The sequence below is a fragment of the Paroedura picta genome, chromosome 12, assembly GCF_049243985.1.
Source record: "Paroedura picta isolate Pp20150507F chromosome 12, Ppicta_v3.0, whole genome shotgun sequence".
Classification (NCBI taxonomy): Eukaryota; Metazoa; Chordata; class Lepidosauria; order Squamata; family Gekkonidae; genus Paroedura; species Paroedura picta.
The window spans coordinates 26,638,883-26,710,376 of NC_135380.1; the positions used below are offsets into that span (position 1 = coordinate 26,638,883).

General features: G+C 47.1%; 1 protein-coding gene, 1 long non-coding RNA gene and 1 pseudogene across 5 annotated transcripts; 1 reads left to right on the forward strand and 2 right to left on the reverse strand.

Annotated features, from left to right (window-relative positions):
- Positions 1-3,804: 3,804 nt before the first annotated feature.
- LOC143822053 (uncharacterized) lies at positions 3,805-36,965 on the reverse strand. 4 transcript variants are annotated; one of them, XR_013226028.1, is made up of 4 exons: positions 36,896-36,951; positions 29,805-29,929; positions 28,508-28,631; positions 3,805-3,900 (listed from the first exon to the last, which is right to left on the reverse strand). It is a non-coding gene; the product is annotated as an uncharacterized LOC143822053 (long non-coding RNA). The 4 variants fall into 4 exon arrangements; XR_013226026.1 differs by lacking the exon at positions 3,805-3,900 and having other exon boundaries at positions 28,427-28,631; XR_013226029.1 differs by lacking the exon at positions 3,805-3,900 and having other exon boundaries at positions 28,427-28,631; positions 29,805-29,921; positions 36,896-36,939.
- LOC143821537 (tetratricopeptide repeat protein 14 pseudogene) lies at positions 14,111-16,206 on the reverse strand (annotated as a pseudogene).
- A 5,485-nt stretch (positions 36,966-42,450) lies between the features above and the next one.
- LOC143822024 (integrase/recombinase xerD homolog) lies at positions 42,451-43,344 on the forward strand. The gene has a single exon (XM_077306617.1). The coding sequence runs from the start codon at positions 42,451-42,453 to the stop codon at positions 43,342-43,344; it is 894 nt and encodes a 297-aa protein (XP_077162732.1).
- Positions 43,345-71,494: the final 28,150 nt, after the last annotated feature.

Here is a 71,494-nt window from a genome sequence, read left to right on the forward strand (position 1 = left end):
ATGTCAGGAGGGAGGAAAAAAAAATAGAAGACATGCATTATTAAAAAAAAACATGAAACTTTGCTTGACATGATGACACTGTTTTTTTAAAATGATCTTCTCAAATATACTCCATAACACTTATTAATTTAGTACTGAAATACGTTCATTCTTCAAACATCAGGAAAAGTTAACCCAGTCATGCAAAAAGGCATTTCTTGGTGGTGTTGGAAAGTCCTCCCAAGTCACTTCTTGCAGCTGTGATTTGACAGCCCTTCCCACCATCAGTCTAGAATAAGACAAGTGAATCTTCTTTTTTGCTATCAAATGTTGTCACATCATATCCTCCTGAAGAAACTGCACGGGAAATCCTCTTCCATGCTTGTTTTCTCACTGTTAGCTAGTCTTGCGATAAGGCAGCTCCAACACACCTAGAAAGCCAGGTGTCCATGTGTTTATATACCCATGCATGGATCTCCAAAACAATGAAGATCTCTTCCAGGGTTCTGGTTCAAGAAAGTAGGTTACCTGTCTAGGATGCTGGTATTTAATTGAAGCTCGTAAGCATATTGAAGCAGGCGGGTGCTAATGCATTGTAATTCCTGAGCAATACCAGGTTTCCAAAGCCTCCTCGTTGCCATCTGTAAAGAATATGTTCAGCTCCGTTGTGTTGCAGCCAGGGTAAAGAGGCAGACCATGTCTGTGCTCCAGATGAGAGCTTGTGGTTGAGTGACAGGTGTGTCTTCTCCCCTGCCGGTTCACCTTCCTTTGCCAACCCCCTTTGCCGACTGACGTTCTAATTCCTCGGAGGGCCGGAGGTGGAGGAGAAAGACCAACAGTTTGTTCTGTTAATAATTAACAATTAAACAGCAGCCATGTCTTAATTACAACCGCTGGCATGGACTGCGGCTCTTCTGCAGTATCGGAGGGCCATGGCAGAAATGATCTCTCCGTGTTCTGAAACTGGTGTCCTCGGCCTGGGGCTCGGCAATTTCCCCACACACTGCAAGCGCATAATTGCTTGCTCTTTCTCACTGCTGAGTAGTTATGGGGGGTGCTGCTAATTTGCAGAGAGCTACTCAGGAAAAGATTTCCACTGGTTCCAAGCTGCACCCCTGCCTGTCCCTGCTGTGACATTTCCACCATTAGTAATCAGGGTATTTTCATGGGTGAAGCTGAGCAGATGGTTTAGAGGAGTGGAGTGGCCCACGACGGTGTGTGTGATGAGGAATACGGTGGGTGAGATGTGCATGTCTTTAATCTTCATTATGTATATACCCACTGCGCCAGCTTGGATGTGCTTCTTTCTGCTAGCAAGCGGCCATATGTTGCAGCTGTCCCAGCCAGCCTTTCACACGCATGGCCCACTCAACTGCCCTTCTACACAACAACAAGAATCAGCCATCCTAAAGAAGGCCCTGATGGAGACTGAAGACTTGGGTCTATTGCAGATTGCATCTGGAACAGGCTGGTGGATGGAGTGGTCCAAGGATGTAATCTTATACAATGCCCTGCTGTCCTTACACCTGGATTTTGGTCCCACTGGGGAGATTCCAAGGAAACGTGGGCTGCATCAAAGTGGAATCAAGCCACTGACCGCTGCCAAGCTGGCAGGACCATCTGCTTTCAGAGAACGGAGCACTTGATTAAGGTTCTTTGGCAGGAAAAGGGGCTTGGAAGCCAAGTTTTGAAAGGGTCAGGTTACTGAGCATCCTGCCAGAATTGGCTCCTGGTTTAAGAATAATAAGAGGAAGATGCATACATTTTAAAATTGGGAAGGTCCTGAATTTTGTCAAGGTGTACAAAAAACAAACAAAACAAAAACAAAAAACAAAAAACACCCAGTGACTGCAGGAAATTGCACTCTAAATTATCACGGGACAATTCAGAAAGCTGAATTACTGACAAATGCCCAAGAACAAACATACCTGTCAATAAAATGCCTAATGGACTGTCATGGAAGGCCCCTGGGAAGGGGTAGTGTGAAAGGCTTGCTGCAGGCTTTGGCAACATCCACACTTCGAGCCCTCAAAACAAGGTGTGTAGGAATGGAAAAACCATGGGACATGTGTCTGGAATTTGCAGCATTTCCAAATAAATGACACCCCATTCAAAAATATATTGAGAATTGGGGGAGGGAATGTTTTGAGTTTTTCTCTCCTAGAATTGACCGGCTTTTGGATGACAAGTGTTGACATCTTCTAGCAGCGATTGCTTCCTGTGTGCTGGCTGCTGTGACCCCCCCCCACAATATCTGTTCATAAATAAACAGACCCTCCCCAACCAGTAGAGCAGGGATCTACCACATTTTTCAATTGCCAAATTATGCACAAATGTAGAGAAAGAGATTAGAAAGAAGTCTAAGAATGTCCATTGATATTGATAATTGACATACTGATTAATGTTACATAAAGTTTCTGCAGCCCAAACACTGGTTGTTGTAAGTCCTTAGGAAGCAGCTCTATGTTATAAATATTCACAGGAGCATCCCGTGAAATTGTTTTAGTGCAATGGCATAAATCTGCTGATGGTTTTATTTATGTATGTATTTATTCTGGGATTGGTAGTCTGCGCTATCTTTGAGAACTCAGGATTACTGTACCACTTTTCTTTCTTTTAAGCATCTTGAAGAAGCTCTTTTGTCCCATAAAACCCTTTTCCTGCCATTTCCTCTGCATATGGATTATTCTAGCATCCCACTTACCTCTCCTTACCTTAGCTGAAAGTTTTCTATTGAACAGATTTAGATTTTCAGGGGCTAATTTTTATTGGGGGTTTGATGTATATGGTATTTACTGTAACCCGCCATGAGCCTTCGTGGTGGGATAGAAATTCAATCACTACTACTACTACTACTACTACTACTACTACTACTACTACTACTACTACTACTACTACTACTACTTCTAAAGTGCCACAGTTGGTTCCATCCTGGGAAACATTAGGTTCTAGAGCCACAAATTGCAGGGTCCTGCTGTACATCATGCTTCTTCCTGCCACTTGGGAAAAGAAAAATGCTAATCAGTTTTTATTCTATAGCACTTTGATGCTGTGTGTGGGTTCGGATCAACACAGTTGTACACTTCACAGGTAGGTCTTGTAATATTCATTCTCTTTGAACTTATTTTAAGAACTTAACAAGAGCCCTGCAGGATCAGACCAATGGTCCCTCTAGTCCAGCATCCTGTCCCACACAATGGCCAACCAGCTCCTCTGGACTCCAGTGGCCAACCACAGGACAGAGAGGCTGAGATTTTCTGCTGATATTGCCTCCTGGCTCTGAGATTCAGAGGTTTAGTGTATCTGAATGTGGAGATTCTGTTATAGCTTGTGACTATCAGTAGAGCTATCTTCCATGAATCGATCTAATCCCTTTTATAGCTGTTTATTCTTGTGGCCATTACGGTATCCTCTGGCTGCAAATTCCACATGTTAATCACTCTCTGTGTAAAGATTTCCTTTTGTCCATCCTGAATCTTCTGCCCATCTGCCTCATTGGGTCCCTTAAAGGTCTAGTATTTCAGGAGAAGGAGAAAAAAGTTCCCTTTGTCAACTCTCTCCATGCCATGCATGATTTTATAAACCTGTCATGTCCCCCTTAATTGCCCTTTTCTAAACTGAGAAGTCCAGACTCTTCAGCCTTTCAGCCTCCCTTCCCATAACAGCTTTATGATAATCAGCCCTAGGGTAAGGCTTGGGTTTAGATAAACTACCTATGGTTAGTGTGACTGTTCAAGTGTCACTCCACTGACTTGGGCTGGTTAAGGAATGTCAAACCAGGATTTGAAACCACAGTTTGAGACTGGTCTGTTAACCAAAGTTAATTGCAACTTAAGCGTGGTTTTATTTGTGACTTATGAATATGGACCTTCTGAGTATGCCTTTGGTTCTTCTTTGGTGCCCTGTTCACCTCAAGACAATCTGGGGAAAGCAAAGGTGACAAAAAGCAGCATTTGTTAAAGGGAGCTTTTGAATTATTATCTGAGTCATAGCCTGGTTTTGTGAATTAAACACAGTTAAAATAAATCATGGTTTCGCGTGATATGAACCAAGCCAGTGAGGAGGAGACACGAGAGCACGCTTCCCCAATATGCTACTGCCTTGCGCTCCTTTGAGAAAAACTGGGCTATAAATGGGAGGAAGAAGACATTTTTCACAGTATGGATTCTGGCTCCCTGTCCTGTCCTGAATCTTCAAGACTCCTAACTAAACAGCATAAATCCCAAAGCATCCTCTTTCTGACATTCCTGTGGTTCTCTTTTCCCAGCCTGGTTTCAGTCCAGATTACTGGACACAAAGGGAGAAACTTGGGAAATCCAGTTAAGGGCCAAGGCTTTTCTAGACCATTCTCTTTCAATGTGCTAAGAACTTATTTTCTTTTCAAAGCAATGTATAGAAATACCCTACAGTGTTGAATCTCAGACCTCCAGTTATTGCATGGAACCTGGGAAAAAAAAAGAAAAGTGGGCTTTTATGCCCCATTTTCCTCTACTTTAAGGAGTCTCAAAGTGGCTTACAGTCACATTGCCTTCCTCTCCCCACAACAGACACCCTGTGAGGTAGGTGGAGCTGAGAGAGTTCTGAGAGAACTGTGATGACGGAGTGTGCATTTAGCCAAAAATCCAGATGCTACACTTGATCTTAGCCCAAATGCTAAAAAGGGATTAGAGAATCTGTTTTGGCTTCTGGTATAGCTGCACCCAATAAAAGCTGACTTTTTTGGCTTTTATTTGGGGATATTCAGCTATACCAGTCAGCTGATCCTCTCAAGTCCATGTGTGGTTGTAAGAGTCATCTCCCAGCCCCACATGGAGACAGCTTCTGCTGGAGGGACTGCTGATGCTCTCCAGGTTGGGTCTGCAAGAGGTGGGGAGATCCTTTCCCAGCCCCTTGCAGAGCCTGAAAATGGCTGCAGCTGATGTGTGTGTGTGTGTGTGTGTGTGAGAGAGAGAGAGAGAGTCAGGAGATCTGAGGCAACACCATAGCCATATTGGGATTCAGGGATTTTGGGGACAATGCCAGGGGTTTGGGGTGCTTTTTGTTTGTTTGTTTTGCACACCTGTAACTGTGACTGATCAAGGTCACTCAACTGGTTGCATGTGGGGGACTGGGGAATCAAACCGAGTTCTCCCAATTAGAGTCCATTGCTCTGAACCACTACACCACTCTGGCTGGGAGAGATTACTTCTTCTAGGCTCTGACAGTTTCCTAACAAAATTATCAGGAGGATCTTTATGAACAATTAGCGCCTGCAGAGAAAAATCAGCCAACCATTCTGAGGTATTAACATGACAAAGGCCTGCTCAGCCAGTTTGCAGCAATACTGTTATGGATCACAATGGGGCCCTTGGTACAAGCCCCTGAGAGAATTCATCCAGCAGGGCACTGCTAGAGTCAGTGAAGGCTTGTTGACAAAAATGAGAGCGAAAAAGAGGAAACTCAACTATAATGGAATTATGATAAAAAATACAGCTGAGATAATCTTCTGCCGGAACTTCAACAAGCAATGAGGCATTCTTGACTGTAATTCTTTGTCCTGTAGTACAAAAGATAGCAACTGAAAAACGGTAGTTTGAGCCAAGAAAACAAACCCGAGAATTCCTATCTGGAACTTGCCATGCAGTGGTCACTCTTCCTTCCTTCCTTCCTTCCTTCCTTCCTTCCTTCCTTCCTTCCTTCCTTCCTTCCTTCCTTCCTTCCTTCCTTCCTTCCTTCCTTCATTCCTTCCTTCCTCTGTCTCTGTCTCTGTCTCTGTCTCTGTCTCTGTCTCTGTCTCTGTCTCTGTCTCTGTCTGTTTCTCTTATTTGAGACTGTTGGGGAAGCACCAACCAGGAGGGCACGATTGCCAAATAAGGGCCAGCAGCATGAAGTCAGCCATGACTATGTAAGCCTTGGACAAAGTGAGAGCCAGGCATAGATTGAGAAGGAAGGAAAGAAGATCCTGCTGAAATATGCAAGAGTGTTACTGTGCATGATTCAAAGGACTAAGACTATCCTACAAAGGGCATCAGAGGAAATGTGTATAGAGCATAGTTAGAATAGAAACTTCCTGGTGTTTTTTTCAAATAAATCTCCTCCAGTGTCCTGATTGGCTCCCTTGGAGACTTCCTGTTCCTGTGAGCACACCTCCTCCCCGCTTGCCTCCGGAACAGACAGAATGAAAGAAAGAACCAAACAGTTAGATTGCAAGGACTCTCGCCTCCTCTTTCTATTCAGCGTTTGTTTCTCTTGACAATAAGACTATTTTATTCTTTGAAACAGTTTACTGCTCAGCTCCTCTTTGCATTTCCAAACTCCTTCCAAGGGCCTGGAAATGTTTCCTCAAGTGCCCTCCAATGATGGGAAAGAAAACAGTTGTGCATTTTGCTGCCATCTTGCACTATGTACCTGGCTTCCCATCATTGTGTGATACTCTCTGAGTCCAAATACTACATGTACCCAGTTATGACCACGGCATGCCCAGGTACATCTAGCAGAGCCAAGAAAGCCAGAGTCTGCTTGTGGAACATTTTGCAGGGGATAATTTTGCAGCAGATGATTTGCAATAGGTCCCCCCAAAATGTGGCTCTGGCTGAACTGAGCTCTCATTTTGCAGCTCTTAGTGCCGTATCTTCTAATTAATAGTGAAGATTAGCAGCTGTCGTGGCAGGGTTTTACCCGTCTAATCACAGCAGCACAGACACACAGTGTTTGGCATCCCAGCAAGCAGAAGTACATAGATAAACAACTGAATAACACAACAGCCAAGTAGCACAAAACCTACACATCTAGGTGGGATGAGTCTGTGCCTTGAGCTGAGGGGGAGGGGGGAGGGTATGGTTATTTTTACTACCCAGCATTGATTTAATCCAATCTGATTCAGCCCGTTTGAGAACAAAGGTGCTTCTCTTGCTTTCACCATCTGTTTTGCAGACTGTGGCCAATACGATGCATGTGTACATGTACTGCCTGGCAACATTAGGAGCTCCTTTTCACAAATACTGGGACAGTAAACCAAGTAAGGATGCATTTTTGGATACCTAATCAAAATGTGACACAAAATGTGACCTTATTCATCAAGGAAGTTATAGCTAATCTTTAAAAAGCAACAACATTCAGACATACCAAGGGAAGGTATCCTCTGTATATTCACAGGTGCCTAGCTGATGCTGTGCAGAGCCTCTTGTGGCGCAGAGTGGTAAGGCAGCAGACATGCAGTCTGAAGCTCTGCCCATGAGGCTGGGAGTTAAATCCCAGCAGCCAGCTCAAGGTTGACTCAGCCTTCCATCCTTCCGAGGTGGGTAAAATGAGTACCCAGCTTGCTGGGGAGTAAACGGTAATGACTGGGGAAGGCACTGGCAAACCACCCCGTATTGAGTCTGCCATGAAAACGCTGGAGGGTGTCACCCCAAGGGTCAGACATGACCTGGTGCTTGCACAGGGGATACCTTTACCTTTACCTTTAGCTGATGCTGTTACTCTTTCAGTACCACAAGGCAGAAGGCATGGAGGAAGTAGAGATGTAGCTAGCAGGATCCAACTAGAAATTTTCAAGGGTAAACAGGATTATCTCAACTGCTGCAGAGTGTGTTTACTTTATACTGGATACATGAACCTTTACGGGTTTAGATTTTTGGTGCCCTTAAATGTTTGGAAAGGCAAAGTTTGTCCTACCCTGCATTTTCTTCTTTAAACATCCAAATACGAATTATTCTTTTACATTCGTTTTTTTTAAAATTAGAACCCCATCTGGTTTTAGATTAAAAATAAATCTTTACGTGAAGTGTTTATGTTAACATTCAATCAATGTGAATGAGCTTCCATTATTTTGTATTGTTTTGGTTTGGAGTGTTTTTCTTTCTTGGAGCATGAAAGCATCCTGCCCCATCTCTGCTCAAGGTGCAAGCGGGTATTTCTGCAAACTACAGAACAGTCTGCCCTCCTACCCTCCCCATCCAGAACTAATGTCTGAACACCACTCTTTCTTCTTCTTCTTCCCCCCTGAAATTAGCTAATTTTATTTTATAGCATCACTCAAGGTCAATTTTCTTCGCAGTTGCACTTTTTTGGTAGCAGAATGCATAAAGAAGCCGCTCTAGAACTTCCCCCCTCTTAGGTCATTGTCATTTGCACATAAACAATGTAGCCATAGGACAACTACTAATTGCTTATCATTTTCTTTCTGGGAAAAAATCACTCAGGGTATAAACTGACCCCAGAAATCTAGTGATATGGCCATAGGGGCGTCGTCGTTTTTTACTGAAGCCCAAATTGTATTGGGCTACAAAAATGCCACATGAGGTTTTCATTATCAGAAAATGTTGATCTAGGAAGCATTTTAACGGAAGCGCGTTCCCCTCGACCACAATGAGTGATGTCTCCAGAACAGCAAGCAGATACAAGCAGCATTAACAGTTACTAATATTGGAGATTTCAATAGGGGAACAGTCAAATCATTTCTAAAACATGCTTTATGATCTATCCCTATAAAACTCACTAAGAAAAATAAAAATCTTGCATTATGAAACCAAATGATGTATGAAATGAGATAATGGCCTGGCTTTGGATGAGTTCTCTGTGTGCTGCATAGTTTCTGCCACAGAGGATGCTTCTTCCTCCGCTAAACCTTCCTTTGCCCACTGAAAACCCTTGATCTTGGGCAAATGGAAGTTTAAGCAGAAAAGGAAGTGCAATCTGTGTCACAGAACTTCCATGAAGAATGCGAGCTATATTATAGAACGGAATAGTATTTCATGGAAGGGAAAGCGTGGTCTGATCCTGAGCCCTTCAGAGTGTTTCTGCCTACTTGTTCCTTACCACCGCCACCCAGAAAAGAAAGTGACAGCCATATAGTTCATAAAAGAAACAAAAACAGACAAGAAATATTTTTGAAAGGATGAAAGAATAAATAATCAATTCTAAGGACAATAAAGGGAAAAAAAATGTCATACGGATGTGTTTTTCTTGTGAAATATTTGGGAATGGAATTGATTGAATGGACCAAGGTAAATCCTAACATTTCTGCACTGGGAGCTTCACTGCTCAGGCTCCCATGCAGGAGCACAAATCTGGGGCGGACGAGGTGCACTGAGCCAAATGCTCCCTTGTGTGGGAGCAGGAAGAGGCAGGGCAACCTGGCCGGGTTCAAACTACAGCCTGGTGCGAAGCCCCCAGTGCGGAAACAGTTTTTTAAAATGCCCTCTTTTGAACTGACCCAACAAACTTGAGACATTTATTGCTCTTTTGTATGCCAATCAGTGCAATGCCTCAGATTTTGGGAGAACTTTCTGAGTCTGCATCCACATGGGTCCTGCTTCATTCTCTGGCACAGGGCCTGGCAGGGACAAGACGTGACTTATACCTGCCGGTATATAGTAGACTTATAGGTAGTATAAGTATAAGTACCAGGCAGAGCTACATGGATTAGAGGCAGAATCCTGGATTTGTTGTCTCCTGTTTTTCCCGCTTTGCAGACCAGGGAGAGGCATCTAGCCTGAGATTATCCACACCAAACCAGACTGAATATGTACGTTCAGTGATTACAGTAGAACAGACCATCTTTCCAGCTGAGTGAGAACTGCTGGTTTTGGACTAGAGTCTTTAATGTCACATAAAAAGACTGAGCAACTATCATCCCATGTAAATCCCTCCCTCTCACAACAGCTACAGATTCCGGTAGGGAAGTAAGACATTCAATCTCTTGTTTGTGTGTCAAGAAATAAGGGGCTAGAGCAGGCTTGCTCAACCAGGGTTTGTGGTCCAAGGTTTTGTGGTCCAAGGTCACTGGCTGGCTGCATGTGGAGGAGCAGGGAATCAAACCCAGTTCTTCAGATTAGAGGCTGCCACTCTTAACTACTGCTACTGGTGGTCAATAAAAGTTTTAATAGCCACTAAAACAATGTTGATTTGGATGACACTTGGCAAGGAGGTTCCTATGGGAGACTCGGCAATCTCTTACTACTTCATCCACATTTGTTTGGAATTTTCAAAAACCTGAAATCGTTGGTCCCTGAAGCCTGAATTTCACATCATCACCCAATTCACAGCTTTCCACGTCTGCTTGGCAAGAGGACTTTTACCATCTACCTGGAAATTGTGAAGGAAGGTACAGGGGAGACCTCCTAGTCCCTGCTCCCCTGATGCTGCCTGGTACAGCTGTGGGAGATACGGGGCAACAAACCAAAACATAGAGTTTGGGGAAGTTTCTAGAACATGCTCATGATGTGTGATGTCACTTCAAGTTTTCAACCAGAAATGACATCACGATGTTGCCTCCCAATCATCTTACTTTTGCAATGTATTTCCTCTTAAAACGCCTGGTAGTCAAACAAGCAGGTTCCTTGGAGCCCTAAAGACTGAGAAGTTTTGATTCCAGCATAAACCTTCATGAACAAGAGTCCAACTGAAGGTCAATTATTATTTCTGCTTGAAGAAAACTTCATTTTCTATAAAGTGCCATGAAGTTTCTGCTTGTTTTTGCTGCAAAAGAACATACCTCTGGAATTCATTACAATGGAAATGAGGATCAGATTTATCTCCTAACTAGCAAGAAAGCCCATTGCAACCAGGAATGCAATGGGCGCTAGGACCCAGGGGACACCAGGAGGTGCTTTTTTTTTCTGCTGCGTGGAGCTGTGAAAGGCTCCTACAGGTTTTTTTTTTTTTCTGCTGCTTGGAGCTGAGAAAGGCTCCTTCAGGGTTTTTTTTTCTGCTGCTTGGATCTGCGAAAGGCTCCTGCAGGGTTTTTTTGTCTGCTGCTTGGAGCTGTGAAAGGCTCCTGCAGGGTTTTTTTTGTCTGCTAGCTCTCGTGGGCGTGCCGGCTTGGAGCTCCTACAGGGGTTTTTTTTCCTGCTGCTTGGAGCTGGGAAAGGCTCCTTCAGGGTTTTGTTTTCTGCTGCTTGGATCTGCGAAAGGCCCCTACAGGGTTTTTTTTTTTCTGCTGCTTGGATCTGCGAAAGGCTCCTACAGGGTTTTTTTTTTCTGCTGCTTGGAGCTGTGAAAGGCTCCTGCAGTGTTTTTTTTTTCTGCTAGCTCTCGTGGGCTTGGAGCTCCTACAGGGGTTTTTTTTTCTGCTGCTTGGATCTGCGAAAGGCTCCTACAGGGTTTTTTTTTCTGCTGCTTGGAGCTGTGAAAGGCTCCTGCAGGGTTTTTTTTTTCTGCTAGCTCTCGTGGGCGTGCCGGCTTGGAGCTCCTACAGGGGTTTTTTTTTCTGCTGCTTGGAGCTGGGAAAGGCTCCTTCAGGGTTTTGTTTTCTGCTGCTTGGATCTGCGAAAGGCTCCTACAGGGTTTTTTTTTCTGCTGCCTCTCGTGGGCGTGCGGGCTTGGAGCTCCTACAGGGGTTTTGTTTTCTGCTGCTTGGATCTGCGAAAGGCTCCTACAGGGTTTTTTTTTCTGCTGCGTGGAGCTGCGAAAGGCTCCTACAGGGTTTTTTTTTTCTGCTGCCTCTCGTGGGCGTGCCGGCTTGGAGCTCCTACAGGGGTTTTTTTTTCTGCTGCTTGGATCTGCGAAAGGCTCCTACAGGGTTTTTTTTTTTCTGCTGCCTCTCGTGGGCGTGCCGGCTTGGAGCTCCTACAGGGTTTTTTTTTTCTGCTGCCTCTCGTCGCGCTAGCGGCGAAAGGCTCCTCCGGGGGTGTTTCTTTTTTCTCTGCAGCTTCTCGGCGGCTGGAGTCTTGTGTTGTGTTTGCGGCGGGGGCTTCCTTGGGGCCGGCCTGACGCGGTGAGAGACGCTTCGCGCCTCTCACCACGTCAGGCCGGGAGCAACTGCGAGCCGCGCTGAGCGCGGCTCGCAGTTGCTGGGGCTGGGAATCGGAGGGACCAATCGGCAGGCGCTTCGCGCCTGCCCTTTGGTTCCTCCGGTTGTCTGTCATGAGGAAGGGTCCAATCCGGACCCTTCCTCATCCCGGACACATCCCGCCCCAGAACCCCTTACTGTTTTATTTAGTCCGTGGCGCCCGCGGCGCCACGGGCGGTGTACAGATGCTGCTAGGTTTACTTGTATTTTAAAGAATCTGATGCAAGCTTTTAAAGTGACAAATGACCCAAACCCGAGTCTGACTTTTTTTTTTCTTGGCACATTTTTTCCTACCTGAGACAGAAGCCAAGTTGGCCAGGGAAGGTGTGCTGTGCTTGCATTTTCTTTCTGACATATGAAACCAGCTTGCTTGGAAGGCAGTCTGCAGTGCCCCCAGATCTACCCTTCTCAACAAAAACAGCTGGGAGAGAATTCGGTTCCATTTGCCTTATCATCAGTCAAGAGAGAGGCCTGGGCATTTGATATTTATGCCTGGCTTGCTGCATACCAAAGACTTTGACAAAAAAACAAAACCAAAGTCTCCAAAGACCTGCTCTGCCAGCGGATGCTTCATACCTGCAAAGATCCTGTAGATGATTTATATATAGCTTGGCGTAGGGGCCTGGCCCATGCACAGGATTTTTTAAAGGGGTGGGTAGGTTTACAATACTTTCCAGAACTTTCCCAAGTCTCCTTAATTAGTTCTTTCTTGCTTTTTAAAACTTTTCTTGGAGGAAACACCTCCATGGTTTTCTGTGACATCCAGTTCCCCTTCTCTTTCTGGCTGTGCCTATTTAATCTTTTCCCCACTCAGGTGACCCTCTGGTGTTTCATCAAGCCAAAGATTTTATGGGACTCTCCCTTTCTTTTTATGGCTCAGGGCACTTGATATGACACCATCTATTCCCATGTGTTTGATATAAAGAAGAGCTTTCTCTGGTGGCTGTAAACGGCCTATTAATAATCAGAGTATAATTGTTTCAAAACGTGTCCAGGGAACATACCTGTTTCCCAGGGGTTTTGACACAGGCATTGCCCTAAACCACCAGGAGGGTCCTACCCTGCTAGGACTACATTCTCATATTGCTGGATATTATGGTATGGAAGTTCTTTCACGACTGGATGTTCCTGCATCTGCAAGACAATCTAATAGGTAGTGATTGCTGTAGAGCTATGATGTCATATTTGGATACAGCTTAATTTTGGAGGATTCCCCCTCCCCTTGATGTTGCCAGCGAATTAAATGCAGTTCTCTCCTTCAGTGGGTCAGCCCCTAATTACACCCTCCTGCGGAGTGCATCCCTTTGGTCCCTCTTCCCTTCTGTGTAGTGAAAAATGCACAGCGAGGGCTGTAATCCCTTCATAATGTGTAGAGATCACCATTAAGCCTGCATTTATTTTGCAACTCTGTAATGGCAGTTGGCAGGTTTGTCAGGCTGCCACGCCTAGGAGTCAAGCTGTGGGTTGGGTGACTTTTGTTGTTGTTGTTGTTGTTAAGAAATGTTTACTAGTAAACAAACCATATACAGTGATGGCACATTCATTATTTATTTGGATGTATATGCTGCCACTCCTGGGGTTACCGGCTTGTGGCGGCTTCCAACGTCCATACAAATACAGTAAAATATAATTCAAGCCAGTTAAACCATCATAAAATACATCATGAAACCCATTCATAGTCAGCAGCAAGCCAAGTACCTCTGTAGCTCAGATGGTCTAATTTACCGTGGGGGTGCCAGTTTTGCAAGGGGAGACCCAAGATGTTCCCGGCCCTACCTGGTCTCAACCATACAACTGGCGGAAGAGCTCCATCTTGCAGGCCCTGTGGAACTGAGACAGCTCTGTCAGGGCTCTGGGATCTTCCAGGAACTCATTCCACCAGGTGGGGGCCAGGACCAGAAAGGCCCTGTCTGTGGTCAAGGCCAGCCGGGCCTCCTTCAGTCCAGGGACTACCAACCTGTTGGTGTTGAAGGAACAAAATATTTCAAGTTCATGGGTTACATTACAAAATAACAGTTATTGGTGCCCTTGGAAAAATTCCCTCTGTAAAGTGCAAATCAGATGCCAACCAGCACAGCTGGCAGCCTTTGAAATCGCTAAGAATTTTTCAGACTTGCATACTGGCACACCTTAGATCTCAAAAAGCATGAGAATTTTCTGTTTTTAAAGAGATACAATGAAGTCTTTGCATATTTATCCTTCTCTACACAAACAAGAAGCAGACTGGAGAGGGAAGAACCAAAAACAAAATAAAACCTACAACCCCATTTCTTGTTTTCTATGAACAGTAGGGGCTCCAGTGAATGGAGGTTGAACAATATCCATTACTTGCACCCAGTGTAATTTTTTTGAAAAAGGAATTCATTGGTTTTTCTGGTTGCTTCCTTTTTTCTCTCTCAGATTCTGCTATCTGATTTAAAATGTTGGGGAGATTCTGAGGCAGGCTTTTCCTGCTGACGCTTCCGGGTTGTTCTCTGCCATTGAGGGTGGCTTCCTTATCTCCCTCCCAGGCGTTGGCATAATCTCTTTCCCTGCTCCCATTTTCTCTCTTTCTCTGACTCCGTGCTAGCTGAGGCCTGCTGTCTGCAGTGTACTGACTGGTTTATCCAGCGGCTAGTATATAGCTTGTAGCACTCAACTGACTTGGTGGAATAATCAGGCCCTGCTGGAGAGGAATAATACTTTTTGGGGCTTGGGCTGTGCTTCCAATAGGGATCCTTTCCTGCCCCTGCCCCCCATCTTTTCCTGACTTTCCTGGATAATGGGTCTTGTCAGACTTTCTGCGATAGGGGCCGGCACTATCCCTCCTATCAAGGGAGACTTTGTCTATCTTACCCAGTTTTTCAGTTTTGTTACTATTGGCTTGAATCTTGGAACTGCTCTAGCAATTCCTGATATCTTCAGGCCCACTTCCATAAGCTTCCTCGTCCTCAGCAGAAGTCATTGAGAGAGAGTGACACCGGTTTCTGTATCTCCCATCTGGCTTCTGACAGGCCAAGCAGTCCTAGAATCATAGAGTTGGAATGTACCTCCAGGGTCATCTAGTCCAGCCCCCTGCACAATTCACAACTTTTTTTCTTCTTTTAAGAGCTTAACACAGTTTTCCCACACTTGTCTCTATTTTCTTCTCTTTCTGCCTCTCTTCTTTAGCAGCTTGTTTCTCCCTCATTCCCAGAGATTTCTGCATCTGCTCATGAAGTTTTAGCAGGGCATCCTCAGCATCTTGGAATGTCTCATCTATGATTAAAGCTTTCTTGTAGTAACTCTCAGTGTTTAACAGCTTATCTTCCTCTTCCAACTGGCCTCCCCATTCAACGAGCATTTGACGGAGTTTATGTGGGCGGGGCAGTTTTCTAAAGCAATTTCAAAACCATCTGTCACCTTATTTAGGCTTCCCTTTAATGTATATTGTGCCCCCATGGGTTCCTAAGGCTTCAACGTCTTCTGCATTTGTTTCCAAATCCTTGCTATATTCATTCATGGCATCCACATAACAGCCCTCTTTAAAATAATCAACACCAATCTTTATGCATTTAAGGCCAATGGGGCGGACTGCCTTTTTGTCCATGCAGGGGCAAAATCCTCTTCGTTGAACATTTTGCTTTGGAATCTTCTCATTAAGACAGTTGGCTGGACTCACTCAGTCCTGGTTTGCCTCCCAGAAATTCAACTTCTGCTGGATTGGCAAAGTCCAGTGAGTGATGCAGAACTTTTTTGTATGTTTCCAAACTGCTGGATAGTTCCACATTCCTCCTATAGTGTAGAGGCAAGACTTGTGGGCTGATTACTCCTAATTTGGTACTTATTAGGCTTGAAGAAAGAGCAGAGCTGTGCAGGGATACAGTGAGCTTTTTGTGATGGTGACCGATATCCTTGATTTCAGCTTGGATGAGGTTGCCATTCTGATAATATGATAAGGGGTCACCATGGCTGGTATGGGAAGGTGCATCTCTCAGTGGACAAAGAGCGGTGATTTCAAAATCTGCTGTCTCTCGAATGACACCACTTTGCAGGCAGAAGAGCACCATGAAAAAACCACACTCCCGAATAGAGCTAATCCCTACCCATCTCTATGTCCCCACAGTCAATATTGCGGAAAACTAGCTCTTTCCTCTCTGCGCCAGGAATATCCAAGAACTGCCCCAACAGTGGCATAGCAGCAGAATAATCTTCATTCTCTTCATTTGCTTATGTTGTTGTTGGCACATTTGTTTCCCAAGAATGAGAAAAAAAGGAGATTGGCTTTCTTTGCAACAAAGTGCTGTATTTCAACATTACCTGTTCCTCTTTCTTTCCCGCCAAGAGGCAGTGTCTCCATACCAGCAACCCCGGGATTGTCATGCTGCTCAGTCTGCAGTGCGGGCCCATGGAAGCCAAGCGCCTGCCGGAGCAATTTCCACTCCATCGCCCCCCGTCAGGCTGCCCTGAGCGGCGACGCCTCCCCTCACACATGTGGCGCCGGATCTGTTGAAATAAGCCTCTGACACTTCAGTGTGCAGCCTCTGAATGCTAACCGGATTCACTCGCCCCGCCTTCACGGCACACGAGTTGAGTCATGCAGATTGGCCTTTCTAAAGATGTATTTAACCTACATGATTTCTGTATCTTTGATTGCAACCCACTGTAACAAATGAATATAGAAATGTAATAGATGGAAGAGCTGAATTTTAAAATACTCGGCTTTTCAAGGGGGGGGGGGACACCCACTGGAGGAAAAAACTCCTCTCTTTTTTTGGCTTTTTGGCCTGAAAGCGATGCTTATCTATTTACCTGCTCTCGTTTGCTCGCAGTGACATCAGTGCATAAGCAGATCTGATTCTTTGCATAGCATTAGGCTGTTATCCCCATCACTGTTTAATCCCTGATTGGTTAGGAGCTCCCAGACGTCTAATCCGGGAAGGAGAAAAGTCAGCCAGAGAAACAATGCCGCAGAAGTAGGCGCAGTCCTGGGAATCAGTGTCATGAAACAAAATGAAGAATCTTTGCACAATGTATGTTTCTGTCTCACCAAAATTGTTTATTTCATAGCTAGAAACGGAAGTGTAATTTGGCGGCGTGCTAAACGCAAGCCGTCTGTGTTTCCTGGCTGTACTTTTTATTTTATTAAAAAGTGTCTAAGTTGATGACAATCCTGTTTGAGGATTTCAAAAACCGGAGACAGGTTGTAAAAAGCATTCCAGGCTTTACATGTCGTTTGCCAAGTTTGGCTATCTTCTCCTGTTAAGCAGCCGGTTCTGAATACAATGGGGGGCAGGGGGCTATCAGGGCTTGCCTCCTTCCACAGAGAAGCTCAAGAAGCACAGATTCTGGTGAGGGTGAAAGCACATCTTCTACTTTACCTGTTCTTTTGATCCTGTCAATAAGGAATCACGAAGGTCTGAAGCCCATCAGTTATTGACAATGGGGCACAAGATGTCACTTCATTTTAGAGTCTGGAGCAGGGGTAGTCAAACTGAGGCCCTCCAGATGTCTATGGACCACAATTCCCATGAGCTCATGGGAATTGTAGTCCATGGACATCTGGAGGGCCACAGTTTGACTACCCCTGGTCTGGAGCATCCTCTACTCCTGGCCCAGAGTGAGGAGCTCAGAAAATAAATATGCAAAATGGAGGCTCCAGAGGGAGAGTCAAGTAAAATCTTCATCAAAGTAAGGGAAATTGACAGTCTAAAGATGAGGTGTTGCAAACAGGCATATGACAGGCCCACTCAAACTGGTTGTGTTCACGGCCCCTGTTTTCTTGCTTTAAATATGTTCTCCCCTTCTGTACTTGCACCTTCTGTATTGCAAGCACGGAGTCATGCACAAATGTGTATACACCCCTGCATTTCATGGATCCAGCTGTGACAGTCTAAGCTAGAAATCTGGATTGCATGTTGCATTCTTTACATGGTAAGAACCCATGACTGTGGCGTGTGGAACCAAGGAGAAAATAATGATGCATGATCCACTGTGCACACGATGTCGGCTCATCATGCTACCCATGGACAATTATGTAGCAAACAGGAACTGGATGAGTCCTTCAGCACTCACCAATCAGGTCCTGCCGTTTTCCCAGCATCAGGCCATAACACAGAGCTAGTGCTGCGTCCAGGGAGTGACAAAACAGAAACATCCATCTCTGTTTAGTCATTCTGTTTGACACATTTCAAATGTCCTTCAGGCTATTGTGGGAAATGGGGAAATGAGAAACGACTGCCTATCATGCTGTGGTTGTTATAAAGCTTGCTGCAACTTTCGTGGGTGGACTCTCCCTGTTACTTCCTGGGAAGATCCCAGTGGACTGCTTCCCTGGAGGAAAACTGGCAGACAGGGACAAGCTGATCTAAGGGGCCCCATGTGACGCAGTCAGTGATAACAATGGGTGATAGCTCAGCCAAGGACAAGAGCTGGCACCACAGGAGCTACTGGGTTCAGTTCGCTCCACGGCTGCTTTACTGTCACGTGTGGATCTGCCTTGTGTGAACTATCAATGTGGGTATTTTCTAATTTGAATGCCAGGGACTGAACCCGGGACCTTCAGCATGCAAAGCAGAGGCTCTACCACTGATCCACACCCCATTCTTAATGCCCCAGTCTGCCTCTACTCTCTTTCTAATCTTTTGAAACTTTCTCATCAGCTAGGGCATGTTTCCCATTACCCTGTGCAGTTCTCTTCCCAGGTGGCTTCTCTCCTTCCTTCGTAGCCATTAACCTGATAGGACCAAGCTGGGCAGGAGGGTAGGAATAGAGATGAATAGGCAGGTCTTTGCTCCCCCTTATTTGTTTTCCGTTCTCCATTAGCGTTTTTCTACTTCTGGCTCCTGAGTGGGCCGTAATTGCCTCTGAATACACCGTCGGCTTGTCACATCTTATTTCTGGAGAGGGTATCAGCAAAATGCAAAACAACAACAAATTTTAAAACATTTCATGTCTTTCATGAATTTCTCCTTTGTTAGAAACAGACCTTGGTGCAGTTTGGGCATCTGGAAAAAGCTTGTATGTATGAACAAAACTGTGGGCCTAAGAGGCTCCTTATTGACAGGCAGCTTCAGGTGGGTGGCTGCATTAATCTGCAGCAGCAGAACAAAATCCGAGTCCAGAGACACTTTTAGAGGTCAGCAACATTTCCCAGGGCATCAGCTTTTGTGGGTCAAAGCTCATTTTGTCAGATACTTGATGAAGTGAGCTTTGACTCACCAAGAGTTGTTGATCTCTAAGGCATTACTGGCCTTGAATGTTGTCCTTGTTGAAAGGGGCATTCACAGAAATTAACAGTGCCACCAGCAGACTGCATCAAAAGGTAGAGGAGGCGGCAGACTTGGGTCACATTCACATTGCAGGCAGAGGGTTGTTCTTGGCCCAGATAGCTATGATCTGAAAGCTCAACGCAGGAAGGAAAGTCTGCAAAGGCCACTTTGCTAAGCACTGACTAGCCAGGGGAGGCAGTAACGTTCACCAGCATGTTGACTCCATGAGGCAGAAGGCTAGGGTGTAGTCTGCACGGAGCTTTTATTCCAATCCCAAATCGATTCAGTCCCTGCCATCTCCACTGAATGCGATTTCCATTTTGATTTTGTCCGATTTAAATTTTCCCTCTGCAACAAGCATGATTGGTCCGGAGTGACCCTACCTTTATCCCGCAATATCCTAGAGTGGATATAATCCTTAATATTTGAAAACTTGGCGTGAGAAAGCATGCAGAGCTCTGCCTGCTTCAAATTTGTTCCTGAACTCCATGGTAGAGAAGCCCTGATTGGCCAGAGCGTCAGTTCCTGGTTTCCTTAAAGTGGAAGCCCTAACTTGTCTTAAAGGGGAAGCCCTAACTTTTCTCAGCAGAAGCTCCAGAAGCCTAAACTTCTCTCAGTAGAGATTTGCCCCTTGGTTTTTTTCTCCCTCCTCTGCTGTCTCCAATCCCCCCCCCCCCATTCAAGAATAGAAAGAAAGAGGCTCCTGCTGCGCTTGGCTCCCCCCTCTCATTCTAAGCTTCCCTAACCATGTGCAGAACACTTTTCTGTTTCAATGGGGGGGGAGGAAGACCCGAGTTCAAATCGATCTGGATTCAGCAGGATCCACAATGGAATAAACAAATTAAGTGCAGATTCAGCCTAGCTCTGGCACTCTCATGATGCAAGCCTTCCTGAGCTGACCGCCTATTCCTTTGAAGAACTTTTAAACTCAGTTCTTCCTGTAATTATAGACCAGGTCCTGACCAACAGGCTTACACTGGCCCTCCCAAGGCCTTCTCGTGGGTTATCCCATGGCCTGCTTCATCTCCCATAATGTCCTTCTGTGATCTGTATCCGGGCTTTTCCCACCTTGGTGCTGTTTGCCATGCTCCCTTTCCCTGAGGATTCTGTCTTCTACAGGGAAGGGTATGGGAAAGCCCCTTCATGGCCTCCTGTGATTTAGGCTCTCCTCTTCCAGAACAGCCTCCTTGGCTGACAGCAGTGCTTGGAGTGTAAGAATAAGCATTCTGCTCGGGGATTACAGCAAAGGTTTGTCGCAACAATGGGGAAGATGCACAGAAATGGTTGTTGTGCTTGATCTGGAGATGCAAACAGCGCGCTTCATTCTCCGGGCTGTCAGTGCGGCACTTTCTACTTAACATTGGTGCACTTGAAATACAAAGCAGGAAGGAAGCATCAGGAGCTGTTGATTTGATGGTTTCATTCATCCCATTCACACACATACACACACGCCCTAGCACTGTGAATACCTTTTGGAGAGCGACAAGCTCTCCGCTCAATGAAAGCCTTTTCTTTGGCATCTTGCAGATCAGCGGCTGCATTTTGGGAGACAGCAAATACAGCCGAAAATTGCAGGCCAGACATAAAAGGCTCAGTGGATTACGCAATTTATACAATGCTGAAGGTTCAGGATACAACCCTCCAAATGGCAAAGGATCCGATATTACAGTGATAACATATTTACTCCGACAGCAAGCCATGATGCACCCAGGGAAAGAAGATGCTGCTGCCTCAGGGCAGTCCAAAAAAGGCAGCTTCCAAGAAATCACCTGGATGCTTCTAAGCAGCCTCAGAAGCTCAATTTGGTACCGAGGCTTTTCTGCAGGGTATGAGCCTCCAGAGTAGCTCAGCTTCTGTTCTCGTCTCACGTTTTAGCTGGATGGTACACCTTTGGCCCACGTGTGGCAATCGCATGGAAGTTTTTGCAGCAGTTGGGCTTTTCCCGCACAGTCTTTCAGGTGGGTGGGAGGATGCAGGACTAACCACCAAGCTGAACACAATTTTACTGCAATTCTCAGGAGCATTGCCTCCTCCTAAATCAATGAGTTTTCAAAGGTGCAATTGCAGTGCTAGGCTTGGTGGGAGAGCTGGTTTGGGATTCCTCCAAATGGGGATTCTACGTCAGTGCAAGTCTTCCTGGCCTCCATTGACCATCTAAGTTTGATCCCATCCAAACAGTAGTTGGATCCACACAACTGGCAGGATCCGCTCTGGATTTAGTGCTTTGCAGCGATCTGTGGAGAAGTGAACTTGTTCGGGAAATGTCTTAATACCACAGCTGTGGTTGGGGGCATTAGTCAGTGGTTCCCCAGAAATTTCTGATATCAGAGCTGGTCTTCAAACCAGGGTAGGCAAGAGCATCTCAGTCTGTGCCTGAGTGGTGAGATGCTCAGACTAGAGTTGCCAGATCCCCGCAGTTACTGGTGGAGGATGGGGGAATATGGTTGCCAGATCCAGGTTGGGGAACTCCTAGAGATTAGAGATGGAGCCTGAAGAGGACAGAGACCTCAGTGGGGTACAATGCCATAGAGTTTATCCTTCAAAGCACCCGTTTTCTCCAGGGGAACTGAGCGCTGTAGTCTGGAGCTGAGCTGGAATTCCGGGGGAATCCCTGGGTTCCACCTGGAGGCTGGCATCCCTAGCTCAGACTGAGCAGCCAGACTTCAGCACCAGCCTTCCTAAGATCAGAAGCAATCCATATCACTGACTCACTGCTGTGTTTGGGGACTGTAGTGCTTTAGCAATCTCCCACAGAGGTACAGAGTAACTACAAGGTTCCCCTTCTCCCTGGTGCTGTACACTAGGATAGCGATCCCCAACCTGTGGGCCGTGGACCACATGTGGTCCTTCAACTAATTGGAGGTGGGCCGTGAAGGACGCCTTCTCCCCCCCCCCCCCCCCCGGCCCTTTACGTCACACTTCGGGTGTCATTGTCTCCCATCACTCCCAGATGGGACTATCTCGTTACAGAGAAATTTCCATGAAAATAACATGTTCCTTATGTTCATTGTTGTGGCGTGTCTGTATTTTATTTTGAAGGGATGTTTAAACATTACCATAGCGATCAGAGAGAGTTAGGGCAGTGGTTGAGAATAGAGGAGTAAACTACACCCCCGCCCCACCTCAGTAAAATTGTCAAGCGTTGAGTGGTCCCCGATGATAAAAAGGTTGGGGACCACTGCACTAGGAGGCATTCCAACTCATGCTGACTTCTGTGGGCACACTGACCTGTAAATCATCATAACAATAGTCCTCCAAGCACCCGTATCTGCTATTTTGCCCTCTGTGTCTCCTCACGGTCAATCTTAACATTAGGCAGTTTTCCCTAAAGTATGACCCAAATCTTCCCTCCTGTAACTTAAGATAATTAGATCTAGTCTTGTCCTCAGGATCATCAGAGAACAAGTCTTGGCCCTCTTCCACCCCGTATCCCTTCATGCAACTGGAAACAAAATCATGTCTCTCCTCAGTTGTCTCTGCTGTGGCCTTAATTCATGCAATCCCGTCAAAGAGATGGGACTTATTGAAAGGGACCGTGGCATTTTAAAAACAATACTGTGTGGCAATTGCGATCCAATTTGAGGAAAAGGTACCGCTGAGCTTTTGCTCCCTCTCTATGAAAAATTATTTTTCATTTTACAAAGGATCCTGCGCTGAGACTGGGAAATGAAAGCCATGAAATATTTGTCATGCAAACTTTACATTATTTACTCCAGGTGAAGAGGATACAGATTTCTGCGGAGGTGGATTTGACTCAGGTGTCATGTAAACCAGGAGGGGTCGCAAAACAGTAGATGCCGCGGTGCGAGATTGCCGCGGGCCAGAGAGGTCTTTAAAAACAAGCCAGCCCTTGCTGTTGTTGTTATTTTTTCGAGGAAGAAAATTCTGAAATAATTGTTCCTTCCTTAAGAAACAAAAAGAAACATCCCAAACGATCAAGGGAGTGCCATTCATCATTCTAAATGAGAGCTGAGGACTGGCAGGGCTCTTGTCGTGCTTAATGCTACATGACATTTAATTAACTTCCCAACAACTGCTCGGCATCCTCTTCCACAAAGGCTGCCTGCCTGCAATAAAGAGGCACACAGTCTTGTATTCAACACTGGGCAGGCCCAGGAGTACACTTGGAGGCGCCGCGACTGAGCAGAGCCGGGCTGCTGGTCTGAGTTATTATTCTGAGGATGCGCCGCCTGGTCCAGAGCTGACGTTCCCCGGTAGCTACTACAGTGCTGCATCGATGAGCTATATAATTGCATCCTTGTTCCTGCTGGGTCTCAAAACGTTGGGGGCCCAGAGTGTGAATCCAGGACCCCTGGGTTGGGTTGCCAAGCCGAGCTCTGTGGCCATTGCGTCAAGAGACTCTCCTGCAAGAAGATTGCACTGGCTACCAGCCATGACAACTGGTAGTAGCTAAAAGGAGCCCCCCTCCCCTTTCTCTCAGCATTTCTGCCTCAGGAATGGCACCCAAGGAAATAATGAAGCCGAAGGAAAGAGATCTTCCATGGTGTCCATGCGGACATTGAGTTGGATCCTGGAATGCACAAGGACAAGGATCATGGGCGAAATCACTCCTTTCTTTGTCACCATGGAAGAGGCAAAAAGGATCCTTTCATTTCCGTCTTCCTCTCTGTTATAGCCACTTGACCAACTTGACTATTAGTGCATGCAAGTCCCTCAGAAATTAGCCCCCTCCAGATCTGAAATGGCTCCAGGGAGGGGGAGAAGGCAAGGGAGGTCCTGGACCAGAAGAACTTTCTGCTGGCCACATCCAAGCCATTGTTAATATGACCTGCCTCCATGGTCCCAGTGCAGGAGAAAGGCCAGCCAAGGATACAATATGTTGTCCTTAAGGAACAGGAGGGAGGAAATGATGGGTGGTGGTGCTGGCGGCTCCTAAACTTTAAATTTGAAAGTGACCTTACTACTCAAGCCTATTTTGTTGTATAGGGAATAAAGGGGTGTACACCTTAACACATGCTGGGGGATAAAAAGACAATGATGTGATTTTATCTTAATGTATCCCCAGCCCTTGTTCTAATTTACTGGCTGCTGCTTCAGGAGATAGGAACATGCTAATGCAATCAGTTTATTCCTTTTTTAAAACTGCAAATTACAAGGGAGATACAGAGAATGATGTGGGTCAACAACCCCCACTTCTCGCTATGAAGGATCTTTGTGGTTTCAATGCAGTGCAGTCTTTAACCCAGTCTTTGGTTATTTCACCTACTTGATGCAGTTTTCTTCCAAACAAAAACGGACTACCCCAACTTTATAAAGAACACACTAAGCACAGTTTACGTGGGTGCTGGAGGGTAGCTTTCTTTCTGTAGTTACAACCACGAGATCCTGAATCCCAGGCCGGAGCAGGCTCACCAATTTTGACTTTTCTGATATTCTATAAGCTTTAAAATGCCACCGAATGACACCCTGCTCAAATGTGTTTTATTTCAGTTTTGGCAGCTTCCCTGTTTTTAATCAGAACCTGGTGTCAATTCTTCTGAAGTTTATAAGGTTAGATATCCTTGGTTTTATTAATTTTGAAATGCCATTAGTAATCCAGGGGAGATGGGCATTGATACTGAATCTGAAGGAGGAATGAGATAATACCTCTGGATCATCTCCCTGCGTCGTAGCACACCCCCAGTTTTCCAGCTGAGAACATCATGAGGCATCATTCAGAATATGGGAATACGTCTTTGAAAGACTGACAGTGTGTTTCTGGGCTTGCAAATGAAGGAAGGAGCTTCTGCTAATAATGTGATCACCAATATTTGCTTAGAATTGCCCTTTACAGTCAGTGTTAGGTTTGGATATGTAGCTGCCTCCTGAGGTAGATTGCTGTGATGACCTGTTTTCATTTCATTCGCTAAGATTGTTTAGATCCTACTTTTCAAAAATGTTATTTGACCAAAGAGATAGTAACGATAACAAAAAAGTTAATAAAATAATAATAACCAAAAAAGTCTAATTTAAAAATTAATTACAAATTAACTTGAAAACTCCAAACATACACCTATTTTGGACATTTTTGGGATTAATCCAGTTGACATGGATCTTCCCCTGTAGATAAACTGCCCAAATCAGTCTTGGCCAAATAGCTGAACCGTGATTTGGGCATGATTCAGCCAAACAGAGATTGGGCAGTTTAAAGGGTTCCCTTCTCTGTCTAATCCATGGTCAGGGTGGGTAGGAGGCACTAAATTTGCAGCATAGCTGTATGAGCCTCTCCTTAAAAGAACCCCCAAGTTTTGAAAAGATTGGGCCAGGGAGTCCAATTCTACAGGCACCCAAAGAGGATGCCCCCAGACAACCGCTATTGTTTCCAATGGTGTAAAGAAAAAGATTCTCTGTTCATGTTCCCCCCACCCCCCAACTCGCTATTAGAAACTATGGATGTTGGATGGGTCACCCTATTTGAGTGGCCATGGAAGTGGACTTCCTGGTCCAATTTTTTTTGAAACTTGGTGGTGCTTTTGAGAAGAGGCTTCCACAGCTATACTGAAAATATGGTGCCTCTATCTCATACCCCTGCCCTCAATTACAGAATAGACAGAAAGAGGAAATTTCCCATTGACTTTAATGGTGTCAAATCACTTTGGATTTGGCCAGATTGATTAGGCTGAATCCAAATCATGGAAAGGTGCTTTGGATTTAAAAGGTAAAGGTATCCCCTGCGCAAGCACCGAGTCATGTCTGACCCTTGGGGTGACGCCCTCCAGCGTTTTCATGGCAGACTCAATACGGGGTGGTTTACCAGTGCCTTCCCCAGTCATTACCGTTTATCCCCCAGCAATCTGGGTACTCATTTTACCGACCTCGGAAGGATGGAAGGCTGAGTCAACCTTGAGCTGGCTGCTGGGATTGAACTCCCAACCTCATGGACAGACAGCTTCAGACAGCATTTCTGCCACTTACCATTCTGCGCCACAAGAGGCTCTTGCTTTGGATTTAGCCCAAATCAATTCAGGTCAAATCTGAAACGGTTTTCTTTTGCACATGCCTACTTGCAACAAAGTTCACTCTAGTCTGTCATCATCAACAATCTTGCCACAGAATTTTTCCAAGAAAGAATGCAGTCTGGGTATCAGTTAATATGTAAGGAATTCAAAGGCACTCAAAGTCATTTGGGAATCCAAAGATAAAGCCTGAACTAAAAGCTCCTCCAAGTAGTGGACAGTCATATTTAGGAGGAGGATAACCAACCTCAGCCAGAACAGACCATAAGTAATTTTGTGGGTCTGCAGAACTTTCTACTCCAAAACATCTCCATCTTGATTTAATCTTCATCCAACCCATTTCCATCCCTACACAAAGCTGATCTCCACTCAATAAAAAAGCGAGGTAGAGCTGAGTGTCAACAGCATACTCCTGTCCAAACCTCTGGCTCAATTCAACCAGCAGTTTCATGGTTACATTAGATACCAAAGGAGAGAAAACTCCAGAGTTGAACCTCAACCCCACCACTCACAAAAAAGGGAGATGGGTGACCAGCCAATATTTGAATTCTTTTTGGGATCCAAGGCAGTTTCATTTTGAAGTACACCAATACCTGCCTCTTTCATTTAAAACACCTCCCAGTTTGTTATGTTTACAAAGGAAACATATGAAATTAAGATCAATACATCACGTCAATTCAAATATAAAACAAAGCAAGATTTAATGAACAAGAAAGGCGTATAAATGTCGATACATATATTGTATTGAATCCTTTTGTACTCATTCAGTATTGAATCCTTTAAACTGGGAACATTCCCTGCAGCAGAATTCAAGGTGCTGGTATTAACAATTAACGCTGTATAAGGCTTGGGACTAATATATCTGAAGGATCGCCTCCTTCCTTATGAAACTCCCTGACCACTTTGGAAGCTCTGCTTCAGTTGCCCCCATCTTCTGAGATTAATCAGGTGGCACACCAGGCACTAACACTCTGAAATGCTCTCCCCAGGGAGACCCGCCTGTCTCCTTTAGCTGACACCCTCTGCCAGTGAGTGAAGACTTTTTGCTTTGTTTTCTTTTCAGATGTATGTATCTATCAAGCAACAGGTACAAATCACAGAGGACCCATACGACTTAATAAAAAGCAAAATCAAATGACATCATGATAGAACAAAAATAATTATTCATAACAGAATCGCTCTCCATTTTCTTAATCACATAATTCCAAATTCTTGTGACTCTTTCAATGTCTTGTGATCTTTGTGATAATGTTAACTTGCACAGCTTATCTTTTTCTTTATTCAATCAGTCATTCTTTGATGGCTTCAACTTTGATATCCATACTTTGGCAAAGACCAGCCTAGCGGCTGTTAATAATACAATGCTATAGTCTGACATTGCCTTGGGATCAGTGCTGTACAGTTAAGCAAAATAAGTTTGATTAAATTTCTTCCAGAAGCCACTGACATTAACCTAACTATCACATCCCTAAAGGATATGACAGAACACAACCACATGTATAGAAAATTAGCCCTCAGTTGCTCACAAAACCAACAATGACTGCTACTATTTCTAGAAATTCTAGCAATCTATACTGGTAAAAGATACCACTGGTGTGTCATCTCACAAATGTTTTCCTTAAACAGCGTAGAGACTGAAAGGGAAGAGCCATTAAGTTTAAAAAAAAAGATTCTAAAGACTTTCTCCTTTTCTTTTTCTTCATAAAATGGTAAAGACTCTTTTTGCTTGGGTTGACATTCTGTCAGTGATCCCTTTTTCCTGCCCAATATTTTAATTGTTTTTTATGTTTATGTATATATTTATATCTGGCTTTGATGTGTTTTGTGGGGCTTAATGGTTTTCAAGATGTGATTTTATGGCATATGTTTTAATTGGTTAGCTGCCTTGATGGTTCTTATGAATGGAGACATAAGTATGCATTTTGTAAAATAAGTAAGTACTTATTGGCAGTGTCTACTTCTGTTACCGGCAAGGGAGGCAACAGTAGGGGGAGATGTTGGTAGTCTCCATGTCCCAGCCATAGATCTTCCAGAACATCTAGTCCAGAGGTAGTCAACTTGTGGTCCTCCAGTTGTCCATGGACTACAATTCCCATGAGCCCCTGCCAGCATTTGCTGGCAGGGGCTCATGGGAAATGTAGTCCATGGACATCTGGAGGACCACAGGTTGACTACCCCTGATCTAGTCAACCATTGTAGGAGCCAGGCTGGACTGAAGAATCCACCGGTCTGATTCAGCAGGAGTTGATGTTGATGGGTTTCAAGGCATTTTGCTCTCTGCTGACACAGCTGATTTTAGCAGTTGTAGCAGAGAGGCCAGCCTGTTTTTTTCCAGCTTCTGAATGGAGGCCACTCAACCTTGTCAAAGGCAGCAGAAACTGTCAACATCTGAGAAGGAGGATATCAGATGCTCTTAAGCAGGGATGTGGAATGTGCAGAAAGGCTCTTATATAAAATGGGCAATTCATAAATATTCCAGGACTCTCATGGGATTACAGCCCAAAATTATAACAGTGTTTCCAGTAGGTGGCAAGACTGAAGAGAATTTGCTGTTCTTCGTAGCAGAAACTCACAAATGAGGATGGCATCATGGCAAGAGCACGTTGCTAGAGTCTTTGAAGATCTCGTGAAGTTTTAGAGGGCTTTTCAAAAGAAGAGAGAGGATCTGGTTGAAGACATCAATATTTCCCTTTGTTCCTGAAAAAGGGAATCATCGTCAAGGCAGATTCTGGCTGGAAGTAAGGTTCACAGAGGCTTTCTACCCATCCACCCATGACTCTGGCATGAGATCATGATCAGTATAAGTAACTTGCCTGCCTATGGTGGATGAGTGACACTGGGCCATAGGCTGAAATGGCAAACAGCTGAATATAGCCAGCCTTTCTCATCCTTTTTACCAGTGAGAAACCCCTCAAACATTCTTCAGGCTTCAATAAACCCCAGAAGTGGCGCAATAGTGCAGAATATACAACGATATAGGCTAGATATCAGGAAAAAGTTTTTCACAGTCAGAGTAGTTCAGCAGTGGAATAGGCTGCCTAAGGAGGTGGTGAGCTCCCCCTCACTGGAAGTCTTCAAGCAAAGGTTGGATACACACTTTTCTTGGATGCTTTAGGATGCTTAGGGCTAGTCCTGCGTTGAGCAGGGAGTTGGACTAGATGGCCTGTATGGCCCCTTCCAACTCTATGATTCTATGATTCTATGAATATGATTGAGAAGCACAGCTGTGTACCCACCCAGCTGGGGCCCCACCCCTTTCCAAACCCTCCAGGCCCATCGTTGGCCATTTTGGGAGGGGAGAGGGGGTTGTCATGACCATATATGGTCCCATTAGCTGATAAGTGTTTAAAAATTTAAAGAAAATATATAAAATGAATGAATTCCCTCCCCCCTGCGAAACCCAGGGCTGTCAAAAGCCTGAAATAAGCAAAAGAAACTGCAGTTTAGGGAAGGATTCCCTAATGTGGTTCTTGTGGGTGACATTGTACTTGCCAGTACTTCCCCAGGCACCCACCAAGCTTTTCAGAAAGTGGCAGAGCCATTGTAAGGCAGGGCTTGTTATGGCTGCTCTATTTCAAAGGAAAAGGTTCCCCATAGAAGCCAGAGCAGCCATTGGAGGGTCAGGAGACCTGCAAGTGTTCCTTTTTCAGCTATTGCTTCTTTGTCTTCTTTTCCTTTTGCCCTGCCTCCCACCTGGCTTTCCTTCATTTATATTCATTCCCTTTTGGCGATTCTTTTCAAAGTGGGGGGGGGGGGGGTAATATCGTGTTCAGTTTAGGGTTGTCACTTCCATGCCTGGAGATTTTGGGTGGGGGGAGTCTGGGAAGGGCAAGGGCTTCAGCCGAGTATAATACCATCGAGTCCACCTACCAAAGCTGTTGTTTCCTCCAGGGGGGTGCAGATTTTTGTCTTCTGGAGATCCATTGTAATTGTAGGAGATTTCCAGATTCCACCTGGATGCTGGCAGGCCTAATTTGGCTCCACTTCCTGCAGTACTTGGATTATTGTTTTTATTATTATTAATAATTAAATTTCTATACTGCCCTCCCCAAATCGGTTCAGGGCAGTGTACATAACCATTATCAATTAGCAATCAATTAAAATCAACAGGGAACTCACCACACCCTCTCGAAATTCCAAAAGTGCCTGCTAGCTCCAGAAGGTTAGGGATAAGCCTTACCATAAAAGACCTCTCAACAAGAATACAACTAAATCAACCCATGCCTAAATCCACAGCCACCCAGGCTAACCAAACCACCAATATCTACAATTTCAGTGCCCTTTTAGTGGGACTATTCAAGCACTATTTTTATTGTACGAGGGCTGTCAAACTGATACTGTCTAGGGTTTCATCATGTCATAATCTGACCCTGTTTCTTCAGCTCACTGTTACAGGAGTACCTCCAGCAGTGGCAAAACTCACAACTAAATCGAAGGGATTTTCATAACCCCCCCCCCCCCACACACACACACACATACATATTTCAACAATCTGTAGTCCATGGGTGAAAACCTTCAAAGACAGAAAGAGCTGAATATAAACAGATGCCCCAAGGTGGCAGGAGCGGCCTACAGATGCCCCAAGGTGGCAAGAACAGCCTGCGTTGACTTTCTGAAGACATAACAGGAATTCTCCTGCTCTTTTTTGGCTATTAAACTGCTCTTTGATCAGAGTCTTCAAAGCAAGGAATAAAAAAGCATCCCTATGTATGGCAGGGCATATCCTAGGCGAGCATCACAGCCTGCAAGACTTATAGCACGACTGCGGCCTCTCCTTCCTGCCCTCAAGACTGCATTGTACAAGCCTCTAAACCAAATCCAATTAAGAAGCTTGGCTCGAATTGTAATTGTTCCAAAAGGTGGCTTGTCAGGTCTTGAGGCATCATTTAAGAAAAGGGACAGCCGGCTGAGCTCTGCTTTCTTCCTGTCACCTCACAAACATTTCTGATTAGAAGTACTCCCAGATGTAACTCCCAGCACTTCCTCTTGCAAGGTTATTCTGAAAGAGGAAACCAGTAATAGAGGTCCCATCCAGTGGGCTCTGGGGGTGGGGAGGAACAATTATTAAAATAACAGCCTGGCTTCCCCAGGCAGAGATATATGCATCTTCTCAGAGAATGATGCCCATAGCATTGGTATTGGAAGGTGCCCAAAAAAAGAGGAATAGGCTGCCTAAGGAGGTGGTGATCTCCCCCTCACTGGCAGTCTTCAAGCAAAGGTTGGATACACACTTTTCTTGGATGCTTTAGGATGCTTTGGGCTGATTCTGCATTGAGCAGGGGGTTGGACTAGATGGCCTGTATGGCCCCTTCCAACTCTATGATTCTAGGAAAGCAAGCAAACCAATTCTCAACTTCAGACTAACCCAAGAATGGTTACAGAAGCTTCACATGAGCAACCATTGTCTGCTTGGCCCCAGAATCTATGGACCATTCCTAGGGCTACATCTGATTGTCCTCAGCTTCCTCCTTGAGTAGAGCTGCCAACTACAAGTTGGGAAATTACTGAAGATTTGGGGAGTAGAATCATAGAATCATAGAATCATAGAATCATAGAGTTGGAAGGGGCCATACAGGCCATCTAGTCCAACCCCCTGCTCAACGCAGGATCAGCCCTAAGCATCCTAAAGCATCCAAGAAAAGTGTGTATCCAACCTTTGCTTGAAGACTGCCAGTGAGGGGGCGCTCACCACCTCCTTAGGCAGCCTATTCCACTGCTGAACTACTCTGACTGTGAATTTTTTTTCCTGATATCTAGCCTATATCATTGTACTTGAAGTTTAAACCCATTACTGCATGTCCTCTCCTCTGCAGCCAATGGGAACAGCATCCTGCCTTCTCCAAGTGACAACCTTTCAAATACTTAAAGAGGGCTATCATGTCCCCTCTCAACCTCCTTTTCTCCAGGCTGAACATTCCCAAGTCCCTCAACCTATCTTCACCTGATCAGCAGCAACACTCCCCAGTAGCTCTCTCCTTGTGTTTTCAGTTGTCTGAGCTCTGCCTCTGGCGAAGAGCAGCCCTTTTTAATCCTCCCAGCAATCACCCAGCAATCACCTCACCCAGTCAGCACAATAGCCTCACCTGGTCAGCAGCAACACTCCCCAGTAGCTCTCTGATAAATAAATAGAATCTGATAAATATGTTTAGGGAAGGGAAGGATCACAGCAGGTCATAAAGCCATGGTGCCCGCCCTCCAAAGCAGCCATTTGCTCCCATGGCACAGGTTTCTGTCCTCTGGAGATGTTATTCTGGGACGACTCCAGTTCCCACCTGGAGACTAGCAACCGTATACTTGATAACAAAATGAGGTTGTAGTGCTGGACCTTTTAGAGATGCACTGGCAGCTGGAGCAAACATGTGGGTCCAGATCTGGCAATGTACTTAACTGGGTAGATAAATATCCTTTCACCCAGCTAGCAAAGCAAGACAATCAGCTTTCCTCTTCCAGTTAGCCACCTTGAACTTAAGAGGTGCCCACTGAAAAGAACTTTGCTGCTTTCTAGATGATTTTCAAAACTGGCTGAAGCCAATAAATGAAAATTGACCTCTGAGAATCAAACTTTCAGTGGCTTGTTTCGGAGCACAACGAAGATGAATGAAAGGCTGTCTGCTGGATTTTTTAAAGGTAGAAACAAGGTGGGAACCAGTCTTTTCCTGTATCAGAGATGAATCCCCATGTGTTGCTGTTCCCTAGAGTGGAAACTCAAGCTCAAGCTTCCCTCAGGTGTATTTGTAATTACAGCTTTGATGCCAAGCATACCCATCTGGGGATCCTAATTTTAGTTTTGTGAGTGTTCTGCAAATGGGACACAGAGGCATCAGAACAGGAAAGCTTGTTTCACTAGTCAGCACTAGGTAAGAATGTAGTCTTAACAAATGTTCTCCAGAAACTCACAGTTTAATTTCACGTCTACAAGAACATCAGAAGGATTTTGTGTGAATTGGCTCTGAATCTCTGTCGCCTTGACCCTCTCTCTGTCTTATTCTGTCTGTCTTCATCTATGCTTCTGTGATGATTTTGCCTTCCCTCAAAAGGTTTCCCTTTATCTTCTTTCTGGCTGAGCAGCCCCTTTTTAGAATCATAGATTAAAAGAGTTGGAAGGGGCTTCATGGGTCATCTAGTCCAACCCCCTGCACTATGCAGGACACTCACAACCCTGTCACTCATCCACTGTAACCTGCCACCCCCTTGAACCTTCACAGAATTAGCCCCTCCATCAGATGGCTATCCAGCCTCCATTTAAAAATTTCCAAAGATTGAGAACCCACCACCTCCTGAGGAAGCCTGTTTTTCCTTTTCTTCATTCCTTTTTGGTAAAAGGTTAGCTTTTACCAAAATACACTTACGAATTTCTCACTCTCTCATAACACTAGAACTCAGGGGCACCCAACAAAACTAATGAGCAATAGGTTCAGGATGCTCAGAAAGAAACACTCCTTTGTTCAACAAGTAAATAAACGGAGGAATTCATTGACATTTGACAAAGTGATGGCCAATAGCACAGATGGCTTGAAAAGGGAATTAGACTGATTGGTCCACCAATGGCTACTAGCCACAGTAGTGAAAGGGATCTTCCATATTCAGAAGCAATATGAATACCCATGTTAGTACGAAAGAATATTAGGGAAAGTTTGTTCCCTAATGTTTGTTCGTCCTCCTTCTCTTCCTCCTCAGCCTCTGAAACAGGATACTCCTCTAGATGGCCCCTGGTATGGTCTGATCCAGCAGAGCTCCTTTTGTGTTCATATCCCATGTGAATTTCCTGTCTTTAGGGATTCCCATTATGGGATGGAGCCAGGGAATAGCAAAAGTCTAAGACCAGATCCTGCATGGGCAAGGCAGGGCAGGGCAGTAAGCCTTCCTTTTCAGGCCATTATGGGAGTTCTCTATTCAAACATTTCGGTCTTACAAATCCCAATTGATTTAGGTGCATGAGAGTTAGAGCAGCTTTTGTTCCTTCTGTTAATGTTAAGAAACTTAAAACAAAAGAGGATGGGATTAGCAATGTGGTTCTTGAATTATTAAAGGCAAACAGTACAATTAAGACTGCTGAAGAGCTCTTGGGGAATGAATCCTCCCTCCAGCCTTTTCTGCTGCTGTTTCTGCAACATGGCTGGGAGGGGGAGAAGCAGCCTCTGAACACTGACTGGCCTTTGTGAGGGACCCACCATTTGGCCCCTGGGCTGGTGCAATAGCCTTTAGAGCTGGAAACCAAGAGTGGCTTCTGCTACTGTTCACTCTTCAGAAACTGCAAGTTATTCCCTGGGCCACACATTTGTTTGGATCGAAAGTCAAATGCAAAGTATATTTTGTTGGTCTCCCTTTCAGTAAAAGATTTCCGGGGGGGGGGGCAGGGAGAGAGAGAGAGACAGAGAGAGAGACAGAGAGAGAGACAGAGAGAGAGAGAGAGTAAGGTTGCCAGCTCTGGGTTGGGGAAAGCTGGAGACCTTGGAGGTGGAGCGTGCAGATCCCTTGGATCCTCCTCATGCTCCATCACTGACATCTGAGTCTTCTTAAAAATTGCCAAAAAAAATAACCTGCCAGTGTAAAGAGTGACATAGCCCAGTTAAGCCCAATGTCCTCCGATTTCAGAAGCCAAGCAGGGCTGACCCTGGCTAGTGTTTGGATGGGAGACCACCAAGGATTTCGATGGAGTTCCTCCAAGGAACACCAGGGGTCATGATAACACAGAGGCAGGAAATGGCTAACTTCTTCCAAACATCCCTTGATTGGCTGTCAGGCAAGCCTCAGATTCTCTCTCTGCGATACACAGCATACAATAAATAATGTGGGGGGGAGAGGGGCGGCAGCGGGTGGGGTAGGGAAAAACCAGTTTGGAAGCTCCAACACCACTGCTAATGTTAGGGGCTGTTTGCATTCGAAAGCTCACACCCTGAATAAATCTTTGTTGGTCTTAAAGGTGCCACTGGACTCTGATTTTATTGTGCTACTTCAGTCCAACACGGCTACCCCTTTGAATCTACCTTCCTTACTATGAATCTACCCTCCTTACTACCCTCCTTATCCCATCCACTTTTTGTACATGGTGTTCCCAGAACCCCACCAGTGTGAAAGCCACCTTAGTGTGACTTTTCTGCAAGTGAGAACAGGACTGTGGCTCAGCTTCAGCTGTATTGTGGGGGTAACATCTTCTCTGGCTCCTAAGAATGTTCCTAAAAGCTATTAAGGGTCTATTAGAGCACTGACAGTTCAGCTCGGGAACAGTCCCGTTTTACAACAGACTGTAATTGTTTTATTTACCGTTACTGAATCATTGTTAAAACACTCCCCCTTCACTATGCATTGGTAATTGCTTGGGAAAAGCTGCCTCGTAATCTTTTTCCATTCGATTTTTAAAATGCCTATAAATACGCAGCCCACATTTCTCTTCCAGTTGTAAATAAACGCATCTATAGATGCTGTTCTGATAGCATCTGTCAGCCATCTCCCAACAATAGCTGCATGAGGGAGAACGGTTAATATAGGATTTGTTGAAAAATGAGATCTGTCAAGGAATGCCTGAATGTTTCTTCCTGCTCAAACATTTGGGGAGGGGGGGGGGGGTAGTTGAGACAGACTCCTAGAAAAGCTTCTGCTGTTTAGTGATTTAGCAGATTTTTGTACACCTGATCCGGGGAAGAAGCACAAGGGCATGCTCACAATGAGGGCAAGCCATTCAAATTGAAAACCTACTTGCCTCTTTCCCACTTGGCAAGTACTGATCTGATGTCATGCATTGCCAGGCTCACAGCTAGAGAGGGCCATGGAGGTCATGACCCACTTAGAACAACAAAATTGCTCCCTTTTCTGAATTGCCAGAAAGGATTTTTGAAGTAAGCCTTTAGTCCTTTTCCATCCAGAAATAGAAGTGAAAACGTGCAAGCAAAACTCCTTAACTGTAGTGGACCGTTTCAAGCGTAAGATTCCAGCCAAGGCCAACAAAGTTCTGAGAAATTCCTGTGGAGAAAAGGAGCTGAGGGTGGGACTTTGTTCAGCTAAGGGCTGACTTGGTCACCAGTCCAAGAGTACAATTTCTCAAATGGATTTTTGACAGTCTCCCCTGTATGATTACTGGGTGGAAAGCATTCTATAGTCATATTTATGAAGAAGTTTGCTTTGTTTGCCACTCAAATGAAAGATCTAGCAATGGTGCTTGTAATATTCCCCAATTTTAAATGTGTTATTTCAGGGATTCTCATATGTTCTGAAGTGGGACTCAGCAGCACTACAGGGGCCTATCTTAGCTAACGGCAACATGATTTTGGGAGGCAATGAATCATAGAATCTTAGAATCATAGAGTTGGAAGGGAACTCCAGGGTCATCTAGTCCAACCCCCCTGAAGAATGCAGGAAATACACAACTACCTGCCCTGCCCATCCACAGTGACCTCAATTCCATGTCCAGATGATTCCCCCTTACAAAAAAACAGAATCCATGGCCAGTCTGGTCTGGAAGAAATTCGCCTTCTGACCCCAAAGTGGCACTCAGCACAATCCCTTCTGCCCATTCAGTCACAATTGGCCTAAGTTCACAGAACGAACATTTCTGTCAGACAGCTATCTAGCCTCTGCTTAAAAGCTTCCAAAGAAGGAGAACCCACCACCTCCCGAAGAAGCCTGTTCCACGGAAGATTTGCTCTAACTGACAGGAACTTCTGGATGTTAAACAAAACATTATTTTGAATTAATTTCTTCCCGTTGGTTCTGGTCCAACCCTCTGGGGCTAGAAAACAACTCAGTTCCATCCTTTATGTGACAACCCTTTAAGTACTTGAAGATGACTATCACATCCCCTGTCATCTTCTCTCCAGGCTAAACAGACCACGCTTCTTCAACCTTTCCTCATATGTCTTTGTCTCATACATCTTGTTGGCTACTATTTCTCATCTCCTCCCACATTGCTGGGTGTAAGACAAGCCCCTGTGGTGGGCCCAACCCAGCCTCATTGGCCATCTTACCAATCAGTAGTAGAAGTTGCTTCCACATCCTCCAGAAACTACCAGAAACATTATAGTAAAGTCATGGAATGTTTGTCAAAGTGACATCAGTGACATCACTTTCAGATGGAGTGACATCACTTTCAGATCTCTCAGATTCCCAGAAGGTTTTCCTATTAGTGACGTCACACTCTTGCTGACTTCTTTTCTTTCTCCCACTGGCCATTGGGGGCCATGGTGCAAGGTCTCTGGGGGCAGAAGACATCCCCTCCCCCAAGGGGCATGTGACACTGGCTATTAGGCATGTCATTACTGTGTGCAGCTGGAATGGAACCAAACCTCCAGGGTACTGGTAGCACCACTGAAGCAGTCTGGCTAGGGCCTCAGTCACCAGCAACATGAGTCGGTGAGGTGATGGATGTCATTTACTTGCACCGTACTGTGGAGCTGGCCTGGAGGTTTGAGCCTCCCCTTCTCTGAGGGAATGAGCAAAAACAAAGAAGAGACCACAGCAGCTCCACCTTTCCTTTCCTGTTGCTGGGAAGAGGCAGGTCTTCCATCTCCTCTCCCAACCACAGCCTTCGAGGGGAGGGGGTTGTCCATCTTCTGCTTTAGGATGCTTTGGACTGATCCTGCGTTGAGCAGGGGGTTGGACTAGATGGCCTGTATGGCCCCTTCCAACTCTAGGATTCTGTGATTCTGTGATTCTGTGACCTTGCAAGGAAATCTTGAGAGTCGTGACTCTCTGCGTGTACACTGCTGCTAGCTCACCTTTTCCTGGGTATGCTTATTCTGCAGCATTGTGAAACTTATGTGCCTTGAATTATTGAACACCTATCTATTTCCTTTTACTGGAGCTTTCATAACATGACCAGTGGCTGGTACAAGCCAAAACTACATTATTAATGGTCAGTTCCCGCTGTCTTTTCTGTAAGCCAAGAGTCAAAGTAGATGTTTGCTTGCTTGTTTAATAGTTGGGTCCAGATACCCAAGACCCAACTTCGTTTCCCACAACCACAAGGCAGCTGTTGGGACTGGCAATCTAACCATGAATAAAGCCAGTAAAGGGGTTCTGGGAGGAGCTGGGACTCACCACCTTACCACCAACACAGCTGTCCCATTCCTGATTGGCCATCCATCAAGCGAACAGCCAACCAGGAAGGTTGCCCCACCCCTGATTGCATCCCCCTCAAACTTCTTCCATTTGGAAGAAGTTCCAGCCCAGGAAGCAGGAGCTGGGAGGGAGGACAGAGGGCCTGGGACTGTGGACCAGTGGTGGGGGGGACGGGGGAGAGCCCCTGCCAGTGCTCCTGCTGCCCCAAACAGCTCCAGCCACAGCCTTGCTGAGCCTTGGTAGAGCTGCTGGGGTGGCCAGAGGAGGAGCGGACTGCCCGCCAGTGCCTTCCCCACCATTCCCTGATCAGGCCAGCTGAGGCCTCTCCACGTCTTGGCTGGCCTGCCCGAGGCAGGGTGTGTGTGGCCTAGCGCCTGTTGCATTCAGGGATACAAATAGCGGCCGCGACTAAGCGCGGCCGCCGTTGACGCGGCGGTGGCGCCCGGGAGCGGCGCGGGCCCTGGCCGCGTCATCAGGGCGCGCCGCGGCGCGCCTGGGGAGAAGGGCGGGGCCACCGGCCTTTTAAGGCCGCGCCCACGTGGCTCGCCCTCTTTCCCCGACCGCCGCGCACCTGGACGGATCTCCGTGCGGGTGGCTCCAGGGGCAGAAGGCCAGGGCGGCTCACGGCGCTTGGACGCTTGCCTGCCGGCCTTCGGGGGAGGAAGCCGCTCGGATTCCCCCCCCCCCCGCTCCGCAGCAGGTGATCCGCGGCGGAGAGAGAGCCGCCGGGGACGTCGGGCCGGGGTCGCGGCTCCAGCAGGCAGGCCGCTGTTCAGTGGCGGCGGGGCGGGATGCCCCGTCGACAGAAGTCGGCCGCGGCGAGCCGCGGCGAGGTGGCTGCGTCCGGCAGCGCCGGGGGAGGGGGCGGCGCCGGCGAGCGGCGGGCCCGGCCCCTCGGCCCCGGAGGTCCGCGGGTCGGGGGGCGGGGCCCCCGAGTCTTCGGCGGCGGTGCGGCCGCGCCGGAGCTGCCGTAGCCCGGCGCGGCCCCCTCTTTCGCCCCAGGGGGGCTCGGGGAGGGGCGGTGGCTCCGCCCGCTCGGCTCCGGCCTCGCCCGGCGCTGGGGGCTCCGGGGCCTCGGGGTCCGGGTCCGGCGGGCGCCGCGACCACGAGGCCCGCGGGGACGGGCGGCGCGGGGGGCAGCGCGGTTCGCCCGCTCGGGCCCCCCGCGCCTCGCGGCGTGCCTCTCCCCCGTTGCCCGAGGCCTCCGGGGGCGGGGCTCGCAAGCGGGCTTGCGCCCTGCGGGCCAGCCGGGCCTGGGCGTCGGCTATTCCGACAGCTCGGGCCCGGGGGGGAGGGGGGGGGGCTTCCAGAAAACGGGCGTCCCCGCGGAGGGGAGGCTCTCCCAGGCGGCCCGCCCGGCGCGGTAGGCATGGGTCGGGGCGTTCCCCCTCGGGGGGCGACCGGCCCCCGGACCAGCAGTTCCCCCTCTTTGCGGGGCAGGGAAGCCAGGGTGGGGCGGGGCTCCGGTTCGCCGGAGTCCGCATCCAGCGGCTCGGGTCGCCATCAGCTGGGGGGGCCCAGGGACCGGGCCAGGGACACTTATAGGTCCCCATCCCCACTGCGCCGTCCCGACCGCTCCCGGCGGCGGACGGCGGACGGTTCCAGTGGGTCCTCCCCGCGCCATTATCGTCGATATTCCGGTGGGCGCGAGGGGGGTCAGGGGCGCCGGCGGCGTGAAACCAGCCGCCGTGAAGGGCGTCGCCGCCGGTCACCCCGCTCCAGCTCATCTGCCCATTCCCGCCCGGGTCGTTCTGCAGAGCACCGCTCGTCCGAATACAGGGCCGGGTTCGCAGAGGCCAAGGCGCTGTACGGTTCCGGTGGCACCCGGCGGCGCAGCCCTGGCCCGGCTGAGTCTTCAGTTTCGGGCAGCACGCTGGGCGTCACCGACTCTCGGACGCCGTCGCCGCGAGCCGGGCCAAGTGGGAAGCGGAAGCGCACAACGCTACGGAAGGCCCATAAGCGTAGGCGTGCATCGCGACGGAGCTCGCCCACGGGTGAGTCATCGTCGTGGGAGGAAGGCGACGATACCATCCATGACGGGTGGTATTGGATAGAGGGGGCCTACGTCCCCGGGATGCCGCTCTGGTTAAAAAACAGGCGGCGCGACATGGTTCGGATGCTCGACGAGGCGGGCATCAGCAGGCGCAGGCGCGAACCGCCTGGCAGATTCAGGGATGGTGAGGCCCCTCCGGGGGTGCACCTTCCCGTGAAATTGCGGGAGCGGGCCCTCGATGGGTACTTCGTTGATTTTTTCGAATTGGCGAAGTGGCGCCGGAAAGGGGCCGACACGGGAAAAAAGGGTGACAAGGATAAGGCGCAGTCACAGCCTGTTGAGCGTTCTATGCTCAATTGGCTCAAAGGTTTTGCCGAATTCCAGGCCTTGATTTGCGGGGGGTACCCGGAGCGGGGTTGGCACCTTGCCCGTTACCTTTATACCGTGTTGGAGGCCTGGGAGGTGGGTGGCGAGGAGGCCGCCATGGACTACGACCGGGAGTTCCGGGAACTCGCCTCCCACAACGCTTCCACGCGTTGGGATCTTCGGCTGCATGATGCGTGGTTCATGCAGGTGGGTCCCAGCGCCCGCCAAAGGCGGGAACGCGGAAAAGGTGGATCCTCCGGTCCCGTCCGCAAGTTGTCCGGGCTGGTTTGCTGGGACTATAACAGGGGCGGCTGCAAGCGGCGCAGGTGTCGGTTCGAACACCGCTGCGAGACCTGCGGGGGCGGGCATGCCATGTCGGCGTGTGCGCAGCCTTCCTCTTCCCAGCCCTTTCGAGGGACCCGATCCTCCGGTAAGAAGGACGGGGGATCGGGTCCCGCAGCTCCTTCCGCCGCCCCAAAATCCGGCTGAAGCCGCGGGGCAGCTCCGCGGCCTGGCTCCCACGCCGGTTCGGCTGCCTGTGCTGCTGTCCTGGCTGGGCAGTTACCCGGACAGGCCTGCAGCGGCTTATTTGTCGGCTGGATTCTCGGAGGGGTTCCGAATCCCGTTCACTGGTGAGCGGGCGGCTTTTACGAGCGGCAACCTGCGATCGGCCCGCGATCTGCCGGACGTGGTGGCGGCGAAATTGGCCAAAGAACGGACTGCCGGACGCATTGCTGGACCATTCAGCGGTCCGCCGCTGCCCAACCTGCGGGTTTCCCCGCTCGGAGTCGTGCCCAAGAAGGCGCCCGGGGAATTCCGGCTCATTCAGCACCTGTCGTACCCGAGGGGCGGGTCCGTCAATGATTTTATCCCACAGGAGCTGTGTGCCGTGAGGTACACCCCATTCGACGAGGCGGTGGCTATGGTTCGCCGCTGCGGCCAGGGGGCATTGCTCGCTAAGTGCGACGTGCAGTCGGCCTTCCGGCTCCTGCCCGTCCATCCGGAGGATTTCTGCCTTCTAGGTTTCCGGTTCCTCGACGGATGGTACGTAGACAAGGCCATGCCAATGGGTTGCTCCATTGCATGCGCGGCCTTCGAAGCGTTTAGCTCCTTCCTCGAGTGGGCCGCTAGGGTCCGGGGGGAAGTCCCGGAGCTGGCCCACTACTTGGATGACTTCTTGATGGCGGGCCCGGCGGGCACAGACGCCTGTTCGTCCAGTTTAAGGTCATTTCAACGGGTGATGTCCGAACTGGGGGTGCCACTGGCGGCTGACAAGACTGAGGGTCCTGCTACCAGGCTCACTTTCCTGGGGGTTGAGCTTGACACTGTGGCGGGCACGTCTCGGTTGCCGGCGGATAAGGTGGCCTCCCTCAGGGAACTCATCCGGGAGCTGTTGGAAAAGCGGAAGTGTGCACTCCGCGAGGTCCAGGTGCTGCTCGGGCACCTGAACTTTGCCTGCAGGGTGGTTGCGCCAGGCAGGCCTTTCTGTTTTCGCTTGTCATTTGCCACTCGAGGATTGTCTCGTCCTTTTCACCATCTTCGGGGTTCCGCGGAGATGAAGGCGGACCTACGAGTGTGGGAGCGGTTCCTGGGAGGTTTTAACGGAGTGGCCATCTGGCAGACGCCTTACGCTCCCAGGGATCATCTTCAGGTTCACTCGGACGCCGCAGGGGGCTGCGGGTTCGGGGTTTACTTCGAAGGGGAGTGGTGCGCCGCGAGGTGGCCAGACGCCTGGGCGGCAGAGGTCCACCGTGACCTGACCTTTCTGGAGTTCTTCCCCATAGTGGTTGCGGTCCGGATCTGGGGCCCGCGTTTTGCTGATCGCCGCGTGGAATTCATGTGCGACAATCAGGCCGTGGTGCAGATCGTGAACAGGCAGTCATCCAGATCTGCCCGGGTCATGCGCCTGGTCCGGATTTTTGTCTTGGACTGTTTGTCGTACAACGTTTCTTTTCGCGCCAGACACGTCCCGGGGGTAACCAACGAGTTGGCCGACGCTCTCTCTCGGTTTCAGGTCGAGAGGTTCCGGTGTCTCGCTCCCGGAGCGGCAAGGGAATCGGTCGGTTGTCCCGAGGACCTGTGGCAGCTTGGCGTCGGCTGATCATGGAAGGGGTCCTGTCGTCACTGGCCGACTCCACTCGGAGGGCGTATCGGCGTGCAGCATGTCAGTTTGTGGACTTCTCCCGTTCGGCGGGGCATTCTTCCCCTTGGCCGATGAATGAGGGCCTGCTGCTCCGGTTCCTGGCTTGTCTCCGGGAGCAGGGACTCTCTTGCAGGACGCTGCGTGTCACTCTGGCCGGACTTTCCTTCTGCTCTAAGGCCCTCGGCGCTTGGGACCCTGGGCGGTCGTTTTTGGCCCGGCAGGCCGTGAAGGGCTGGGGGCGGCAGTCCGTGCCTCGGCCTGATCCTCGGCGCCCCATCACCAGAGCTATCCTGCGACAGCTGCTGGGGCACTTGCCTGCCGTGGCTCGCACGGACTTTGAGCTGGTTTTGTTCCGGGCGGCGTTCACCGCGGCTTTCCACGGAGCCTTGAGGGGAGGGGAGTTGGTGGCACGGTCCCGCTCAGCCCGTTTCTCAGCCGGTCTGATGTTTTCGGACGTGGAGTTGGTAGACTCGGGGGTCCAGTGCCTCATTCGTCGGTCCAAGTGTGACCAAGGGGGCAAAGGGAATCATGTGTACCTCCCGGCCTTACGTGGGGAGGCCGATTGCCCACGACGGGCTATGGCCGCGTACCTGGAGATACGGCCTGCCCTTGCTGGACCCCTGTTCATCCATCAGAACGGGAGCTGTCTGTCCCGGTACCAGTTCGTGGCAGTTCTCCGGGCCTGTTTGCAGGGAGCCGGCCTTCAACCTTCCTTGTATGGGTCGCACTCCTTCCGCATTGGCGCCGCCACGGAGGCGTACCTGGCTGGCGAGCCGGCCAGGGCCATCCAGCAGAGGGGGCGGTGGCGTTCCCGGGCATATAAGTTGTATATTCGCCCTCAACATGCTGTTTGATTTGGTTTTTTCCCAGGTGTTCCATCAGGAGCGGCAGCGGTCACGGTGGTGGGGCACAGTATTCCATACTGGGCCGGCAGGCACGCAGTCGCGACAGGATGGGGGGAGCATCTCGGCCTGGAGGACGTGTGCAAGATTACCTGGTCCGGTCGGAGGGGATTGCGGTGGTCGTCCCTGCTGCGGGTCGTGGCTGACGAAGTTCATCGCTGGGGCGTCCCTGATGTGTTGGTGATGCATCTGGGAGAAAATGATCTGCCCTCCATGACCGGTCGTCAGCTGAGTGCGGCCATATCAGAGGACTTGGTAATCTTACGACAGAGGCTGCCACACACCACGTTGGTGTGGTCCGAGATGCTCGATCGTTTGGTTTGGCGGTCCGCTCGGCGGCCTGACCGTGTGAACTTGGCCAAGCAGAAGGCTAATAAGGCTGCGTGCAAGACCGTGCGTTCGTTGGGGGGTGTGACCGTTCCTCACCCCAAGTTAACTTTTCGTTCCCCGCTTTTGTTTCGGTCGGATGGGGTTCACCTCGCAGACCGGGGGTGTGACCTATGGCTGGCCGACGTTCGGGACGTTTTGAAGGCTGTCCTTTCTGAGGGTTGGCGGGAACAGGGACCGTTGGTTCCTGTCCAGTGGCGGGACATGCAAGGTAGGGAGCCCGTTGGCAGGGAGCCCGTCTGCGTACGGGACTCCCTGGAGTAGGGGGTCTCATTAAAGAGACCGGCCACAACCGGGCGCGGCCTACCCGGCTGGGAGGCCAGGGGCCCGGGGCCAAGCGAGAGGGGGGATCCCATGGAGGCGGACGCCCGTGGGGTCCTCGATGGTCGCTTCCCAGGGATCCCGCGGCGGAAGGCATCCCATCCTCCCGGCTGGGAGTGAGGTGAGGAGCCGGAACGCCGTGGGTAGGGGTGGTCAGCCGGCCGGCTGACAAGGTTGGGGCTCCACTACCATGCATGCGGGCCAACCCTCCGGTGGGAGGGTATTGGTTAATAAACGGCTGCGGCCAATTTGTTGCCAAGTTTGGGTCCGCGTCGTTACTGGTATAGTCGCCACCTGCTAGTCAAATAGCGGCCGCGACTAAGCGCGGCCGCCGTTGACGCGGCGGTGGCGCCCGGGAGCGGCGCGGGCCCTGGCCGCGTCATCAGGGCGCGCCGCGGCGCGCCTGGGGAGAAGGGCGGGGCCACCGGCCTTTTAAGGCCGCGCCCACGTGGCTCGCCCTCTTTCCCCGACCGCCGTGCACCTGGACGGTTTCCCTCCCAGCCCTCCCAGTTTTCGTTCTCGTTTTGTCGCAGTCGTCGGGACATGCAAGGTAGGGAGCCCGTTGGCAGGGAGCCCGTCTGCGTACGGGACTCCCTGGAGTAGGGGGTCTCATTAAAGAGACCGGCCACAACCGGGCGCGGCCTACCCGGCTGGGAGGCCAGGGGCCCGGGGCCAAGCGAGAGGGGGGATCCCATGGAGGCGGACGCCCGTGGGGTCCTCGATGGTCGCTTCCCAGGGATCCCGCGGCGGAAGGCATCCCATCCTCCCGGCTGGGAGTGAGGTGAGGAGCCGGAACGCCGTGGGTAGGGGTGGTCAGCCGGCCGGCTGACAAGGTTGGGGCTCCACTACCATGCATGCGGGCCAACCCTCCGGTGGGAGGGTATTGGTTAATAAACGGCTGCGGCCAATTTGTTGCCAAGTTTGGGTCCGCGTCGTTACTGGTATAGTCGCCACCTGCTAGTCAATGGGCTTTTCTGCTAGTTAAAACATAAAGCAGAGTTCGTTAGCTTGTTTGGGCTCCATTGGGTGAGGGGAGGGTGAGCTCCTGCCTCACCCCAGGGCTATTTTCCAGCACCGAAGCAGCCTGATTGGGGCTGTTATTTCTCTATTTTTACTGCTGCCCCCACAAGCCAGCATATCTAGAGGAGAACATAGGAAAGGTCCACAACAAAACAATGCCTTAGGCTGCTACATTGCTGGATCCAACCCTTTAACTTGAACTGAAATGGGAACCACTTTAGAATCTTGAGAGCTATGGACCAGGGGAAAAAGGCAAAAGGCATGGAAAAGGGAAGCTCCCCCCCCCCCCGGATCAAAAATATCTCAGGCCATCTGGGTCTAATACACAATATGGTTTGAATGCTTGAAACTGGGACATTTGATTAGAGTAAGATTATATCAGTCAGTGAATAAACCACGGGTGGTGGGGGGGGGGAAGGAAGCGAGGAAGATCCTATCAGGTGAGCCTTTCAGGCCTTTCATCTCTGCCTGGCCCTCCATCATGAGAAGTTTTTGCGGGGATCTGAGCTTCCGTCTTCCACCAAGTTGCAGATTTTACCTCCTTGCACGGGGCTGCAAGGGAAATGGCATTCGCTCCACGTGTCTATCAAGGCCGAGCAGCACAAAATGATTACTTTATAATGAAGGTGTTTACAAAGGCAATTATGTCCCATTTATCACAAATGAGAGATGAGTCCCTCTGCCCTCTGCAGCTCTTGGCACATAATTCAAGCATTGTCCTTGCCTGGCAGCCCAGGATAGCAGGTGCAGCGTTGTTTAAGGAGAGCAAGAGAGATGCCCAGAGTAGGCAGCAGCGTGCGTGTTTTTCGTGATGTTCTGCTTTCTCTGCTGCCACCAGACCCTTTTCCCGCAAGGGAATGAAGAACTACTCCAGGGTCTGCCACTAGAGAGTTGCCCCTTACTGAGATGTAAACCTCTGCAGGTGCTGATATCCCCTCCTCAGGATATCTTGCATGCCCTCCTCCCAGATTGTCAGTGCATAGTACATTTATGTAGTATCTTTGCTTCTGATACAGAAGCCCAACCTCGTTCCGTATTGGTTTTGTCAAGATTCCCAAGCCTGGAAACTGTTCCAATTTCTTCTACCTCCCTCTTAAAATGTCCCCTCCCCGGCTGTGATTGCATTAACCTTTCCCCAATTTTGCATACTCTGATCTGGATGGCCCAGGCTAGTCTGACCTTGTTCAGTAGGGCCAGCCCTGGTTAGTTTTGGGATGGGAGACCACCAAGAAAGTTCAGGGTTGTTATGCAGAGGCAGGCTATGGCAAACCACAAGAGTCTGTTACCATGATGCAGTTGCAGATACAGTCAGCTGCAGCCTGGCCCCATTCTGCACATGGTAGATAATGCACTTTCACTGCACTTTGGAAGTCGATTTGGTATGGGCCCTGGTGGAACCTTCCACCATCAACCAAAAGGGTTCAGCTCAGTCACAGTACAACTTATAAATGCCATATACTGACATCAACTACTGAATATTTGATATGTGTTTGACATCATCAGGAGAGAAAAAACACACTTTTGACAAGTGTTGGGTCTGGCATTTTGACAAAAGGATAAATGTTTTTGACACAGTCCAGTTTTACAGAACTATATATGGCTTCTTTCTTTTCATCTTATCACAACTGAGAGTAAACAGCGCAAAATCTTATCACTTCAAATTAAACCATATCTCGAAACAGTGACACCTAGTAATAGAATAATGTATTACAGAGTATTATTGGCCTTGCTGTGGCAAAAATGAGAAGAGAAAGGAAAGAGGACTTCTAAATCTAGCTGCTGGTTTTGGAAGTCTATGTCAGGAGGGATTGGGGAATACACCTCTCCCATTTCATGAGGAAGGCTCAGGGGTAGTCAAACTGTGGCCCTCCAGATGTCCATGGACTACAATTCCCATGAGTTCCTGCCAGCATTTATGGGAATTGTAGTCCATGGACATCTGGAGGGCCATAGTTTGACTACCCCTGCTCCAGGCAGTAACAATGGAGAGAAATGTGGAACCCTACCATGGGACCATCCCAAAAAAAGGATACCTTTGGATGATGGTAAGAGATACTGGGGTGCACACGTGTTAGATAGCTGACACAAAGTAACATAAGAACATAAGGGCTACCATGCTGGATCTGGGCAGTGGCCCATCTAGTCCAGCATCCTGTTTCAACAGTGACCAGCCAGGGAAATGACCCAACAACTGTCAGTCAGAAGCATTCGACCTCTAAACACAGATGTCCCTCCAGCTATCATAGCTAATAGACACTAACCATAAAACCTGTGCGTGTGTGTGCGCACATACGCACAAACACAAACACACACAAATGTAGGCATGGGTCACTCGGTTCAAACAAGTCCAAAAGTACCTGAATCAATGCCGATTGGGGTATTTTTCGGACCTATCCGAACTGCCCGTCTCTGCAATTTAAACTGTGAATGTGTAAAGGCCCATCAAGTTGCAGCCGAGTCATGGGGGTCCCAGAAAGGGGCTTTCAAGGCAAGCGGAAAGCAGAGGCAGTTAGCTGTTGCCTTCCTCTGCAGAGCCTGCCATGGTGATCTCCCCCTCCCTTCCTTGCTTGCCTTCCAACATCTGATGAGTTTGGGCTAGATCATGCTGCCTCCCCCCCCCCAATACCCTCAGACTTGTCCTCCACAAATTTGTCCAACTCTCATATGTCCATCTAAGCCTGTGCTCAGGGACCCCATTTCATACAGAACATGGCGCACAGATAAGGGAAGCGGGCACGCACGATTCTTTGATCTGGTGAACTCAGTGAATCATAATGAGTTTAAATTGCTACAGCGGGATGAGACTCCGACCTCCTTTTCTGGCACTGTAAATGGGTTCTTCCACGACAAATGCAACCACTGCTGGCCTGTGGCTTGCCTTTCGTTACAGATCTGGTTGTTTTACTTCTGGCTACGCTTCTGTCTGTACACAGTTTCTCTGGTTTATCTTTGGCACGGGGTGGTAAGAGTGAGAAAAGTGGAAATCAATACAAAGGGAGAAAATAAAGCTATACCAAGCATGACAGAAGCTGGAATTAGAATACAGCAGTTCAGTGCTCCTCCAAAAAAACCCTGCCTCTTGTCCTCCCCCCTTTTTAGATTTCCTCTTGGACGAGCAATTGTGAAGCCAGCCTGTCCGGAAAAATGAGCTGTCATTCCACACAATGAACAAACACCATCGATTTTAATGTGCACGTGTGCGGGGTGGGGGGGGGGGAGGGCGACAAACAACAGAAAGTGCAACACAGTACGAGGTCTGATGCAGCAGAGATGCAGTCAGCAGGAAATAAATGCCTCATTTTGTTAAGTTTTCATGCAAAAAACATCCACCTCAAGAAGCCTGGGAGTGGGGAAGGGGAGGGAGACCAGGCCAGTGGCAGTGGGCAGCTTTGCTCTGTGCTTGCTAAATGACTGCCATGCCAAGGGCTGGTGCAAACATTTGAAATTCAGTGTGATTTCTTGTTTTACATTCCCTAAGGATACCCCCTGGTTTTTACTAAATGACTCACTTTTCCTTCAGCCCTGGTAGTGAACAAGGGTTGTCAATTGACCACACCTGGCAAGCAACTTCCTGCTCCTCACTTGACTCAGCAGTGGGAGGGAAAGGGGTGTTTGTGGAAGGAGAGACACTTTCTATAGTCTTTACCACAGAGACTGGGAGTGTTCTAAGAGTGGCACGGGTGGGACTGGGATGTTATTTCGCTAGTGAGGATTCTCCCTCTCCAAGCCCCACACCCCAAAAGCTTGGCAGTTGTGTAAGCTTGGCAACCCTATTAAGTGGACACGTTTTGGGGCCAAGATTTCAGCTCCTACACATTTCCAAGTTATGCTTTGAAAAAGACAGAGGATGCTGAGCACATGATGAGCTCTCAAGGAAGAATGCAGCCAATTGGGAAATGGCATTATCGCCATGCTTGTTTCACTGTGGATCAGGACAATCTGATACATGCCTGCCTGAAATGAGGCTAATGGCCCAGGTCTCCACACGAGTCAGGGCCTTTTCTGTGGTGGCTCCTTGGTAAGATATTTGGCTGTCTCTAAGTGTACTATGTGTACTATGTTTCTGGTACCAGCTAAAGATGTATTTCTTGGCCTGCTGATTGTTTTTCTGTTGATTATGCCTTAAAAATATGATTACTTGTGATTATTGTTTACATTCATTTGTAATTGTCCATAAGCTGCCTTGAGCACCTTTGATGGAGAGAACAGGATGGAAATAATTAAAATAAATTAGTACTTCAAGGAATACATGAATATGTAACCTTGGGGTGGTGGGACAATTATTTAATATTTGAGGAACCCTCATTCATTTTTTCCTGAGTGTTTAATAATCCAGTTAGAATTATTCCTGTGTGGATAATACAAACTTTGTTGCGTGCTTGTTTTTAACTTGCCCTTTACAGCTGTCTGGTGTAAGACTCAGCACCAATGGGTTCATGGTCCAGATAACTAATATTTGGTTATTTTGATTCCCGTGCCATGAGAATGATTGGGGAGGGGGGAGGGAACTGTAAATTCCTGACAAGATGGAGGTGTCTAATTCAGCACAAAATCTAGTTGTGGTATAAAGTTGTCCCATTGAGAAGGAGGACGTGAAGAAAGAAAAAAATGGGCCAGAAATTGATGTCAAGGAAAGGGAATCAGGGTCAAATCAAATTGGTGGCTGTGAATCCCATGAAGAGGTCTGCCTCAAAAGCAGCACCCCAGGAGTGTGGGAAGCATAAATTCCAGACAGATGCACCCCAGTACTTCTGCTTCAGGAAGAAAGGGGTGGTTGGTGTGTTGGTGGGATGCCTGAAGATATCTGGGGAGACAATTTCAGTCAGGGGAAGAAAATCTGGATGAAAAAGAGAGTCCAATTCCAGATCCAAAGGAATTAAGAAATGCTGTGAATTTCACTGTGAAACACATTTGATGGCTGAACTTAACTTGTTTGGCAGCTGCAGTCACCTGTGAGACGACCACCCAGTCTGTCTTCCATCCACTGCCCAGTTTGAATTGCTGCCAAACTGCCTTGCATCTGTGGAGCCTCATTTCCTTACAGCAGAGCTTAATTGTATAGCTTTGTGAGAACTTTTGCACCTGTGCCCTAGGAAAGTCTACCCACCGTCATGGATTAGATGACATAAGGGGCAAACTATGCCTTTCATAAGGATGTGCAAAGTATACCTTTCATATACACCAGCTTGGTGTAGTGGTGAGGAGCATGGACTTCTAATCTGGCAAGATAGGCTTGAATCTGCACTCCCCCACATGCAGCCCTCTGGGTGACCTTGGGCTCGCCACAGCACTGATAAAGCTGTTCTGATCAAGCAGAAATATCAGGGCTCTCTCAGCTTCACCTACCTCACAGAGTGTCTGTCATAGACCGTTTATGCACTGGGAACTTCACTGTCCCAGCTTTCATGCAAGAGCACAAATCAGGGATGGATGAGGTGCACCAGGCCAAATGCTCCCCCGTGTGGGTGCAGGAAGAGGTGGGGCAACTTGCCAGGACTAAAACTCCAGCCTGCAGCCCAGCATGAAACCTACAGTGCATAAACGGTCATAGGGAGAGGAAAGGGAAGGTGAATGTAAGCCGCTTTGAGCCTTCTTTGGGCAGAGAAAAGTGGCATATAAGAACCAACTCTTCTTCTTCTTCATAAGGACGTTCAAAAAAGCAAATGTGTGAAACAACAGGGCTGATTGCGGGGGCTGTGCGATGGTTAAAATAGGTTTGTTTAAGTAACTGCTCACTGTGTATTTATGCTGCTTGCTGAGTTGCGCATGGTGACAAGAAGTCAGTGAGGGAGGGGAGAGGGGGGGGATCTAGGCTCGCCATTAGACTCAGTCAGAATATGCACGCATGAAATGCTGCCCATTGCTTTGAAGTTTACTGCCTAAGTACCTGGTAAAAAACCCCAAAGGACAAGGTTGACCTGCTCACAAACAGGAAACTGATTGGTGGACAGTTTCCAGTTCACTGACAGTGACCAGAAGGTGAGCCAAACTAGTGGGTGTTCAAGCATCCCTAAAGGAGCATGGCATCAGCCCAAATGTAGAAACATGATGTTTTGTGCTAAAGAAATAATAAGAAATCCATGTAGGTTTGTAGCCTGCAACTTAACACCAAAGGAGCATGTACATGGGGCAAACAGGAAACAAGATGGAACTCGTCTGAGGAAGACGCTCATGAAGAAGAAAATCCTAATGCCAATGTCGTTAAAAATAGATACTATGATGAATCTGTGCTTTTTGGGGTACACATTGATACAATCTTCTGATGGTGCAAAGTAATGCCGGAAGGGAATTGGATGCAAAGACACTGTTTGCAATACCTGCTTTGCACGCCAAAGACTTTAGTGCCTTTTTAAAAAATTTACTTCAGGGCAGGGCTAACCATATGATCGATGGGGAAGTCAAACCTAAAGACTTCCATCTACTAGGATTGCTTTCCTGGATCCAGACCAGATGGTGGAAGCGGACTTTGCAGGGTGCCAGCACAGCAGACTCGCCAGATAAGGAACTTGAACTGTGAAAGAAGAAGATCTCCCTGAAACCCACTGTAGGCTGAAAAATAATCACACATTAATTTTCTTTTTACAAATGCAGGGCATGAGCTAAAAATGTAGCTCTGTGTAGGTTGTGTAGCATTGAGCAGGGGGTTGGACTAGATGGCCTGTATGGACCCTTCCAACTTTATGATTCTAAAACTGCAATCTGTATCTGAGTAGATTGGAACTTTGGTCAGAGGGTTAAATTCCAAAAGCTTGTGAGAGAACCAGATGCTTGTAAGGCTGGTTTTGTCGCACCTGTCTGGCAGTTTAGGTCATCTCAGCATCAGCTTTGGATTGTCCCCTCATTGTGCTAGAGTACTGGTGGTACTTTCTTGGAAGCATCTTCCATTTTATGAACACGTCAGAAAGAAAACCTCGCCATTGATGGCCTTCAGAAGGAACTGTAAGGCAGAACTTTTGAGAAGAGCATTTGGGGAGTGACATGAGGTGATTTTAACGGCAAACTCTAAGAGTGGGGGCACCGGCTTTGTTATTTGCTATTTATTATGCCTCAAGTTTCTGGGAGAAAGGATTGTAAAATAACTGTATAAATAATCCATTGGAAGGCACTGCACTACAATTCTATCCACAGTTTCTATCTAGCCTGCTCCATGGGATTTTGGTCCTTCAAGGAGGAACCAGACATGAATTTGTCAAGCAGAGGCAATAGGTGGGGGCTGGTAATTACCCAGCAATGTGGTTGTGTTCCCTCAGCTTCACCCACTTGAGTTTGGGGTTTCACCAATAAAATATGGTACCAATATCATGGGAATGCACAGCTAGTACATTTCCAGTGTCCTCACTCTCCGTTGCACTATGCCTACCATGTGTGTCTTGTACTAGCAACTGATGAAGGGGAAATGCTTGTTCAGACAATATACAGAAGGGACCTGTTTTGGGGTTGGTGGGTTGGTACAAATCATGCAGGAGATCCTCCTCCCTTCATGTGTGGGGTGCCTTGAATTTCCAGATGAAACTTCAGATTATGCCAATACATGGCCTAGTTTGTAGCTGAAGCAGTTAGCCAACTGGCCTTGAATTTTTTGGGGTAAAGCTCATTGACGGTATCATTTGACTGAACAACTTCACCTTTGGTCCCATAGACCTCAGTATGACAAACCTTACCCTGACCTAGACAGCTCAGGCTAGCTTGATCTTGTCAGATCTCAGAAACAAAGTAAGGTCAGCCCTGGTCAGTACTTGAATGGGAGACCACCAAGGAAGTTCAGGAGTGAATATACAGAAGTAGGCCTCTATTTATCTCTCACCTTAAAAACCCTATAAGGTTTTATAGCTGTGACATGACAACAGTTTCTACCATAACATTGATAAACATTGCATTTCCCCCCATTTTCCATATTCCCTAATGTTTCTAAATTAACCTGCTTATTATGACAGCATGCTCTAAATAGAGATAATCCAGGGCTCAGGTGATATTTATATTTCTTCCACATTGCAAAGGCTGGTTTAATACATGGATTAATATTGTATGCACAGTAACTGCTCAGCCTCTGGTATCAAAACAAAAGATGCTGTGATGATGGAAACACATTAACTTGCAAAAATGTATTACCCCGTCTCTTATTGCAGCCTACCTTTCATGCCTTATAATAGAGAATATAATATTAATAAATACTGTTCCTCTGTTCCTCCACATTTCTAAACAGTATTAATGAAGAATTCTGGGAAGTTATTTTTCTGCATAGGAACTCTGGATGTACTCTTTCATAAGAGTTCTGCAAATAGGAGGAAGGGATAAGGGGGACCAAGGAAGAGCACAAGGGTAAACAGGAAGAAGCAGGTAAAGGGGATAAACTAATTAGGGGGAAGGGGGAGGCAAAAGGGAGGAACTGGACAGAGGATCAAAAGTCTAGGGCAGCCTTTCTCAACTTTGAGAACCCTCTAAGACATTCTTCAGGCTTAGAGAAACCCCGGAAATGGCACAATTGGTCTGAATACGTTTGGGAAGTATAGCTGTGTACACACCCACCCAGGGCCCCTCCCTTTTCTACCCTCTCCAGGCCCATCATTGGCCTTCAGGGAGGGGTGGGGAGGTCAACATGATGATATATGATCATATCATCCAATAAATGTTTAACGGATTAAAAAAATCCTTTAAAAATAATTAACTCCCACCCATTCAGAAAACCCTTCCAGGGCAGTCAAAACACCCCAAGGTTTCATGTCACCCTGGTCCAGGGGCTAGGATGGATCGTCGTACGATTTTCATCTTGTCATCCACCCCTTCCCCCAGAAACTCTTGTCTCATCCCATGCTTCCAGAGTAGATGGAAGCATTCTCACGAGCTTTCCAATATGGAGGAGAAGACCCATAGAAAGGCAGCACGGCTGTCAGAGTTTTCCGGAAGGCGAGATCATTTTGGGCAGGGGTATTATCCGCATATTTTCATTGTCACTGGCACGATCTAGATGTAACGGCAAAGAGAACCATCCATTAGTGATTTCCCCAGTGCTGCAATTTATCCCTGTCATTTATGGACCGCACGGTATTATCGGATCTATTTTTAAGATCTGATTACATTTTTTATTCATAGGGAGGTTAGGTTTATATATGTTGAAAATCAATAAAAAAAGCCTCCAGAATAACTGCATTATTAATAAAGAATGCTTTTTCAAGCCGATTGTAGCTACTTTTTAAAGAAGCCTATAAAGAAAACCTGGTGGTATTTTTATTTTCATTTCATTCTTGGCCACAGAGTCTACAAGTGTCCAACATGACCCAATGTGAGGGAGGCTGCTCCCCGCTTCTCCCTCCCCCTCAGAGATGGGCAGGGGGTAGCCCTGCATTTGCCAGTCAGCCTTGCGCCAGGAGCTTTGGAGTAACAGCTTCCCAAGGTGGCCATGAGGTGGGCGTGCTCCCAACTGGTCCCATCACTCCCCATCATGGCTGGCTGCTGCTCACTGGCATTGTTGATGAAAAGGAGGTGCTGGAAGTGGCCGCAGGTAGGGGTGAGGGCAGCGTGGTGGGCAGGGACAGACGGTGAGGGCTGGGCTGGGCTGAGTCAGCCAGCAGTAGCACCTTGGCACCTCTGCATTTGAAGCATATGCTCATGCCTTGAGCTTACTTGTTTATGTCCCTTCCCACACTGGGAGAGAAGCAGGGTGTTGCTGGGTTTTATGTGCATCCCCCCCTCCAGAAGAGTGGGGAGGAAGAAGCTCAGGTCTTATTGCATTCCCCCCCTCCCCGAACTGGTGCCCAGGACAGGATATGTTACAGGATTCACTGTGCTCCTGAGATTCTTTTCTCAGCGACTATTGCCCGTCCAGGAATCTCACCCCCATCTCTGTACATTTGAATATTTTGACTAAATGCAGAGCTTCACATCTGTGTCCATTGAATTTCACATAGTTAGTTTCAGCTAAACTTTCCAGAATGCAAAGTCATTTTGAATTGTATTTCTAGTTCCTGAGGTTTTGTGTCAGCATTGTGTGAGAACTTAACTTTGGAAGGACCCAGCTTCTCACAAACAACATTTTTGTTGTGGCACCATTCTCCAAGATTTCTCACGAAAAATAGACAGAGGTTCAGAAATTACATAGTCAAATTCTCTTATAGGACTCAGATAAAACATGCACTTAAGGTATTTAGGAATTCCCTGGATGGGCTTCATCCTGGAGCTGTGGGCTATAATCTTACCCTCTGCTTATTCACACAACCTTTGTGAAGGTACAATAAATCCCCTTTTGGGAAGAAGACGAAGGCAAAGTAGGAGTCAGGAAAATACAAAGGGCCCTGCTGGTCCAGAAAAGTGGTTAATCTAGTCCAGCATCCTGTTTCACTCATTGGCCAACCATTTTAGCTGAAGGTCCAAAAGATAGGTCATAGAAGCCAAGATGATACTGAGCTGAGCAGTCCTGGCTTCTCTTTTCCTTTGTTATTTCACCAACACATTTCACCTTCAATGAGCAGCAGTCCTACCACTTCCTTCCTCCCAGCCTCGGCTTATTTGAAGCTTTAGCTTTCTTGATACTGTCCCTACACATCTGGCTATTTGCCTGCTGATGTCCCTGGTGACTCAGCCCCCTTTCCATTTCTTACATGTACTCCATCTTGATTTTTCACCTTGTCATTTAGCTTTATATGCTGCCTCATTGGGTTCTTTGTTCAAAATTTTGCCTTCAATAGCAGCATTTTAATTAGGTCCTACCTATCAAGAACTACTTTCTTTGTGATTATTTAGCTATAGAATTCCACCTAACCTACCTTTAAGTACAAGATATTTGTTTGACTGTGCTCACTTTTGGCATTTTGCAAAATCAGAAACTCTAGTATTTATAACCACTTTTCTCCAAACTGCAGACATTTTCACCTCATCAGGTAAAAGCACATCAAGCTGGAAGATACTACAAAAGGCCATCCAGTCCAGCCCCCACCTTCTCAAGGATTTAAAAATCAAACCCTTCTCAGTTAGAACCGAGTCAAGGATAGAATCAAATCAAAGAAGGTTCAAGTCATATTTTCCTCTACCCTTTGAAAGAAAAAGCTGTCTCTAACCATGTCAGGAATTTATTGGACATCCCATGCTTAGCAGAGTTCGTATCCCATTACTGCTAATTCTTGCTTCCTTAAAACATCTATACTTCGTTTCAAGAAAGGATCATCCATATCCACTCCTTGGTTTGATGATCTGTAGAAGACTCTAACTACAGCATTGTTTGATATCTCTTTCTCCATTTATTTTTGGCAGCTGCTCTCCACAAGACTACTCTGCTCATTCTCTTGGGTTTCTAGGATACACATTTTGGAGAGATAATGCTATGCCCCCTCCTTTTCTGTTGCATTTATGAACAAGTTACACACCTTTCATTTGCTACACTGCAATTCTTGGAGTCAACCCTCCAAATCTCAGTTATACCTATGAAATTACTTTTGCCTTCTTGCATTCAAGATCACCTTGTTTATTTCTCATATTCTGAGCTTTAATATAGACATCAAAAGCCATGGACATTATATTCTAGGATCTCTTCTATTATTTTATTGCTGGTTTTGAGCAATCCTACAACTCCACAAGTTCTTCCTATACTACCTATCCCCCAATATTTACTATTTACCACTGGCTCCATCTCCCAGAGGAAGCAGTTTAAATCTCTTGTTCAGGTTCGCCCTGTTTCTGCAGAACACACTTCCCTCAGTCTTCATGGGGTGTTTCCTAATTTTTGCCTTCATTCAGGGCATTGTCCCAAAAATTGAACCTCCCACAACACCATCTTCAGAGCCTCATAAAGGAAGGTGAGATTTATTAGTAATTTAATTTCTAGACAGCCCTCCCCACAGTATAATAACTCTACTGACCAGACCTGAACATTTCCTATCATTACCAAGCATAAATATTCAAATTTGATCAATTGCCAAAATAGTATCCTACTGTCACTGTAAGTTCAGTTCCTTTTGTCTGGGAACTTGAAGAAGTCCTGTTGCCATCCTGGGTCGCTACCCCAAAACACACACATTTCCCTTTTCTACCAAGTGTACTACCAAGTTAGTAATCTCTGCCACTAACTGATCTGGAAGAGTGTCTTCTGTTAAAAGGATTCTAAAAAGATAAAAGATCTGTTAAAAGGATCCGTACTCCTAGCACTCTTTACTGTTTTGCTATTATAAGCCCCATCGAGTTGCTGTGTTGCCTGCCTTACTTGGTCAATCATGCATAGGGGCCATTGCTGTTATTTCCGATCTCTTCCTCCTAAAGCTTATCAATTATGAAGTGTCTGGGCTAATCCATGTTCCCATTTCTCTAGATCAGTGTTCCCCAACCTTTTTATCACCAGGGACCGGTCAACGCTTGCCAATTTTACTGAGGCCCGGGGGTGGGAGTAGTCTTTTGCCGAGGGATGTTGCCGCTGCTGCCTGAGCCCCTGCTCCACTTGCTTTATCCCTGTGCCCCTGACTTCCTGCTGCCCACTAGGGGGGGGGGCCGGCAGCAGCAGCTGAGCAGTGCCATGCCGAGGGGGAGCCCCAGCCATGGTGGCCACTGGAGAGCACCAAAGGTGAGCCGGCGGCAGAGTGGCAGGGCAGCCCCCAAGGCAGCAGCCGGGGAGGAGTACGAAGAGGAGCAGCGGCCCAGTACCAACTGATCCACGCACCGGCACCGGTCCCCGGACTGGGGGTTGGGGATCACTGATCTATAGCATTTTCACACCGTGGGGAGCTTATCTGCTGCCCCACTCCTTTATTGCTCCTTATAAAATAGTACCAAATTAGGTGTGGTCTGTGTAGGTGTGGCTTCAAGGATGAAAATTATAAAGAAGTTTAATAAACACATAAAAAGAATGCATATGGTCTGTACCAACTTTGGCTGATAAGGAGACAAAGAAACGGTATAAACATACAGGTCTCTAAACCCACTCTTCTTATCCTAATTCGTCTGACGAAGAGTGCTGAATAAATCTTTGTTGATCTTAAAGGTGCTACTGGACTCTGATTTTATTGTGCTACTTCAGACCAACACGGCCACCCATTTGAATCTAACCTAATCCATGTTATATTAGGACAGGCTCGAGATTCTTAAAGTTGCAACATTTAAAATCTTCCATTAACTTATTTCTTAGAATTGGGAAACTACCTGGTCCTTGACACATGATCGAGACCTGTTGTAATGGTGGAAATCTGTTGTAAAGCCAAAATGGCCAAGAACTAGGGAAAAGAGAGTTTTTTCCTTGGGAAACATCCTGGTCCTTGAAACAAGATCAAGATGGAGACCTGTTGTAAGGTTGGAGACCTGTTGTAAAGCCAAATTGGCCAAGAACTAAGGTCAAGAGAGTTTTTCCCTTGCATCCAGAGAATTTATCATCTCTTGTCAAGATTCCAGTCCCGTTGGAGTCGTTTGCGATCTTCCTGATCCAAAGAGGAGAAATGCAAGAAATAGCATCTAGCCTTTTGGTTCTCTCATCCATGTCTTTTAGGTGTGACTGTCTATCTGAGGTGTTAGCTTTTAAACCTTTTGTCCCCCTGCAGCCAGTGCATTTCTAAGGATGCTTGGGGATCAATGATTCATTCCCTGTATTTTTCCTCTTGCCAGCTACTAACTTGGAACCAGGCTCCTGTATACAGACTGCAAGTATTCGTGAACTCTAAGCCAGAATCCACAATGACCAAATGTGACAAATTATGGCAGCTGGATTATTTATATTAACTATAAAAGAACAAGATTCAATGATTAATGACTTGATTGTGCGTCCCTAAAATGATATGGCAGGTATATACCAGCAGGTATATTCTAGCAGCTGCTTAATTACTGGATCAAACACAGCCACCGGAGGGTGGAGGGTTACCTAAATGAGTCGAGGGATGGTTGTCTCAGTTCAAATGTTAGGCCACAAAATATATGTGCGGGGGTGTGCATATGTTGCCACACAGATGTGTAATTATGGTTGTTCAACTGAATATTTTTACTACTGTTTGTCATCTCTTTATTCAAAATGGCCGACATTTATTTTCCAGCTCTAAAACTGCCACCTGAAATGCAAAGTTTAAATATAAATGTTGGAGAGAATTGATTCTTGTAGAGCCCTCTAATTTCATTGCTAGGAAGGTTGTTGTTGTTTTTTTTTTGCATTTTCAGAACACAGCTCATGTTATCTGCTATTATTGACAGGCAGTGTAGAAATATTCCTTTTGCTTCTTGGTTCTGCATATTTGGGAAATGCGCTGTGAAGGAAATGCCCTTGATTATTCATTGAAATGCTCAGTATCTGAGGACATTTGCCGTAAACTTCCCTATCGGTTCCTGGTGGATTGGTCACATTGATCAGACTGCCAAATAATGTATTAGTTACTGGCAAATCAAATCAGGGGACTTCCAAAGTTGTGGTTATGTGATCTGTGATCAAAGGACGCCAACATTTTGTGGATAATTGTGCAATGGTCAGTTATATGACATGGCGTTTCTGCTCCAGTACTATTAATAATAATGTTTTTATTTTTGGATTTTAAAATCATTTATTTATACAACTGCATTTATCATGGCTCGTGTCTAATTCAAAATTAAGGAAGAAAAAGATGAGTTTGGAAACAATCTAGACTGGGAAACTTTGAGAATCAGGAGACACCTGTTTTGTAGTCCTGCACTTTTAGGGGAATGGCCCTTTCAGTAACAAAATGCAGTGGTATTCCATATATACCTTTTCCAAGCTGGAATCCTGGAATATCATGAATGTTTATGACTATGGACTGGGAGCATAGCATCTCCTAAGGTTTGCTAGAACAGACAAGAGCTAAGAAGCCTGCAAGGACCGCAGCTCTGAACATGAGTTTTATCCCTTTGTCTAATGGAGCCCATCAAATTATAGGATATTTTGATGTATTGGAATGTTTGTTTCTCCATATGTTCCTATGTGCCCACGGTGGTCTTTGGTTGCCACCTTGTCATTGATTCTCTCTTTAAGGTGATCTGCTTGGTTCTTCTTGCACCTACTGGAAGGACAGACAGACATGTACTCATGTTGGGGGAGGGGGGTTACAGACAGAACTATATTGGTTCCCTCTCTGTGGGAGGTAAGGAATGCCAGACTGCTCACATGCTCCACAAGGAACACAAGAAGGTGCTTTGTTGCCCTATCTGGAAGGCAGGCTGAGCTTCAAAGAAGGGCAGGGAGATATTCCTAGAATTGGCCCTGCCTGCAGTAGGCAACCTTGCCTGTCATGAAAGCAGACTGAGACCATATCCGCACTGGGAACTTTGCTACCCTGGCTCTTGTGCAGGAGCACAAATCCAAGTCAGATGAGGTGCACTGGGCCAAATGCTCCCCTGTGGAGGAGCAGGAAGAAACAGGTCAACCTGCCCCACCTAGAACTATAGCCTGTGGCATGGTGCAGAGTCTCCAGTACAGAAACAGTGTGTGAAAAACTAAAGCAAAAGTGAAGGCACCATGCTAAACCAGATGGAATTCCAACAGATCTATCATAAGGAATAACTGGATCATTTATCTCTGTGTGAGAGGACCACGAATCCAGGTTCAGAAATTTCTGTGATGGCATACAAAAGTAATAAGTAGCATGTTTTTTCCCTGAGAAAAAGCACTTCCCCCTCCATCTGCTGCCTGTCTTAAGAGAGAGAAACCTGCCTCAGGGACTACTCACCTGTGAGGTTAAGCAGACCTTTATCAGTTAGCTCTCTACTCCTCCCTTCTTCTCCTTACAGCTCTCCACTCTGGCTTGGATTTTGCCTCTAGTTTTTCTCCCTCCCTCACAACACTCTGATTTTATCTTCAGCTCCCTGTGGCTGCAGACCAAAGGAGATTTCACCAACATTTTCTGGAATCCACCGCAAACCTCTTCTCCAGGGTTACATTTGTCATCAATATTGGGTATTGGATTGGGTTTGATAGCTGCATGCATTTAGCCAGAGGACGAACCAAGGAAAGCCCAACGTGGCTTTCAAGGTGACATTTCAAATCCAGGAACATGTGGACATAAATTTTAACTGCAAAGTCAACGTCTCTGATCCAGAATGAACAGATTGTTGTCTTGAGTATTTGGATGAATTCTACCTTTTGCTAGATCTGCACCTTCAAAGCCAAGATTTACGGGCTGCATTTGCTTTGACCCAGATTCCAGTGATTAGCAAGCAATTGCTTCCTTTCTCCCGCAAATTCTACCCTCCTATAACTGGATGTGACAATAAAAGCACTTTTCTGGGAGCTCAGAGTACTTCATGTATTTTACCTAATTGCTTCAGCCTGTATTATTATCCCAGTATTGCGTGGAGGGGGGATGTGTGCAAAAGAGAAAAGGTTGCTTAAGGGAACGTGATAAGTTCATGGCTCAGCTGCAATTTGATTTGATTCGGGCACATCCTTGACTCACAGCGCATGGTCTTAACCATCTGTTCTCCTCGTTCTAGGCACCGAGAGTCCTCCTGTGATGATTACCCTTCCTTCCTGTGATGATTGCCCTTCCTTCCTTTTGCATCCTGTTCAACTCCCACCAGAAAATCCTAAGAGCAGAAAGGAAACCTTCTTGAAAGTTGAGCCCAAGGGACCATTTATATGAAATACTGGAGGATACTGAAACACAATAAGCTCAAAAATCATACCACTGAAGAAGACTGAAATGTTGAAAATGGGAATTTGAAAAAAGAAAATGTATAGCCGGTAGACGTTTTGCTTCAAGATTTGTGTTTATAATTTCTACAATTAAGATATGAAGAGAATGCGTATGAAGGATTAGGTTCAAATAAAAACAAGAAAATATTGAGAAAGTCAACGGGTTGAATTTTTCTTATTTGAGTCCAAAATCTGGTTGCTCTTAACAGAAATCCAGGATGGACCCTCAACCACTGGGGATGGCAGAGAGTGGGCTGATTCTCTACCCAAGTAGCTGTTCGTACCGGCACAGTATGGAGGGGCCTGGCATACCTCTGGGCTACCCTTTACTCCTGGCTGCTTATAATGGTCAGCGACCAGTACAAGATATGCAACAATAGAATACAACAGTGGTCCCCAACCTTTTTTCCTCCTAAAGCTTATCTCTCTTCCTCCTAAAGCTTATCAATTATGAAGTGTCTGGGCTAATCCATGTTCCCATTTCTCTAGATCAGTGTTCCCCAACCTTTTTATCACCGGGGACCAGTCAACGCTAGACAATTTTATTGAGGCCCGGGGGGGGGGAGTCTTTTGCCGAGGGACGTCGCCGCTGCCTGAGCCCCTGCTCCACTTGCTTTCCTGCGAGCACCCATGACTTCCTGCCATCCACTGGGGGGCGAAGCCAGCAGCAGCTGCACAGTGCCACACCAAGGGGGAGCCCCAGCCATGGCGGCCGCTGCAGAGCACCAAAGGTGAGCCAGTGGCAGAGTGGCAGGGCAGCCCCCAAGGCAGCAGCCGGGGAGGAGGACGAGGAGGAGCCGCGGCCCGGTACCGACCGATCAACAGACCGGTACAAGTCTCCAGACCGGGGGTTGGGGACCACTGGAATACAATATAAGATTGATGAGATTGTAGGGGAGGGTGGACCATATTTCTGGGAGTGCCTTATTTTCCCTCCCTTAAGAATCCTGGGGTCTACCAGTCACAAAATGGGGCCTTGATGGGTGGAACCAGTCACAAAATGGCAGTTTGCCAAAAATGGTAGCATTTTAGGGCAGGAAAACCTTTCCTTTGCTGATCTTTGGATCATGCCCATCATCACTTCCTGAACCCCTGAAAGGCCAGGCTTGTCTAAGATGAGCCCATGAATCCCTCTGCTTGCTCCCTTCCAGCTGTGATACAAGAGGAGGTGACCAGTGCAGCCTAGAGCTCTTGCCACCCCCTGGATTTGCACTTCTGCTGGCTGGGTTCACGTTGAGCCCCTGCAATGAGCCTAGTTGGCCGAGGTCCTGCATCTTCCTCATGAACAGAAGGTGATGTGCTTGCTTGGGAGGGGAGGCTGCAAGCCCTGAGTGAACACTGCATCAAGTAAGGCAGGAGCACCTGCGGGAAAGGAGCTCATTGGCTGCTGTGAGGACCTGCAGGAAGTCCTGTTTGCTGAGAACAAAATGAGTTTTCTCCTTAGAAAGGAATGCCATCCAAACTCCTATGCCCTTTGGCCATACAGATAAAGCAGTGAGCTAATCTGAACCCCCTTGCTGTGAGTCAGTGCCCTGTGAGTCACTGACCTTTGCAGCCTCTCTGTCAGAGCACAGTGCAAAAGAAATAGCCACGTTTGCAATACCATGACACAAGCCCCCATCACTTACTGCCCACTTACTGCCTAAGAATTAAGAAAAGCAAGAGATGGTGGAGATCTGTATTGGCAGGCCTTGCCCCACCTTTGTAGGATTGGGTCTGCATTGAGCTCAGGTATCTCACCTCCATTGGGGGCCTAGAATTCTCTTGGAATTATAGTTGGCCTCCAGATGACAGAATGTCCTTGAAGGAAATTGCAGCCGTGGAGGTGAGATGACATCAGATGGCTACTGAGCCCCCCTCCCCCGACTCAGCCTCTAAATCTCCAGGAGTTTCCCTAATGGGAGATGGCAATCCTGACTCCTAGCCTTGTATGCATTTGGAATTGGGGGCAGGCACAACGAGTAACTACTACCGTGTTTCCCCGAAAAATAAGACATACCCATAAAATAAGCCATAGCAGGATTTCTGTTTGCACAATATACACCATAGAAGAAAAGCTGTGGCTGCCATTTTACTCAGCACTGAGGGTCTCTGTCCCCCAGCACCGACCAGCAACCATCTGTGGTAGGGTTGTGGCCGCTTCGGCACCCACAGATGCCCAAGGCGACCAGCATCACACATGGAGGGAAGAGGTGGAGCCGGCATCAGCACCCTGCCCCTCCGCGCCACGCGCTGGCCACCTCAGTCTCTCTCACCCCCCCCCCCCCCACAAACACCAGTAAAACTGCTGCTCGCCATCACTGAACAGCTAGAGCAGGGGTAGTCAAACTGTGGCCCTCCAGATGTCCATGGACTACAATTCCCAGGAGCCCCTGCCAGCGAATGCTGGCAGGCGGCTCCTGGGAATTGTAGTCCATGGACATCTGGAGGGCCGCAGTTTGACTACCCCTGAGCTAGAGTCTGTGGGTCTCTCTCACCCCACACCAACTCCTTTGTTGACAGCATAACTTTTCTAAATACCAATAAGACACCCCCTGAAAATAAGCCATAGTGTGTCTTCTTGAGGAAAAATAAATATAAGATATATAAAAACATAAAAATAATTTCCCCAAAATTATTTTTGGGGAAACCCGGCGGTAGACTCATACATACACCCCCAATCTTGATGTGAGTAACAGTTACAATACAATTGTGGTCCCCTGGGGAAGAGTTTTCCAGCCTCCATGCAAATGAGGATTGAAACGAGCCATGGGGTCTGATCCTTCATCAGATTCAGACCAGTGAATGTTGGTGAGATGTTCTTTCTTTGCAGAAGGCAGAGGAAAGAGGCCCAGGAATGTTCTCCACTTCTTTGCAAATTTGGAGCACCCTTTATCAGGGCAGCTGTTATGAAATTATCACAAAACCCTGTCACGTGGCGGCAGAGACCCATTTAATTTAGGTGATTGTCCTTTAATACAATACAGTTTAAGTATCACAAGCTCCCAGAAGAACAAGAAAAAGGCATAAAAACACAAGCCCCCCCCCTCCCCCCCAGCACCACCACATGGAAAAACATTGTATGGCAAAGGTTACAAACACTAATCTACAATACAAGTGGTGCATTCTAAAACTAATGTTGCTAAATACTCAATTTCATTCTGATCAGGGACACAGTTTATTTCAAGCAGAAGATATCGGAGACTTTGCCAGGCTATTAACTGTAGCGGATTATCACAAAGCGCTTGGGTTTTTCTTCTCCCCACCCCTGTGAATTTTAAGTTGCAGATTTGCCCTCAATGATGTAATGCTGCTTTTCCACCAAATTTAAGATATCCCATTTAACTGAGCTAAGTCAGAAATGGAGTAAATTTAAAAGTGTGAGCAGTCTGGGGACTTCATTTGGAACAGAGTTGCCCTGTGGCCCGGATAGCTATTTTCTTTTAGACCCCAGTCAGGTTCCTGGTGGCTCTTTTGGGTGTTAGCAGAGCTCATGTTCAGCGCTTTGATTTAAAAAAGAGGAGCTTCTGGCCCTTACTGTGGCCATTATCCAAGAAAGAATACGCAGAAAGAATTTTGTCCAGTCACTTTGCACAAAGGAAAAATGCTGATTTTGTGAATTTAGGCAGATTGTTGTGCCCTTGCTTGGCTCATGTAGTCATCTCTTGCATGCCCAGGGAAATGCTGATTGCCACTTTGGGGTTTGGGGGGGGGGTGAATATCCTCCAGGCCAGATTGACCAGGGATTCTGTTTTTTTCTTGGGGGGAGGGCATACTCTGGGCCTGGAATTGGGATCCCTGTGGGTAGTCAGTGTGAATGCATTCTGCAGGTGGTTGGACTAGATGAGCCTGCAGGTCTCTTCCAACTCTATGAATCTGCCTTCAGAAGTAAGCCCTCAACAACATCATTGATTACATACTGATGGTGACAATGCCCCCTGCACTTACTCAGGTAAATATTAGGATAGATTCAAATGAGTAGCCGTGTTGGTCTGAAGTAGCACAATAAAATCAGAGTCCAGTAGCACCTTTAAGACCAAGAAAGATTTATTCAGGGCGTCAACTTTCGAGTGCAAGCACTATTACTTTTTGTCCTCCAGATGTTAGGATGACAACCTCCAGGTGGGACCTGAGGATCCCACAGAATCACTGCTCAGCTCCCCCCCCCCTTCAAGAAAAGAAAGAAAGAGGATGTGCAGAACACTTTTCTGTTTCAATGGGGAGGGAGGGAAGAGGAAGACCTGAGTTCAAAGCAACCTGAATTCAACAGGATTGAGAATGGAATGAACAAAGTAAGTGCAGAATCATCCCAGGTCAATCATGAATGGTGCAGAGAGAAAAGTGCCCCAAATCAAAATGGAAATCAAATTCAGTGTAGATAGAAGGGAATTATTCAAACTGTGAGTGGGTAAAAAGCCCCGTGCAGACTACACCTAGGCGATCGTGGACCAGCCACTTTCTCTCAGCTTAACCTACCTTTCATGGGTTTGGGGAGGATGAACTGGTGGAGAGAGATCCAGGTATGCTGCCTTGAGATCCTTCAAAGAAGGGTTGGCTGGAAATGTAAGACACAACATTCATAAATATCGATGTTGCTCTCTATGGAACTCTGGGCCTGGGTAGATCACACTGGATTCTGTCCATGTGAGTGGAGAACTAAATCACTCTGTGTCCATCTTGCTGTAAGATACTTCACCCTACAACACCCCATTGCTCTAACACCCCTGGTGCCAAAAAGCATCAGTTTGACTGATTCTTCTCTGGGACTGCCTGCCAGCCAATATTACCAGCATCATTCACACTGGGTACATAACACCGCAGAAGCTATTATCAGTGTGTGGGTGGGTGTGGGTGTAGCATCTTCCCAGTCTGCAGCACTGTTTGACAGATTCTCAGTGTATTCAAGCAAACAAAACTTGCCCCTAAGGGTAACTTAAGAGAAAGCAGTCCCTCTCTTGCCCTGGAGGGATGGACCAGAGCCAATGGGATGAAATTAAGTCAAAAGAAATTATGTCTAAACATCTGGAAGAAGTTCCTAATAGTTAGGGCGGTTTCTCAGTGGAACAGGCTTCCTCAGGAGGTGGCGGGTTCTCCATCTTTGGAAATTTTTAAACAGGGGCTGGATAGCCATCTGACAGAGAGGCTGATTCTGTGAAGGTTCAAAGGGGTGGCAGGTTACACTGGATGAGCGACAGTGTTGTGAGTGTCCTGCATAGTGCAGGGGGTTGGACTAGATAACCCAGGAGGTCCCTTCCAACTCTATTATTCTACGATTCTTTTGGAGGGACATCTGGGGGTACCTGGCAAATTGTACTTATGTTGAAATTAATATATATATATTAGAATACTATTTTTGCATTCTATACATTCTATGAAACATATTGTTGTTCCATATAGACCAAATTTTTAATCAAGAACCCTCCCGGCCAATGCTGTCCCACTTTACCAATGTTAAAATCTGGTCACCTTAATCTAGGTGTCACTGTCTGAAACCTGTCTAAGTCCACCCCAAGCCAGTGATGAGAGTGTAAACAAATTTTGGAAAGACAGGCCAGTCAGTATCATCCTCTTTAGTGGCGAGATCTGTGTTTAATTGTGTGGGCTGGTCAATGATCTTGTCAGCTACATATCTGCCTCCGCTCCCTTTTGAGTCCCCCTTACTTCCCCTTTGCTTCTGACCTTCTTGAGCACTAATCCAGGGGTAGTCAACCTGTGGTCCTTCAGATGTTCATGGACTACAATTCCCATGAGCCCCTGCCAGCAAATGCTGGCAGGAACTCATGGGAATTGTAGTCCATGAACATCTGGAGGACCACAGGTTGACTACCCCTGCACTAATCCACATAGCAAGGGACCAGAATGCTAGATTCCAATGGTTTCTAGAAAATCCGGGCCTAAGGGCAACAGGGTGGGAAACTCCTTGGAATGGTTCTTATTTATTTACAAGAAAAGCCACATTCAAAGGCATTTGAGATATTGCCAAAAAATGAAAACAAAACCCACCTTATTTCCAACTGTGATGGGGGGAGAGATCATTTCCAAACCACGCTGTTTCCAAAACTCAACAGCATTGCTATTTAATACAACTTACTTGGGAAAAATCTGAGGCTGTTTTGGTATTATACAGTATTGATGCTAGTCAACCCATTCTACCAGAATCTGGACAATATATTTGGTTTACGTCCCCTTATAAAACTATTTATGATAAGCCTAAAGCAGTGATGCATCTCTGGCACTTCACACCAGTCAAGCAGCATCCAAAACTCAAATTTTATGAATAGGTGTTAGAAAGGATGTCATATAGCACGTTCGGCTTCCTTTCAGTATCTTATATTTGAAGAAGGATTTACGAACAACCAAGACAATGTTGTTTCTAAGCCCACGTCAGCTCCTTAGAGGATTTGATTACTCCAACTGCTTGTGCAAATGATTGGAAACATAAATTTTTGGTAAGATAGTCACTCTCAAACTTGGATAGGCCTGGTAACAGAGACTATGAGATACTTTCATTATGGAAAAGAGCATATTTCTCCCATCTTTTCTGAGCAGTTCATATATGTGCTCAGGTGTTATTCGTGATTCTTTCCACTTCCATTTTTGTCCATATAGCCATTCAATATTTAGCCCTATACTCTAACCACTACCTCGAAGAACATCAGCTCAAGCCAACAGAAGGGAGAATTCAATCAAAAATGTTTTTAATACAACATTGTATTTTAATCTTGTTTGTGGATGATGGCCCCCAACAGGCACAATCAGCATCTAAATATGTTGGCGTAATTAACTTGTCCTTTTAAATAGATTCTGCTGAGGCCACCCATGAAATGAGAAGTTGACATGCTTTCCCTTATTGGTGCTTGATGGTTTGATAAGTTTTTTTTTTAAGTTGCCGTATAAAAATATGTTCATATGCAAAATAAAGCCAGGAAGCTTTGGATTAAAAGCCAAAGGCTGAATGGGGGTTTGCATTTGGCCTTACACTGCCAAGATACTAGGGCAGAATACAAATGTGGTCTTTTTCTGCTCCTTTTTTATTTCTGCATGTTGACATGGCCTTCTGTTTTGGTCTGCCTCATTTCCACGGTTGTCATCAATGATTTTTTCTTGCCACTTCTATATACAGATCATTTTACACCATGTATACACAATTTATATGGAATTGTTTCACAAATGATGTCAAAAGATGCACACATCTTGCAGGGCGGAAACTGCCATGAGGAAACAGAAAATGGTAGTTAAATGGGTTTGTTTGTTTCTCACAAGGGAGAAACAAGATTGAAATAGTAATATTCAGGCTGAACCAGCAAGCTTGCAAAATTTGAAGACAAGAGCTGGTCTTTTATACCCCACCACTACACAAAGGAGTCCCAAAGCAGCTTACAAACTCCTTTCCCTTCCTCTCCACACAACAGACCCCCTGTGAGGTAGGTGGGGCTCTAACATAACTGCTCTGTGAGAAGCCCTAAGAGATCTATGACTGGCCCAATGTCACTCAGATGGCTACATGTGAAAGAGGAGTGGGGAATCAAACCCAGTTCTCCAGATCAGAGTCTGCCACTTCTAAGCATTATGCCATTGTAGGCCCCAGTCCTAGGGTGTAAAGCTCTTTCATCTCTCTTTTTAAAAATAGCTTGCCTCTGGTGAGGGGGAATTCAAATGAGAAGGCCATGTTGTGAAGTAAATGCTTCTTTGTGTTTGCTTGTACTCCCAGATTACTGTTGTAGTACGGGACCATGGACTTTTTTTGAAAGGACAAACTGAGGGACAGCGAGGAACCGAGAGGGGACATACTTCTCATATACAAAAATGTCCCTCTAGGATTATATAAACTCTTAGGTGCATGGTGATGCCCATTCCCCCTTCTCTTTCTGGATTTTCCTCTGACTCTCAGTGGCTCTTAACAATCCACTTCCCTTCGAGCATGCTCAGTCCTACAGGAATTTGGGGGCATTTGGGCTTTTTCACTTAATTAATTTACATCTTGTGCATAGTAAAGAACTCTCCGATATGTTAAAAAACCCTCCTTTGTGAGTTGTAAGTTTTGCCAATTTCATGATTGGCAGAAGCCACACGGTTTAGTATACATAAAACCTGCATAGCATCCCTGAGGGAGACAACTCAGCTATACTCCCAAAATAAAACCTTTCCACTCTAAAAAGTTCAAAATTCTGGGGGGCTGAACCTGAGCTGCTTTCAATATTTCATGCTCCAAAACACATTTGCCTCCTCCTTTGACTGTTTTGGCTAATTAATAAACTCATATTTTCCTTTGTACTTGAGGAGTCCTCTGAGTATACTGAGGTCCCTACTGTCCCTGCATGTGGCCCTATGGTGTTTCCATTGTGATCCAAAACAAGCCCAGCCAGTCATTAATAGATGAGATGGTTGCTGATAGTGCCATTTGTCCTGGGAACCCAATCACTCACGTCAACTGCTCTATTGCTGTGTTAACATTGCTGTGGTGCCAGGACCGACTTTGTGCAGGACAGTGACAAGGAGAAGGCCGGCCTTCTGGTAGCCTTCTTCCCCATCCGTTTGCCTTCCTGTCCTCCAGCCCGCATAGCAAAAGACTACACTTCAGGTTAGATGGGCATTTGGTATGCCTGAAGCAGCCAGAGCAACCTTTATATCAGAGTCTTACAAAGACAGTTCCCTGCAGTTGATATTAAAAAAAGGTGTCAGTTCTGGTATAAGTACTGTATTACTAGCAAAGATTTATCTGCTTCAAAGGCAGGCCTCATGTCATCAAGGGAATAAACAGTTCTGCTTATCTCTTCCACATGCCATAGTATTTTCTCTGGTTGAGTTTTTGGCTGGAAACACATTCCCCCCCCCCAGCCTTCCTTTCCCTCCTGCTAGACTGCAGTTTAAGACAAAGAGAACCCTCAATTTGCTATGCATTGCCATGACAATAGGAAACTGTCAGTATTATCAAAAAGCAGGAGCAAGCCCTGATGTAAAATGTTCTCCCTCTTCAGTATGCTGTTTGGGACTACATGAGCATCTTTCACCTGGCGACGATGCAGGCCCTTGGCTCTGGGCAGTTGCCTGCAGTAGCCGAATGTCCAGTCAAGTCTTGCTAAAGAAGGTAGCACCTGTTGGATCTTGACATGGACTTTGGGCTTTATTCTTGCAAAGCACTTGTTCTTGCGAAGTCTCTCTGCCATCGCCTCAACTTGATGGGGATCACTTAGGTGGTATTCTGCTGGCAGCTGTGGTTAGAAGAGGGATAGTTTGTGGGCATCAATGATGGTTGCTGATTCTTGGAAGTTTGGGGACCCTGCTAGGGAAAGTTGGGTTATGGGAATAGGAAAGAGTTTAGCATCCTAATGTTCAGCTCCTCCAACTCTGAGATCACTTGCTCTGAGGTCACTTCCTCCCATCAGTATTCAATTTTTAATCGTAAATTTTAATCGTAAATATATATATATATATATATATATATATATAGAGAGAGAGAGGAGAGAGAGAGAGAGAGAGAGAGAGAGAGAGAGAGAGAGAGAGAGAGAGAGAGAGAGAGAGAGAGAGAGAGAGAGAGAGAGAGAGCACACTTTATACCATAGCAGGGGTCCTTATGGCCAGATTGGGTCTCCATGTTCAGGGAGAGGGCCCTGGCTTTGTAGTAGAGCATCTGCTTTGTATGCAGAATGTCCCAGAGTTGATCTCTGGCATCTCTGGTTAAAAGAATCAGGAAACTGGTGATATGAAAGACTTCAACCTGAGACTCTTGAGAGCTGCTGCCAGTTAGGTGATACAGAGCTGGGTATCCTAATGGTCTGACTCAGCATAAGACTA

Coding starts and splice junctions, on each gene's coding strand:
- LOC143822024 (XM_077306617.1), top strand. CDS start 42,451: ATGGAAGGGGTCCTGTCGTCACTGGCCGACTCCACTCGGAGGGCGTAT.